This window comes from Chiloscyllium punctatum, chromosome 39 (genome assembly GCF_047496795.1).
Source record: "Chiloscyllium punctatum isolate Juve2018m chromosome 39, sChiPun1.3, whole genome shotgun sequence".
Lineage (NCBI taxonomy): Eukaryota > Metazoa > Chordata > Chondrichthyes > Orectolobiformes > Hemiscylliidae > Chiloscyllium > Chiloscyllium punctatum.
In genome coordinates this window covers 34,984,494-35,050,395 of record NC_092777.1, presented here as the reverse complement: position 1 = coordinate 35,050,395, position 65,902 = coordinate 34,984,494, and positions in this window count along the sequence as shown.

Sequence of the window (65,902 nt, the reverse complement as noted above, 5' to 3'; positions counted from 1 at the left end):
CTATTCCTGTTCCTGCTCCTGTTCCTATTCCTGCTCCTGTTCCTGCTCCTGTTACTGATCCTGCTCCTGTTCCTGCTCCTGTTCTTCCTCCTGTTCTTGCTCTTGCTCCTGTTCCTGTTCCTGCCACTGTTCCTACTCCAGTTCCTGCTCCTGTTCCTGCTCCTGTTCCTGTTCCTGCTCCAGTTCCTGCTCCATTTCCTGCTCCTGTTCCTGCTCCTGTTCCTGCTCCTGCTCCTGTTCCTGCTCCTGTTCCTGTTCCGGTTCTTGATCCTGTTCCTGTTCCTGTTCCTATTTCCACTCCTGTTCTTGTTCTTGCTCCTGTTCCTGTTCCTGCTCCTGTTATTGCTTCAGTTCCTGCTCCTGCTCCTGCTCCTGCTCCTGTTCCTGCTCCTGTTCCTGCTGCTTTTCCTGCTGCTATTCCTGCTCCTGGTCCTGCTCCTGTTCCTGTTCCTGCTCCTGTTCCTGTTCCTGCTCCTGCTCCTGTTCCTGCTCCTGTTCCTGCTGCTTTTCCTGCTCCTGTTCCTGCTCCTGGTCCTGCTCCGGTTCCTGTTCCTGCTCCTGTTCCTGTTCCTGTTCCTTCTCCTGTTCCTGTTCCTGTTTCCGCTCCTTCTCATGTTCCTGCTCCTGTTCCTGCTCCTGTTCCTGTTCCTGCTCCTGTTCCTGCTCCTGTTCCTGTTCCTGCTCCTGTTCCTGCTGCTTTTCCTGCTGCTGTTCCTGCTCCTGCTCCTGCTCCTGTTCCTGCTCCTATTCCTGTTTCTGCTCCTGTTCCTGTTCCTGATCCTGCTCCTGTTCCTGCTCCTGCTCTTGTTCCTGTTCCAGCTCCTGTTCCTGCTCCTGTTCGCGCTCCAGTTCCTGCTCATGTTCCGGCTCCTGTTCTTGTTGCTGCCCCTCTTCCTGTTCCTGCACCTGCTCCTGTTCTTGTTCCTGTTCCTCCTCCTGTTCCTGTTCCTGCTCCTGTTCCTATTCCTTTTCCTGTTCCTGCACCTGTTCCTGCTCCTCTTTCTGGTCCTGCTGCTGTTTCTGTTCCTGTTCCTGTTTCTGCTCCTTTTCCTGTTTCTGCTCCTGCTCCTGGTCCTGCTCCTTTTCCTGCTCCTGTTCCTGTTCCTGCTCCTGCTCCTGCTCATGTTCCTGTCTCCTGTTCCTGCTCCTGTTCCTGTTCCTCCTCCTGTTCCTGTTCCTGCTCCTGTTCCTATTCCTTCTCCTGTACCTTCTCCTGTTCCTGTTCCTGTTTCTGCTCCTTCTCATGTTCCTGCTCCTGTTCCTGCTCCTGTTCCTGTTCCTGCTCCTCTTCCTGTTTCTGCTCCTGTTCCTGTTTCTGCTCCTGTTTGTGCTCCTGCTCCTGTTCCTGCTCCTGTTCCTGTTCCTGCTCCTGTTCCTGTTCCTGTTTCTGCTCCTGTTCCTGCTCCTGTTCCTGTTTCTGCTCCTGTTTCTGCTCCTGCTCCTGTTCCTGTTCCTGCTCCCGTTCCTGTTCCTGTTCCTGTTCATGTTCCTTCTCCTGCTCCTGTTCCTGCTCCTGTTCTTGCTATTGCTCCTGCTCCTGTTCTTGCTACTGTTCCTGCTCCTGTTCCTGTTTCTGCTGCTTTTCCTGCTCCTGTTCCTGCTCCTGTTCTTGCTACTGCTCCTGCTCTTGTTCCTGTTCCTGCTCCTGTTCTTGCTACTGCTCCTGCTCCTGCTCCTGTTCCTGTTCCTGCTCCTGTTCCTCTTTCTGCTCCTGTTCCTGTTCCTGCTCCTGTTCCTGCTGCTTTTCCTGCTGCTGTTCCTGCTCCTGTTCCTGCTCCTGTTACTGTTTCTGCACCTGCTCCTGCTCCTGTTCCTGCTCCTACTCCTGTTCCTGCTCCTGCTCTTGTTCCTGTTCCAGCTCCTGTTCCTGTTCTTGCTCCTATTCCTGCTCCTCTTCCGGCTCCTGTTCTTGTTCCTGCTCCTGCTCCTGCTCCTGCTCCTGCCCCTGTTCCTGCTCCTGTTCCTGTTCCTGCTCCTGTTCTTGTTCCTGTTCCTCCTCCTGTTCCTGTTCCTGCTCCTGTTCCTATTCCTTCTCCTGTTCCTCCTCCTGTTCCTGTTCCTGCTCCTGTTCCTATTCCTTCTCCTGTTCCTGTTCCTGTTTCTGCTCCTATTCCTGTTTGTGCTCCTGCTCCTGTTCCTGTTCCTGCTCCTGTTCCTGTTCCTGCTCCTGTTCCTGTTCCTGTTTCTGCTCCTGTTCCTGTTCCTGCTCCTGTTCCTGTTCCTGCTCCTGCTCCTGTTCCTGCTCCTGTTCCTGCTCCTGCTCCTGTTCCTGCTCCTGTTCCTGCTGCTTTTCCTGCTGCTATTCCTGCTCCTGGTCCTGCTCCTGTTCCTGTTCCTGCTCCTGTTCCTGTTCCTGCTCCTGCTCCTGTTCCTGCTCCTGTTCCTGCTGCTTTTCCTGCTGCTATTCCTGCTCCTGGTCCTGCTCCTGTTCCTGCTTCTGCTCCCTCTCCTGTTCCCACTCCTTTTCCCACTCCTGTTCCCGATCCTGTTCCTGCTCCTGTTCCTCTTCCTGCATCGGTTCCTTCTCCTGTTCCTGCTCGTGTTCCTGCTCATGTTCCTGCTCCTGTTCCCGCTCCTGTTCCCGCTCCCGTTGCCGCTCCCGATCCCGCTCCTGTTCCTGCTCCTGAGCCAGCTCCTGTTCCCGCTCCATTTCCTGCTCCCTTTGCCGCTCCCGGTCCCGCTCCAGTTCCTGCTCCTGAGCCAGATCCTGTTCCTGTTCCTGTTTCTGCTCCTGTTCTTGCTCCTATTATTGTTCCTGTTCCAGCTCTGGTTCCTGTTCCGGTTCCCGCTCCTGTTCCTGTTCCTGTTCTTGCTCCTGTTCCTGTTCTTGCTCCAGTTCCTGTTCCTGTTCCAGTTCCTGCTCCTGTTCACGCTCCTGTTCCTTCTACTGTTCACGCTCCTGTTCCTATTCCTGTTCCTGCTCCTGTTCCTATTCCTGCTCCTGTTCCTGCTCCTGTTCTTGCTCCTGTTACTGATCCTGCTCCTGTTCCTGCTCCTGTTCTTCCTCCTGTTCTTGCTCTTGCTCCTGTTCCTGTTCCTGCCACTGTTCCTACTCCAGTTCCTGCTCCTGTTCCTGCTCCTGTTCCTGTTCCTGCTCCAGTTCCTGCTCCATTTCCTGCTCCTGTTCCTGCTCCTGTTCCTGCTCCTGCTCCTGTTCCTGCTCCTGTTCCTGTTCCGGTTCTTGATCCTGTTCCTGTTCCTGTTCCTATTTCCACTCCTGTTCTTGTTCTTGCTCCTGTTCCTGTTCCGGTTCTTGATCCTGTTCCTGTTCCTGTTCCTATTTCCACTCCTGTTCTTGTTCTTGCTCCTGTTCCTGTTCCTGCTCCTGTTATTGCTTCAGTTCCTGCTCCTGCTCCTGCTCCTGCTCCTGCTCCTGTTCCTGCTCCTGTTCCTGCTCCTGAACCTGCTGCTTTTCCTGCTGCTATTCCTGCTCCTGGTCCTGCTCCTGTTCCTGTTCCTGCTCCTGCTCCTGTTCCTGCTCCTGTTCCTGCTCCTGTTCCTGCTCCTGGTCCTGCTCCTGTTCCTGTTCCTGCTCCTGTTCCTGTTCCTTCTCCTGTTCCTGTTCCTGTTTCTGCTCCTTCTCATGTTCCTGCTCCTGTTCCTGCTCCTGTTCCTGTTCCTGCTCCTGTTCCTGCTCCTGTTCCTGTTCCTGCTCCTGTTCCTGCTGCTTTTCCTGCTGCTGTTCCTGCTCCTGCTCCTGCTCCTGTTCCTGCTCCTATTCCTGTTTCTGCTCCTGTTCCTGTTCCTGCTCCTGCTCCTGTTCCTGCTCCTGCTCTTGTTCCTGTTCCAGCTCCTGTTCCTGCTCCTGTTCGTGCTCCAGTTCCTGCTCATTTCCGGCTCCTGTTCTTGTTGCTGCCCCTCTTCCTGTTCCTGCACCTGCTCCTGTTCTTGTTCCTGTTCCTCCTCCTGTTCCTGTTCCTGCTCCTGTTCCTATTCCTTTTCCTGTTCCTGCACCTGTTCCTGCTCCTCTTCCTGGTCCTGCTGCTGTTTCTGTTCCTGTTCCTGTTTCTGCTCCTTTTCCTGTTTCTGCTCCTGCTCCTGGTCCTGCTCCTTTTCCTGCTCCTGTTCCTGTTCCTGCTCCTGCTCCTGCTCATGTTCCTGTCTCCTGTTCCTGCTCCTGTTCCTGTTCCTCCTCCTGTTCCTGTTCTTGCTCCTGTTCCTATTCCTTCTCCTGTACCTTCTCCTGTTCCTGTTCCTGTTTCTGCTCCTTCTCATGTTCCTGCTCCTGTTCCTGCTCCTGTTCCTGTTCCTGCTCCTCTTCCTGTTTCTGCTCCTGTTCCTGTTTCTGCTCCTGTTTGTGCTCCTGCTCCTGTTCCTGCTCCTGTTCCTGTTCCTGCTCGTGTTCCTGTTCCTGTTTCTGCTCCTGTTCCTGCTCCTGTTCCTGTTTCTGCTCCTGTTTCTGCTCCTGCTCCTGTTCCTGTTCCTGCTCCTGTTCCTGTTCCTGTTCCTGTTCATGTTCCTTCTCCTGCTCCTGTTCCTGCTCCTGTTCTTGCTATTGCTCCTGCTCCTGTTCTTGCTCCTGTTCCTGCTCCTGTTCCTGTTCCTGTTCCTGATCCTGTTTCTGCTGCTTTTCTTGCTCCTGTTCCTGCTCCTGTTCTTGCTACTGCTCCTGCTCTTGTTCCTGTTCCTGCTCCTGTTCTTGCTACTGCTCCTGCTCCTGCTCCTGTTCCTGTTCCTGCTCCTGTTCCTGTTTCTGCTCCTGTTCCTGTTCCTGCTCCTGTTCCTGCTGCTTTTCCTGCTGCTGTTCCTGCTCCTGTTCCTGCTCCTGTTACTGTTTCTGCACCTGCTCCTGTTTCTGTTCCTGCTCCTGTTCCTGCTCCTACTCCTGTTCCTGCTCCTGCTCTTGTTCCTGTTCCAGCTCCTGTTCCTGTTCTTGCTCCTATTCCTGCTCCTCTTCCGGCTCCTGTTCTTGTTCCTGCTCCTGCTCCTGCTCCTGCCCCTGTTCCTGCTCCTGTTCCTGTTCCTGCTCCTGTTCTTGTTCCTGTTCCTCCTCCTGTTCCTGTTCCTGCTCCTGTTCCTATTCCTTCTCCTGTTCCTCCTCCTGTTCCTGTTCCTGCTCCTGTTCCTATTCCTTCTCCTGTTCCTGTTCCTGTTCCTGCTCCTGTTCCTGTTCCTGCTCCTCTTCCTGTTTCTGCTCCTGTTCCTGTTTCTGCTCCTGTTTGTGCTCCTGCTCCTGTTCCTGCTCCTGTTCCTGTTCCTCCTCCTGTTCCTGTTCTTGCTCCTGTTCCTATTCCTTCTCCTGTACCTTCTCCTGTTCCTGTTCCTGTTTCTGCTCCTTCTCATGTTCCTGCTCCTGTTCCTGCTCCTGTTCCTGCTCCTCTTCCTGTTTCTGCTCCTGTTCCTGTTTCTGCTCCTGTTTGTGCTCCTGCTCCTGTTCCTGCTCCTGTTCCTGTTCCTGCTCCTGTTCCTGTTCCTGTTTCTGCTCCTGTTCCTGCTCCTGTTCCTGTTTCTGCTCCTGTTTCTGCTCCTGCTCCTGTTCCTGTTCCTGCTCCTGTTCCTGTTCCTGTTCCTGTTCATGTTCCTTCTCCTGCTCCTGTTCCTGCTCCTGTTCTTGCTATTGCTCCTGCTCCTGTTCTTGCTCCTGTTCCTGCTCCTGTTCCTGTTCCTGTTCCTGATCCTGTTTCTGCTGCTTTTCTTGCTCCTGTTCCTGCTCCTGTTCTTGCTACTGCTCCTGCTCTTGTTCCTGTTCCTGCTCCTGTTCTTGCTACTGCTCCTGCTCCTGCTCCTGTTCCTGTTCCTGCTCCTGTTCCTGTTTCTGCTCCTGTTCCTGTTCCTGCTCCTGTTCCTGCTGCTTTTCCTGCTGCTGTTCCTGCTCCTGTTCCTGCTCCTGTTACTGTTTCTGCACCTGCTCCTGTTTCTGTTCCTGCTCCTGTTCCTGCTCCTACTCCTGTTCCTGCTCCTGCTCTTGTTCCTGTTCCAGCTCCTGTTCCTGTTCTTGCTCCTATTCCTGCTCCTCTTCCGGCTCCTGTTCTTGTTCCTGCTCCTGCTCCTGCTCCTGCCCCTGTTCCTGCTCCTGTTCCTGTTCCTGCTCCTGTTCTTGTTCCTGTTCCTCCTCCTGTTCCTGTTCCTGCTCCTGTTCCTATTCCTTCTCCTGTTCCTCCTCCTGTTCCTGTTCCTGCTCCTGTTCCTATTCCTTCTCCTGTTCCTGTTCCTGTTCCTGCTCCTATTCCTGTTTCTGCTCCTGTTCCTGTTCCTGCTCCTGCTCCTGTTCCTGCTCCTGCTCTTGTTCCTGTTCCAGCTCCTGTTCCTGCTCCTGTTCGCGCTCCAGTTCCTGCTCATGTTCCGGCTCCTGTTCTTGTTGCTGCCCCTCTTCCTGTTCCTGCACCTGCTCCTGTTCTTGTTCCTGTTCCTCCTCCTGTTCCTGTTCCTGCTCCTGTTCCTATTCCTTTTCCTGTTCCTGCACCTGTTCCTGCTCCTCTTCCTGGTCCTGCTGCTGTTTCTGTTCCTGTTCCTGTTCCTGTTTCTGCTCCTTTTCCTGTTTCTGCTCCTGCTCCTGGTCCTGCTCCTCTTCCTGCTCCTGTTCCTGTTCCTGCTCCTGCTCGTGTTCCTGTCTCCTGTTCCTGCTCCTGTTCCTGTTCCTCCTCCTGTTCCTGTTCCTGCTCCTGTTCCTATTCCTTCTCCTGTACCTTCTCCTGTTCCTGTTCCTGTTTCTGCTCCTTCTCATGTTCCTGCTCCTGTTCCTGCTCCTGTTCCTGTTCCTGCTCCTCTTCCTGTTTCTGCTCCTGTTCCTGTTTCTGCTCCTGTTTGTGCTCCTGCTCCTGTTCCTGCTCCTGTTCCTGTTCCTGCTCCTGTTCCTGTTCCTGCTCCTGTTCCTGTTTCTGCTCCTGTTTCTGCTCCTGCTCCTGTTCCTGTTCCTGCTCCTGTTCCTGTTCCTGTTCCTGTTCATGTTCCTTCTCCTGCTCCTGTTCCTGCTCCTGTTCTTGCTATTGCTCCTGCTCCTGTTCTTGCTACTGTTCCTGCTCCTGTTCCTGTTCCTGTTCCTGATCCTGTTTCTGCTGCTTTTCCTGCTCCTGTTCCTGCTCCTGTTCTTGCTACTGCTCCTGCTCTTGTTCCTGTTCCTGCTCCTGTTCTTGCTACTGCTCCTGCTCCTGCTCCTGTTCCTGTTCCCGCTCCTGTTCCTGTTTCTGCTCCTGTTCCTGTTCCTGCTCCTGGTCCCGCTTCTGTTCCCGCTCCTGTTCCCACTCCTGATCCCGCTCCTGTTTCCGCTCCTGTTCCTGCTCCTGTTACTGTTTCTGCACCTGCTCCTGTTTCTGTTCCTGCTCCTGTTCCTGCTCCTACTCCTGTTCCTGCTCCTGCTCTTGTTCCTGTTCCAGCTCCTGTTCCTGTTCTTGCTCCTATTCCTGCTCCTCTTCCGGCTCCTGTTCTTGTTCCTGCTCCTGCTCCTGCTCCTGCCCCTGTTCCTGCTCCTGTTCCTGTTCCTGCTCCTGTTCTTGTTCCTGTTCCTCCTCCTGCTCCTGTTCCTGCTCCTATTCCTGTTTGTGCTCCTGCTCCTGTTCCTGCTCCTGTTCCTGTTCCTGCTCCTGTTCCTGTTCCTGTTTCTGCTCCTGTTCCTGTTCCTGCTCCTGTTCCTGTTCCTGTTTCTGCTCCTTCTCATGTTCCTGCTCCTGTTTCTGCTCCTGTTCCTGTTCCTGCTCCTGTTCCTGCTGCTTTTCCTGCTGCTGTTCCTGCTCCTGGTCCTGCTCCTGTTCCTGTTTCTGCACCTGCTCCTGCTCCTGCTCCACCCCTGTTCCTGTTTCTGCTCCTATTCCTGTTTGTGCTCCTGCTCCTGTTCCTGCTCCTGTTCCTGTTCCTGCTCCTGTTCCTGTTCCTGTTTCTGCTCCTGTTCCTGTTCCTGCTCCTGTTCCTGTTCCTGTTTCTGCTCCTTCTCATGTTCCTGCTCCTGTTTCTGCTCCTGTTCCTGTTCCTGCTCCTGCTCCTGTTCCTGCTGCTTTTCCTGCTGCTGTTCCTGCTCCTGGTCCTGCTCCTGTTCCTGTTTCTGCACCTGCTCCTGCTCCTGCTCCGCCCCTGTTCCTGCTCCTGTTCCTGTTCCTGCTCCTGCTCCTGTTCTTGTTCCTGTTCCTCCTCCTGTTTCTCTTCCTCTTCCTGCTCCTGTTCTGTCTCCTTCTCCTGTTCCTTCTCCTGTTGCTGCTCCTGTTCCTCTTTCTGCTCCTTTTCCTGTTCCTGCTCCTATTCCTGCTCCTGTTCCTGTTGCTGTTCCTGTTCCTGTCTCCTGTTTCTACTCCTGATTCTGCTCCTGTTTCTGCTCCTGTTTCTCTTTCTGCTCCTGTTCCTGCTGCTGTTCTTGCTCCTGCTCCTGTTCCTGCTCCTGTTCCTGTTTCTGCTCCTGTTCTTGCTGCTGTTCCTGCTGCTGTTCCTGCTCCTGGTCCTGCTCCTGTTGCTGGTTCTAATCCTGTTCCTGCTCCTGCTCCTGTTCATGCTCTTGTTCCTGCTCTTGCTCCTGTTCCTGTTCCTGTTCCTGCGCCTGCTCCTGTTCCTGTTCCTGCGCCTGCTCCTGTTCCTGTTCCTCCTCCTGTTCCTGATCTTCTTCCTGCTCCGATTCCGGCTCCTGTTCCTGTGCCTGCTCCTGTTCCTGTTCCTGATCTTCTTCCTGCTCCGATACGTGCTCCTGTTCCTGTGCCTGCTCCTGTCCTCCTCTTTATCCTGCTCCTATTCCTGCACCTGTTCCTGTTCCTGCTCCTGCTCCTGTTCTTGCTCTTGCTCTTGCTCCTGTTCCTGCTCGTGTTCCTGCTCCTGTTCCTATTCCCGTTCCTGGTCCTGTTCCTGCTCCTGTTCCCGCTCCTGATCCTGCTCTTGTTCCCGCTCCTGTTCCCGCTCCTATTCTTGCTCCTGTTCTTGCTCCTGTTCTTGCTCCTGTTCCCGGTCCTGTTCCTATTCTTGCTCCTGTTTTTGCTCGTGCTCCTGCTCCTGTTCCTGTCCTTATTCTTGCTCCAGTTCCCGCTCCTGTTCTTGCTCCTGTTACTGCTGTTGTTCCTGTTCCTGTTCCTTTTCCTGTTCCTGTTCCTGCTCCTGGTCCCGCTCCTGTTCTTGCTCCTGTTCCTTTTCCTGTTCCTATTCTTGCTCCTGTTTTTGCTCATGCTCCTGCTCCTGTTCCTGTCCTTATTCTTGCTCCAGTTCCCACTCCTGTTCTTGCTCCTGTTACTGCTGTTGTTCCTGTTCCTGTTCCTTTTCCTGTTCCTGTTCCTGCTCCTGGTCCCGCTTCTGTTCCCGCTCCTGTTCCCACTCCTGATCCCGCTCCTGTTTCCGCTCCTGTTCGTGCTCCTGTTCTTGCTCTTGTTCCTGCTCCTGTTCCTGCTCCTGTTCTTGCTCCTGTTCCCGCTCCTGTTCCTGCTCCTGTTCCCGCTCCTGTTCCCGCTCCTGTTCCTGCTCCTGTTCTTGCTCCTTTTCCCGCTCCTGTTTCCACTCCTGTTCCTGCTCCTGTTCTTGCTCCTATTCCTGCTCCTGATCCTGCTCCTGTTCCTATTCGTGCTCCTCTTCCCGTTCCTGTTCCTGCTCCTGTTCCCACTCGTGTACCCGCTTCTGTTCCCGCTCCTGTTCCTGCTCCTGTTCCTGCTCCTGTTCTTGCTCCTGTTCCCACTCCTGATCCCGCTCCTGTTCCCACTCCTGTTCCTGCTCCTGTTCCCGCTCCTGTTCCTGCTCCTGTTCCTGCTCCTGTTCGCGCTCCAGTTCCTGCTCCTGTTCTTGCTCCTGTTCACACTCCTGATCCCGCTCCAGTTCCCACTCCTGTTCCTGCTCCTGTTCCTGCTCCTGTTCGCGCTCCAGTTCCTGCTCTTTTTCCTGCTCCAGTTCCCACTCCTGATCCCGCTCCTGTTCCCGCTTAAGTTCTTGCTCCTGTTCTTGCTCTTTTTCCCACTCCTGTTTCCAGTCCTGTTCCTGCTCCTGTTCCTATTCTTGCTCCTGTTTTTGCTCGTGCTCCTGCTCCTGTTCCTGTCCTTATTCTTGCTCCTGTTCCTGCTCCTGTTCTTGCTCCTGTTACTGATCCTGCTCCAGTTCCCGCTCCTTTCCTTCCTCCTGTTCCTGCTGTAGTTCCTGTTCCTGTTCCTGTTCCTGCTCCTGTTCCTGTTCCTGTTCCTCCTCCTGTTCCTGTTCCTGCTCCTGTTCCTGTTCCTTCTCCTGTTCCTGTTCCTGTTTCTGCTCTTTCTCATGTTCCTGCTCCTGTTCCTGCTCCTGTTCCTGTTTCTGCTCCTGTTCCTGTTTCTGCTCCTGTTCCTGTTCCTGTTCCTGCTCCTGTTCCTGTTCCTGCTCCTGTTCCTGTTTCTGCTCCTGTTTCTGCTCCTGCTCCTGTTCTTGCTACTGCTCCTGCTCCTGTTCCTGTTCCTGATCCTGTTCCTGATCCTGTTTCTGCTGCTTTTCCTGCTCCTGTTCCTGCTCCTGTTCTTGCTATTGCTCCTGCTCTTGTTCCTGTTCCTGCTCCTGTTCTTGCTACTGCTCCTGCTCCTGCTCCTGTTCCTGTTCCTGCTCCTGTTCCTGTTTCTGCTCCTGTTCCTGTTCCTGCTCCTGTTCCTGCTGCTTTTCCTGCTGTTGTTCCTGCTCCTGTTACTGTTTCTGCACCTGCTCCTGTTTCTGTTCCTGCTCCTGTTCCTGCTCCTACTCCTGTTCCTGCTCCTGCTCTTGTTCCTGTTCCAGCTCCTGTTCCTGTTCTTGCTCCTATTCCTGCTCCTCTTCCGGCTCCTGTTCTTGTTCCTGCTCCTGCTCCTGCTCCTGCCCCTGTTCCTGCTCCTGTTCCTGTTCCTGCTCCTGTTCTTGTTCCTGTTCCTCCTCCTGTTCCTGTTCCTGCTCCTGTTCCTATTCCTTCTCCTGTTCCTCCTCCTGTTCCTGTTCCTGCTCCTGTTCCTATTCCTTCTCCTGTTCCTGTTCCTGTTTCTGCTCCTATTCCTGTTTGTGCTCCTGCTCCTGTTCCTGCTCCTGTTCCTGTTCCTGCTCCTGTTCCTGTTCCTGTTTCTGCTCCTGTTCCTGTTCCTGCTCCTGTTCCTGTTCCTGCTCCTGTTCCTGCTCCTGTTCCTGTTCCTGTCTCCTGTTCCTGCTTCTGTTTCTGCTCCTGTTCCTGTTTCTGCTCCTGTTTCTGCTCCTGCTCCTGTTCCTGTTCCTGCTCCTGTTCCTGTTCCTGTTCCTGTTCATGTTCCTTCTCCTGCTCCTGTTCCTGCTCCTGTTCTTGCTATTGCTCCTGCTCCTGTTCTTGCTCCTGTTCCTGCTCCTGTTCCTGCTCCTGTTCTTGCTACTGCTCCTGCTCTTGTTCCTGTTCCTGCTCCTGTTCTTGCTACTGCTCCTGCTCCTGCTCCTGTTCCTGTTCCTGCTCCTGTTCCTGTTCCTGCTCCTGTTCCTGCTGCTTTTCCTGCTGCTGTTCCTGCTCCTGTTCCTGCTCCTGTTACTGTTTCTGCACCTGCTCCTGTTTCTGTTCCTGCTCCTGTTCCTGCTCCTACTCCTGTTCCTGCTCCTGCTCTTGTTCCTGTTCCAGCTCCTGTTCCTGTTCTTGCTCCTATTCCTGCTCCTCTTCCGGCTCCTGTTCTTGTTCCTGCTCCTGCTCCTGCTCCTGCCCCTGTTCCTGCTCCTGTTCCTGTTCCTGCTCCTGTTCTTGTTCCTGTTCCTCCTCCTGTTCCTGTTCCTACTCCTGTTCCTATTCCTTCTCCTGTTCCTGTTCCTGTTCCTGCTCCTATTCCTGTTTCTGCTCCTGTTCCTGTTCCTGCTCCTGCTCCTGTTCCTGCTCCTGCTCTTGTTCCTGTTCCAGCTCCTGTTCCTGCTCCTGTTCGCGCTCCAGTTCCTGCTCATGTTCCGGCTCCTGTTCTTGTTGCTGCCCCTCTTCCTGTTCCTGCACCTGCTCCTGTTCTTGTTCCTGTTCCTCCTCCTGTTCCTGTTCCTGCTCCTGTTCCTATTCCTTTTCCTGTTCCTGCACCTGTTCCTGCTCCTCTTCCTGGTCCTGCTGCTGTTTCTGTTCCTGTTCCTGTTTCTGCTCCTTTTCCTGTTTCTGCTCCTGCTCCTGGTCCTGCTCCTTTTCCTGCTCCTGTTCCTGTTCCTGCTCCTGCTCCTGCTCGTGTTCCTGTCTCCTGTTCCTGCTCCTGTTCCTGTTCCTCCTCCTGTTCCTGTTCCTGCTCCTGTTCCTATTCCTTCTCCTGTACCTTCTCCTGTTCCTGTTCCTGTTTCTGCTCCTTCTCATGTTCCTGCTCCTGTTCCTGCTCCTGTTCCTGTTCCTGCTCCTCTTCCTGTTTCTGCTCCTGTTCCTGTTTCTGCTCCTGTTTGTGCTCCTGCTCCTGTTCCTGTTCCTGTTTCTGCTCCTGTTCCTGCTCCTGTTCCTGTTTCTGCTCCTGTTTCTGCTCCTGCTCCTGTTCCTGTTCCTGCTCCTGTTCCTGTTCCTGTTCCTGTTCATGTTCCTTCTCCTGCTCCTGTTCCTGCTCCTGTTCTTGCTATTGCTCCTGCTCCTGTTCTTGCTACTGTTCCTGCTCCTGTTCCTGTTCCTGTTCCTGATCCTGTTTCTGCTGCTTTTCCTGCTCCTGTTCTTGCTACTGCTCCTGCTCTTGTTCCTGTTCCTGCTCCTGTTCTTGCTACTGCTCCTGCTCCTGCTCCTGTTCCTGTTCCCGCTCCTGTTCCTGTTTCTGCTCCTGTTCCTGTTCCTGCTCCTGGTCCCGCTTCTGTTCCCGCTCCTGTTCCCACTCCTGATCCCGCTCCTGTTTCCGCTCCTGTTCCTGCTCCTGTTACTGTTTCTGCACCTGCTCCTGTTTCTGTTCCTGCTCCTGTTCCTGCTCCTACTCCTGTTCCTGCTCCTGCTCTTGTTCCTGTTCCAGCTCCTGTTCCTGTTCTTGCTCCTATTCCTGCTCCTCTTCCGGCTCCTGTTCTTGTTCCTGCTCCTGATCCTGCTCCTGTTCCTATTCGTGCTCCTCTTCCCGTTCCTGTTCCTGCTCCTGTTCCCACTCGTGTACCCGCTTCTGTTCCCGCTCCTGTTCCTGCTCCTGTTCCTGCTCCTGTTCTTGCTCCTGTTCCCACTCCTGATCCCGCTCCTGTTCCCACTCCTGTTCCTGCTCCTGTTCCCGCTCCTGTTCCTGCTCCTGTTCCTGCTCCTGTTCGCGCTCCAGTTCCTGCTCCTGTTCTTGCTCCTGTTCACACTCCTGATCCCGCTCCAGTTCCCACTCCTGTTCCTGCTCCTGTTCCTGCTCCTGTTCGCGCTCCAGTTCCTGCTCTTTTTCCTGCTCCAGTTCCCACTCCTGATCCCGCTCCTGTTCCCGCTTAAGTTCTTGCTCCTGTTCTTGCTCTTTTTCCCACTCCTGTTTCCAGTCCTGTTCCTGCTCCTGTTCCTATTCTTGCTCCTGTTTTTGCTCGTGCTCCTGCTCCTGTTCCTGTCCTTATTCTTGCTCCTGTTCCTGCTCCTGTTCTTGCTCCTGTTACTGATCCTGCTCCAGTTCCCGCTCCTTTCCTTCCTCCTGTTCCTGCTGTAGTTCCTGTTCCTGTTCCTGTTCCTGCTCCTGTTCCTGTTCCTGTTCCTCCTCCTGTTCCTGTTCCTGCTCCTGTTCCTGTTCCTTCTCCTGTTCCTGTTCCTGTTTCTGCTCTTTCTCATGTTCCTGCTCCTGTTCCTGCTCCTGTTCCTGTTTCTGCTCCTGTTCCTGTTTCTGCTCCTGTTCCTGTTCCTGTTCCTGCTCCTGTTCCTGTTTCTGCTCCTGTTTCTGCTCCTGCTCCTGTTCTTGCTACTGCTCCTGCTCCTGTTCCTGTTCCTGCTCCTGTTCCTGTTTCTGCTCCTGTTTCTGCTCCTGCTCCTGTTCTTGCTACTGTTCCAGCTCCTGTTCCTGTTCTTGCTCCTATTCCTGCTCCTCTTCCGGCTCCTGTTCTTGTTCCTGCTCCTGCTCCTGCTCCTGCCCCTGTTCCTGCTCCTGTTCCTGTTCCTGCTCCTGTTCTTGTTCCTGTTCCTCCTCCTGTTCCTGTTCCTGCTCCTGTTCCTATTCCTTCTCCTGTTCCTCCTCCTGTTCCTGTTCCTGCTCCTGTTCCTATTCCTTCTCCTGTTCCTGTTCCTGTTTCTGCTCCTATTCCTGTTTGTGCTCCTGTTCCTGTTCCTGCTCCTGTTCCTGTTCCTGCTCCTGTTCCTGTTCCTGTTTCTGCTCCTGTTCCTGTTCCTGCTCCTGTTCCTGTTCCTGCTCCTGTTCCTGCTCCTGTTCCTGTTCCTGTCTCCTGTTCCTGCTTCTGTTTCTGCTCCTGTTCCTGTTTCTGCTCCTGTTTCTGCTCCTGCTCCTGTTCCTGTTCCTGCTCCTGTTCCTGTTCCTGTTCCTGTTCATGTTCCTTCTCCTGCTCCTGTTCCTGCTCCTGTTCTTGCTATTGCTCCTGCTCCTGTTCTTGCTCCTGTTCCTGCTCCTGTTCCTGTTCCTGTTCCTGATCCTGTTTCTGCTGCTTTTCCTGCTCCTGTTCCTGCTCCTGTTCTTGCTACTGCTCCTGCTCTTGTTCCTGTTCCTGCTCCTGTTCTTGCTACTGCTCCTGCTCCTGCTCCTGTTCCTGTTCCTGCTCCTGTTCCTGTTCCTGCTCCTGTTCCTGCTGCTTTTCCTGCTGCTGTTCCTGCTCCTGTTCCTGCTCCTGTTACTGTTTCTGCACCTGCTCCTGTTTCTGTTCCTGCTCCTGTTCCTGCTCCTACTCCTGTTCCTGCTCCTGCTCTTGTTCCTGTTCCAGCTCCTGTTCCTGTTCTTGCTCCTATTCCTGCTCCTCTTCCGGCTCCTGTTCTTGTTCCTGCTCCTGCTCCTGCTCCTGCCCCTGTTCCTGCTCCTGTTCCTGTTCCTGCTCCTGTTCTTGTTCCTGTTCCTCCTCCTGTTCCTGTTCCTGCTCCTGTTCCTATTCCTTCTCCTGTTCCTCCTCCTGTTCCTGTTCCTGCTCCTGTTCCTATTCCTTCTCCTGTTCCTGTTCCTGTTCCTGCTCCTATTCCTGTTTCTGCTCCTGTTCCTGTTCCTGCTCCTGCTCCTGTTCCTGCTCCTGCTCTTGTTCCTGTTCCAGCTCCTGTTCCTGCTCCTGTTCGCGCTCCAGTTCCTGCTCATGTTCCGGCTCCTGTTCTTGTTGCTGCCCCTCTTCCTGTTCCTGCACCTGCTCCTGTTCTTGTTCCTGTTCCTCCTCCTGTTCCTGTTCCTGCTCCTGTTCCTATTCCTTTTCCTGTTCCTGCACCTGTTCCTGCTCCTCTTCCTGGTCCTGCTGCTGTTTCTGTTCCTGTTCCTGTTTCTGCTCCTTTTCCTGTTTCTGCTCCTGCTCCTGGTCCTGCTCCTTTTCCTGCTCCTGTTCCTGTTCCTGCTCCTGCTCCTGCTCGTGTTCCTGTCTCCTGTTCCTGCTCCTGTTCCTGTTCCTCCTCCTGTTCCTGTTCCTGCTCCTGTTCCTATTCCTTCTCCTGTACCTTCTCCTGTTCCTGTTCCTGTTTCTGCTCCTTCTCATGTTCCTGCTCCTGTTCCTGCTCCTGTTCCTGTTCCTGCTCCTCTTCCTGTTTCTGCTCCTGTTCCTGTTTCTGCTCCTGTTTGTGCTCCTGCTCCTGTTCCTGCTCCTGTTCCTGTTCCTGCTCCTGTTCCTGTTCCTGTTTCTGCTCCTGTTCCTGCTCCTGTTCCTGTTTCTGCTCCTGTTTCTGCTCCTGCTCCTGTTCCTGTTCCTGCTCCTGTTCCTGTTCCTGTTCCTGTTCATGTTCCTTCTCCTGCTCCTGTTCCTGCTCCTGTTCTTGCTATTGCTCCTGCTCCTGTTCTTGCTACTGTTCCTGCTCCTGTTCCTGTTCCTGTTCCTGATCCTGTTTCTGCTGCTTTTCCTGCTCCTGTTCCTGCTCCTGTTCTTGCTACTGCTCCTGCTCTTGTTCCTGTTCCTGCTCCTGTTCTTGCTACTGCTCCTGCTCCTGCTCCTGTTCCTGTTCCCGCTCCTGTTCCTGTTTCTGCTCCTGTTCCTGTTCCTGCTCCTGGTCCCGCTTCTGTTCCCGCTCCTGTTCCCACTCCTGATCCCGCTCCTGTTTCCGCTCCTGTTCCTGCTCCTGTTACTGTTTCTGCACCTGCTCCTGTTTCTGTTCCTGCTCCTGTTCCTGCTCCTACTCCTGTTCCTGCTCCTGCTCTTGTTCCTGTTCCAGCTCCTGTTCCTGTTCTTGCTCCTATTCCTGCTCCTCTTCCGGCTCCTGTTCTTGTTCCTGCTCCTGATCCTGCTCCTGTTCCTATTCGTGCTCCTCTTCCCGTTCCTGTTCCTGCTCCTGTTCCCACTCGTGTACCCGCTTCTGTTCCCGCTCCTGTTCCTGCTCCTGTTCCTGCTCCTGTTCTTGCTCCTGTTCCCACTCCTGATCCCGCTCCTGTTCCCACTCCTGTTCCTGCTCCTGTTCCCGCTCCTGTTCCTGCTCCTGTTCCTGCTCCTGTTCGCGCTCCAGTTCCTGCTCCTGTTCTTGCTCCTGTTCACACTCCTGATCCCGCTCCAGTTCCCACTCCTGTTCCTGCTCCTGTTCCTGCTCCTGTTCGCGCTCCAGTTCCTGCTCTTTTTCCTGCTCCAGTTCCCACTCCTGATCCCGCTCCTGTTCCCGCTTAAGTTCTTGCTCCTGTTCTTGCTCTTTTTCCCACTCCTGTTTCCAGTCCTGTTCCTGCTCCTGTTCCTATTCTTGCTCCTGTTTTTGCTCGTGCTCCTGCTCCTGTTCCTGTCCTTATTCTTGCTCCTGTTCCTGCTCCTGTTCTTGCTCCTGTTACTGATCCTGCTCCAGTTCCCGCTCCTTTCCTTCCTCCTGTTCCTGCTGTAGTTCCTGTTCCTGTTCCTGTTCCTGCTCCTGTTCCTGTTCCTGTTCCTCCTCCTGTTCCTGTTCCTGCTCCTGTTCCTGTTCCTTCTCCTGTTCCTGTTCCTGTTTCTGCTCTTTCTCATGTTCCTGCTCCTGTTCCTGCTCCTGTTCCTGTTTCTGCTCCTGTTCCTGTTTCTGCTCCTGTTCCTGTTCCTGTTCCTGCTCCTGTTCCTGTTCCTGCTCCTGTTCCTGTTTCTGCTCCTGTTTCTGCTCCTGCTCCTGTTCTTGCTACTGCTCCTGCTCCTGTTCCTGTTCCTGCTCCTGTTCCTGTTTCTGCTCCTGTTTCTGCTCCTGCTCCTGTTCTTGCTACTGTTCCAGCTCCTGTTCCTGTTCTTGCTCCTATTCCTGCTCCTCTTCCGGCTCCTGTTCTTGTTCCTGCTCCTGTTCCTGTTCCTCCTCCTGTTCCTGTTCCTGTTTCTGCTCCTGTTCCTGTTCCTGCTCCTGTTCCTGTTCCTGCTCCTGTTCCTGCTCCTGTTCCTGTTCCTGTCTCCTGTTCCTGCTTCTGTTTCTGCTCCTGTTCCTGTTTCTACTCCTGATTCTGCTCCTGTTTCTGCTCCTGTTCTTGCTCCTGCTCCTGCTCCTGTTCCTGCTCCTGTTCCTGTTCCTGCTCCTGCTCCTGTTCCTGCTGCTGTTCCTGCTGCTGTTCCTGCTCCTGCTCCTGTTCCTGCTCCTGTTCCTACTCTTGCTCCTGTTCGCGTTCCTGTTCCTGCGCTTGCTCCTGTTCCTGTTACTCCTCCTGTTCCTGTTCCTCCTCCTGTTCCTGATCTTCTTCCTGCTCCGATTCCTGCTCCTGTTCCTGTGCCTGCTCCAGTTCCTGTTCCTGATCTTCTTCCTGCTCCTATTCCTGCACCTGTTCCTGTTCCTGCTCCTGCTCCTGTACCTGCTCCTGTTCCTGTTCTTGCTCTTGCTCTTGCTCTTGCTCCTGTTCCTGCTCCTGTTCCTATTCCCGTTCCTGCTCCTGTTCCTGCTCCTGCTCCTGTTCCCGCACCTGATCCTGCTCTGGTTCCCGCTCCTGTTCCCGCTCCTGTTCTTGCTCCTGTTCCTGCTCCTGTTCCTGCTCCTGTTCTTGCTCCTGTTCCTGCTCCTGCTCCTGTACCTGCTCCTGTTCCTGTTCTTGCTCTTGCTCTTGCTCTTGCTCCTGTTCCTGCTCCTGTTCCTATTCCCGTTCCTGCTCCTGTTCCTGCTCCTGCTCCTGTTCCCGCACCTGATCCTGCTCTGGTTCCCGCTCCTGTTCCCGCTCCTGTTCTTGCTCCTGTTCCTGCTCCTGTTCCTGCTCCTGTTCTTGCTCCTGTTCCTGCTCCTGATCCTGCTCCTGATCCTGTTCGTGCTCCTGTTTTTGCTCGTGCTCCTGTTCCTGTTCCTGTTCTTATTCTTGCTCCTGTTCCTGCTCCTGTGCTTGCTCCTGTTCCCAGTCCTGATCCCGCTCCTGTTCCCACTCCTGTTCCTGCTCCTGTTCTTGCTCCTGTTCCTGCTCCTGATCCTGCTCCTGTTCCTGTTCCTATTCGTGCTCCTGTTCCTGCTCCTGTTCTAGCTCCTGTTCGCGCACCTGTTCCTGCTCCTGTTCCTGCTCCAGTTCCCGCTCCTGTTCTTGCTCCTGTTCCCACTCCTGATCCCGCTCCTGTTCCCGCTCCTGTTCCCGCTCCTGTTCTTGCTCCTTTTCCCGCTCCTGTTTCCACTCCTGTTCCTGCTCCTGTTCTTGCTCCTGTTCCTGCTCCTGCTCCTGCTCCTGTTCCTATTCGTGCTCGTGTTCCTGCTCCTGTTCTTGCTCCTGTTCGCGCTCCTGTTCCTGCTCCAGTTCCCACTCCTGATCCCGCTCCTGTTCCCACTCCTGTTCCTGCTCCTGTTCTTGCTCCTGTTCGCGCTCCTGTTCCTGCTCCTGTTCCTGCTCCAGTTCCCACTCCTGATCCCGCACTTGTTCCAGCTCTTGTTCCCGCTCCGGTTCTTGCTCCTGTTCTTGTTCCTTTTCCCGCTCCTGTTTCCACTCCTGTTCCTGCTCCTGTTCTTGATCCTGTTTCTGCTCCTGATCCTGCTCCTGTTCCTATTCGTGCTCCTGTTCCTGCTCCTGTTCTTGCTCCTGTTCGCGCTCCTGTTCCTGCTCCAGTTCCCACTCCCGATCCCGCTCCTGTTCTTGCTCCTGTTCTTGCTCCTTTTCCCGCTCCTGTTTCCACTCCTGTTCCTGCTCCTGTTCTTGATCCTGTTCCTGCTCCTGATCCTGCTCCTGTTCCTATTCGTGCTCCTGTTCCTGTTCCTGTTCCTTCACCTGCTACTGCTCCCGTTTTTGCTCATGCTCCTGCTCCTGTTCCTGTTCCTGTTCCTATTCTTGCTCCATTTCCTGCTCCTGTTCCTTCCTCTGTTCCTGTTCCTGTTCTTGATCCTGTTCCTGTTCCTATTTCCACTCCTGTTCTTGTTCTTGCTCCTGTTCCTGTTCCTGCTCCTGTTCCTGTTCCTGTTCCTGTTCTTGCTCCTGATCCCGCTCCTGTTCCCGCTCCTGTTCCTGCTCGTGTTCATGCTCCTGTTCCTGCTCCTGATCCTGCTCCTATTCGTGCTCCTGTTCCTGTTCCTGTTCCTATTCTTGCTCCTGTTCCTGCTACTGTTCTTGCTCCAGTTCCCACTCCTTTTCTTCCTCCTGTTCCTGCTGTTGTTCCTGTTCCTGTTCCTGTTTCTGCTCCAGTTCCTGCTCCGGTTACTGTTACTGTTCCTGCTCCAGATCCTGCTCCATTTCCTGCTCCTGTTCCTTCCTCTGTTCATGTTCCTGTTCTTGATCCTGTTCCTGTTCCTATTTCCACTCCTGTTCTTGTTCTTGCTCCTGTTCCTGTTCCTGCTCCTGATCCTGTTCCTGTTCCTGTTCTTGCTCCTGATTCCGCTCCTGTTCCCGCTCCTGTTCCTGCTCCTGTTCTTGCTCCTGTTCCTGCTCCTGATCCTGCTCCTGTTCCTGTTCCTATTCGTGCTCCTGTTCCTGCTCCTGTTCTAGCTCCTGTTCGCGCACTTGTTCCTGCTCCTGTTCCTGCTCCAGTTCCCGCTCCTGTTCTTGCTCCTGTTCCCACTCCTGATCCCGCTCCTGTTCCCGCTCCTGTTCTTGCTCCTTTTCCCGCTCCTGTTTCCACTCCTGTTCCTGCTCCTGTTCTTGCTCCTGTTCCTGCTCCTGCTCCTGCTCCTGTTCCTATTCGTGCTCGTGTTCCTGCTCCTGTTCTTGCTCCTGTTCGCGCTCCTGTTCCTGCTCCAGTTCCCACTCCTGATCCCGCTCCTGTTCCCACTCCTGTTCCTGCTCCTGTTCTTGCTCCTGTTCGCGCTCCTGTTCCTGCTCCTGTTCCTGCTCCAGTTCCCACTCCTGATCCCGCACCTGTTCCAGCTCCTGTTCCCGCTCCGGTTCTTGCTCCTGTTCTTGTTCCTTTTCCCGCTCCTGTTTCCACTCCTGTTCCTGCTCCTGTTCTTGATCCTGTTTCTGCTCCTGATCCTGCTCCTGTTCCTATTCGTGCTCCTGTTCCTGCTCCTGTTCTTGCTCCTGTTCGCGCTCCTGTTCCTGCTCCAGTTCCCACTCCCGATCCCGCTCCTGTTCTTGCTCCTGTTCTTGCTCCTTTTCCCGCTCCTGTTTCCACTCCTGTTCCTGCTCCTGTCCTTGATCCTGTTCCTGCTCCTGATCCTGCTCCTGTTCCTATTCGTGCTCCTGTTCCTGTTCCTGTTCCTGCACCTGCTACTGCTCCCGTTTTTGCTCATGCTCCTGCTCCTGTTCCTGTTCCTATTCTTGCTCCATTTCCTGCTCCTGTTCCTTCCTCTGTTCCTGTTCCTGTTCTTGATCCTGTTCCTGTTCCTATTTCCACTCCTGTTCTTGTTCTTGCTCCTGTTCCTGTTCCTGCTCCTGTTCCTGTTCCTGTTCCTGTTCTTGCTCCTGATCCCGCTCCTGTTCCCGCTCCTGTTCCTGCTCCTGTTCTTGCTCCTGTTCCTGCTCCTGATCCTGCTCCTATTCGTGCTCCTGTTCCTGTTCCTGTTCCTATTCTTGCTCCTGTTCCTGCTACTGTTCTTGCTCCAGTTCCCACTCCTTTTCTTCCTCCTGTTCCTGCTGTTGTTCCTGTTCCTGTTCCTGTTTCTGCTCCAGTTCCTGCTCCGGTTACTGTTACTGTTCCTGCTCCAGATCCTGCTCCATTTCCTGCTCCTGTTCCTTCCTCTGTTCCTGTTCCTATTCTTGCTCCATTTCCTGCTCCTGTTCCTTCCTCTGTTCCTGTTCCTGTTCTTGATCCTGTTCCTGTTCCTATTTCCACTCCTGTTCTTGTTCTTGCTCCTGTTCCTGTTCCTGCTCCTGTTCCTGTTCCTGTTCCTGTTCTTGCTCCTGTTCCTGCTCCTGTTCCTGCTCCTGTTCTTGCTCCTCTTCCTGCTCCAATTCCCACTCCTGTTCCTGCTCCTGTTCTTGCTCCTTTTCCCGCTCCTGTTTCCACTCCAGTTCCTGCTCCTGATCCTGTTCCTGCTCCAGTTCCTGCTCCTGTTACTGTTACTGTTCCTGCTCCAGATCCTGCTCCATTTCCTGATCCTGTTCCTGTTCGTGTTCCTGTTCCTGTTCTTGATCCTGTTCCTGTTCCTATTTCCACTCCTGTTCTTGTTCTTGCTCCTGTTCCTGTTCCTGTTCCTGTTCTTGCTCCTGATCCTGCTCCTTTTCCCGCTCCTGTTCCTGCTCCTGATCCTGCTCCGATTCGTGCTCCTGTTCCTGCTTCTGTTCCTATTCCTGCTCCTGTTCCTGTTCCTGATCCAGATCCTGCTCCATTTCCTGCTCCTGATCCGGCTCCTGTTTCTGTTTCTGTTCCTATTCTTGTTCCTATTCCTGCTCCTGTTCCTGTTCCTGATCCAGATCCTGCTCCATTTCCTGCTCCTGATCCGGCTCCTGTTTCTGTTTCTGTTCCTATTCTTGCTCCTGTTACTGATCCTGCTCCAGTTCGCGCTCCTTTTCTTCCTCCTGTTCCTGCTGTTGCTTCTGTTCCTGTTTCTGTTCCTGCTCCTGTTCCAGCTCCGGTTCCTGTTCCTGTTCCAGCTCCTGTTCCTGTTCCTGTTCCAGTTCCTGATCCTGTTCACGCTCCTGTTCCTGCTCCTGCTCCTGATCCTGCTACTTCTCCTGTTCCTGCTCCAATTCCTGCTCCTTCCAATGCTCCTGTTTTTGCTCTTGCTCCTGCTCCAGTTCCTGTTCCTGTTCCTATTCTTGCTCCTGTTCCTGCTCCTGTTCCTGCTCCTGTTCCTGCTCCTGTTCCTGTTCCTGCTCCTGTTCCTGTTTCCATTTCCTACTCCTGCTCCTGTTCCTGTTTCGATTTCCTGCACCTGTTCCTGCTCCTGTTCCTGCCCCGTTCCTGTTCCTGTTTCTGCTCCTGCTCCTGCTCCTATTCCTACTCCTGTTTCTGTTTCTGCTCCTGCTCCTGTTCCTGTTCCTACTCCTGCTCCTGTTCCTGTACCTGTTCCTCTTCCTGATACTGCTGCTGTTTCTGTTCCTGTTCCTGTTTCTGCTCCTTTTCCTGTTTCTGCTCCTGCTCCTGGTCCTGCTCCTTTTCCTGCTCCTGTTCCTGCTCCTGTTCCTGTTCCTGCTCCTGCTCCTGTTCCTATTCCTGTTCCTACTCCTGATCCTGCTCCTGTTCCTATTCGTGCTCCTGTCCCTGCTCCTGTTTCTGCTCCTGTTCCTGCTCCTTTTCCTGTTCCTGCTCCTGTTCCTATTCCTGTTCTTGTTCCTGCTCCTGTTCCTTCTCAAGTTCCTGCTTCTGTTCCTGCTCCTGTTCCTGTTCCTGTTCCTGCTCCTGTTCCTGTTCCTGCTCCTGTTCCTGTTGCTGCTCCTGTTCCTGCTCCTGATCTTGTTCCTGTTCTTGCTCCTGTTCCTGCTCCTGTTTTGGCTCCTGTTCCGGCTCCTGTTTATGTACCCGCTCCTGAACCCGCTCCTGTTCCCGCTCCTCTTCTCGCTCCTGTTCTTGCTCCTGTTCTTGCTCCTGTTCCTGCTCCTGAACCTGCTCCTATTCGTGCTCCTGTTCCTGCTCCTGTTCCTGCACCTGCTCCTGTTCCTGTTCCTGTTATTATTCTTGATCCTGTTCCTGCTCCTGTTCCTGTTCCTGTTCTTGCTCTTGCTCCTGTTACTGATCCTGCTCCAGTTCCCGCTCCTTTTCTTCCTCCTGTTCCTGCTGTTGCTTCTGTTCCTGTTCCTGTTCCTTCTCCTGTTCCAGCTCCGGTTCCTGTTCCTGTTCCAGCTCCTGTTCCTGTTCCTGTTCCAGTTCCTGCTCCTGTTCCTGATCCTGCTACTTCTCCTGTTCCTGTTCCAGCTCCTGTTCCTGCTCCTGTTCCTGTTCCTGTTCTTGCTCTTGCTCCTGTTACTGATCCTGCTCCAGTTCCCGCTCCTTTTCTTCCTCCTGTTCCTGCTGTTGCTTCTGTTCCTGTTCCTGTTCCTTCTCCTGTTCCAGCTCCGGTTCCTGTTCCTGTTCCAGCTCCTGTTCCTGTTCCTGTTCCAGTTCCTGCTCCTGTTCCTGATCCTGCTACTTCTCCTGTTCCTGTTCCAGCTCCTGTTCCAGCTCCTGTTCCTATTCCTGTTCCTGCTCCTGTTCCTATTCCTGTTCCTGTTCCTACTCCTGATCCTGCTCCTTCTCCTGTTCCTGCTCCAATTCCTGCTCCTGCTAATGCTCCAGTTTTTGCTCTTGCTCATGCTCCTGTTCCTGTTCCTGTTCCTATACTTGCTCCTGTTCCAGCTCCTGTTCCTGTTCCTGTTCCTATTCTTGCTCCTGTTCCTGCTCCTGTTCCTGCTCCTGTTCTTGCTCCTGTTCCTGCTCCAGTTCCCACACCTGATCCCGCTCCTGTTCCCGCTCCTGTTCTTGCTCCTGTTTTTGCTCCTTTTCCTGCTCCTGTTTCCACTCCAGTTCCTGCTCCTGATCATGCTCCTGTTCCTATTTGTGCTCCTCTTCCTGCTCCTGATCCTGCACCTGCTACTGCTCCTGTTTTTGCTCATGCTCCTGCTCCTGTTCCTTGTCCTGTTCTTGCTCCTGTTCCTGCTCCTGTTCCTGCTCCTGTTACTGATCCTGCTCCAGTTCCCGCTCCTTTTCTTCCTCCTGTTCCTGCTGTTGTTCCTGATCCTGTTCCTGTTCCTGCTCCTGTTCCTGCTATGGTTCCTGTTCCTGTTCCCGCTCCTGTTCCTGTTCCTGTTCTTGCTCCAGTTCATGTTCCTGTTCCTGCTCCTGCTCCTGCTCCTGTTCCTGTTTCTGCACTTGTTCCTGCTCCTGCTCTTGTTCCTGTTCCAGCTCCTGTTCCTGTTCTTGCTCCTGTTCCTGCTCCTGCTCCGGCTCCTGTTTATGTTCCTGCTCCTGCTCCGTCCCTGTTTCTGTTCATGTTTCTGCTCCTGCTCCTGCCCCTTTTCCTGCTCCTGTTCTTGCTCTTGCTACTGTTACTGATCCTGCTCCAGTTCCCGCTCCTTTTCTTCCTCCTGTTCCTGCTGTTGTTCCTGATCCTGCTCCTGTTCCTATTTGTGCTCCTGTGGCTGCTCCTGATCCTGCACCTGCTACTGCTCCTGTTTTTGCTCATGCTCCTGCTCCTGTTCCTTGTCCTGTTCTTGCTCCTGTTCCTGCTCCTGTTCCTGTTCCTGTTACTGATCCTGCTCCAGTTCCCGCTCCTTTTCTTCCTCCTGTTCCTGCTGTTGTTCCTGATCCTGTTCCTGTTCCTGCTCCTGTTCCTGCTCCGGTTCCTGTTCCTGTTCCCGCTCCTGTTCCTGTTCCTGTTCCTGCTCCTGTTCCTGCTATGGTTCCTGTTCCTGTTCCCGCTCCTGTTCCTGTTCCTGTTCTTGCTCCAGTTCATGTTCCTGTTCCTGCTCCTGGTCCTGCTCCTGTTCCTGTTTCTGCACTTGTTCCTGCTCCTGCTCTTGTTCCTGTTCCAGCTCCTGTTCCTGTTCTTGCTCCTGTTCCTGCTCCTGCTCCGGCTCCTGTTTATGTTCCTGCTCCTGCTCCTGTTCCTGTTTCTGTTCATGTTTCTGCTCCTGCTCCTGCTCCTTTTTCTGCTTCTGTTCTTGCTCTTGTTCCTGCTCCTGATCCTGCTCCTGTTCCTGTTCCTATTCGTGCTCCTGTTCTTGCTCCTGCTAATGCTCCTGTTTTTGCTCTTGCTCCTGTTCCTGCTCCTGTTCCTGCTCCTGTTCTTGTTCCTGTTCCTGCTCCTGTTCCTGCTCCTGTACTTGCTCCTGTTCCTGCTCCTGTTCCTGCACCTTCTATTGCTCCTGTTTTTGCTGCTGCTCCTGCTCCTGTTCCTCTTCCTATTCTTGCTCCTGTTCCTGCTCCAATTCCTGCTCCTGCTAATGCTCCTGTTTTTGCTCTTGCTCCTGCTCCTGTTCCTGTTCCTGTTCCTATTCTTGCTCCTGTTCCTGCTCCTGTTCCTGCTCCTGTTCCTGCTCCTGTTCCTGTTACTGTTCCTGCTCCTACTCCTGTTCCTGTTCCTGTTTCCATTTCCTGCTCCTGTTCCTGCTCCTGTTTCTGTTCCTGTTCCTATTCCTGTTTCTGCACCTGTTCCTGCTCCTGTTCCTGCCCCGTTCCTGTTCCTATTTCTGCTCCTGCTCCTGCTCCTGCTCCTATTCCTACTCCTGTTTCTGTTTCTGCTCCTGCTCCTGTTCCTGTTCCTACTCCTGCTCCTGTTCCTGTTCCTGCTCCTCTTCCTGATCCTGCTGCTGTTTCTGTTCCTGTTCCTGTTCCTGTTTCTGCTCCTTTTCCTGTTTCTGCTCCTGCTCCTGGTCCTGCTCCTTTTCCTGCTCCTGTTCCTGCTCCTGTTCCTGTTCCTGTTCCTCGTCCTGTTCCTGCTCCTGCTCCTGTTCCTACTCCTTTTCCTGTTCCTGCTCCTGTTCTTGCACCTGTTCCTGCTCCTGATCCTGCTCCTGTTCCTATTCGTGCTCCTGTCCCTGCTCCTGTTTCTGCTCCTGTTCCTGTTCCTGTTCCTGCTCCTTTTCCTGTTCCTGCTCCTGTTCCTATTCCTGTTCTTCTTCCTGCTCCTGTTCCTTCTCAAGTTCCTGCTCCTGTTCCTGTTCCTGCTCCAGTTCCTGTTCCTGCTCCTGCTCATGTTCCTGTTCCTGTTCCTGCTCCTGTTCCTGTTCCTGCTCCTGTTCCTGCTCCTGCTCTTGTTCCTGTTCTTTCTCAAGCTCCTGCTCCTGTTCCTGCTCCTGCTCATGTTCCTGCTGCTTTTACTGCTGCTGTTCCTGCTCCTGGTCCTGCTCCTGTTCCTGTTTCTGCACCTGTTCCTGCTCCTGCTCTTGTTCCTGTTCTTGCTCCTGTTCCTGCTCCTGTTTTGGCTCCTGTTCCGGCTCCTGTTTATGTTCCTGCTCCTGCTCCTGTTCCTGTTTCTGCTCCTGCTCTTGCTCCTGATCTCGCTCCTGTTCCCGCTCCACTTCCCACTCCTGTTCTTGCTCCTGTTCTTGCTCCTGTTCCTGCTCCTGATCCTGCTCCTATTCGTGCTCCTGTTCCTGCTCCTGTTCCTGCACCTGCTCCTGTTCCTGCTCCTGTTCCTGTTCTTGCTCCTGTTACTGATCCTGCTCCAGTTCACACTCCTTTTCTTCCTCCTGTTCCTGCTGTTGCTTCTGTTCCTGTTCCTGATCCCGCTCCTGTTCCCGCTCCTCTTCCCACTCCTGTTCTTGCTCCTGTTCTTGCTCCTGATCCTGCTCCTATTCGTGCTCCTGTTCCTGCTCCTGTTCCTGCACCTGCTCCTGTTCCTGTTCTTGCTCTTGCTCCTGTTACTGATCCTGCTCCAGTTCCCGCTCCTTTTCTTCCTCCTGTTCCGGCTGTTGCTTCTGTTCCTGTTCCTGTTCCTGCTCCTGTTCCAGCTCCGGTTCCTGTTCCAGTTCCAGTTCCTGTTCCTGTTCCTGTTCCAGCTCCTGTTCCTGTTCCTGTTCCAGTTCCTGCTCCTGTTCCTGATCCTGCTACTTCTCCTGTTCCTGCTCCAATTCCTGCTCCTGATAATGCTCCTGTTTTTGCTCTTGCTCCTGCTCCTGTTCCTGTTCCTGTTCCTATTCTTGCTCCTGTTCCTGCTCCTGTTCCTGCTCCTGTTCTTGCTCCTGTTCCTGCTCCAGTTCCCACACCTGATCCCGCTCCTGTTCCCGCTCCTGTTTCCACTCCTGTTATTGCTCCTGATTCTGCTCCTGTTCCTATTCGTGCTCCTGTTCCTGCTCCTGTTCCTGCACCTGCTACTGCTCCTGTTTTTGCTCATGCTCCTGCTCCGGTTCCTGTTCCTGTTCCCGCTCCTCTTCCTGTTCCTGTTCTTCCTCCATTTCATGTTCCTGTTCCTGTTCCTGCTCCTGCTCCTGTTCCTGTTTCTGCTGCTTTTCCTGCTGCTGTTCCTGCTCCTGGTCCTGCTCCTGTTCCTGTTTCTGCACTTGTTCCTGCTCCTGCTCTTGTTCCTGTTCCAGCTCCTGTTCCTGTTCTTGCTCCTGTTCCTGCTCCTGCTCCGGCTCCTGTTTATGTTCCTGCTCCTGCTCCTGTTCCTGTTTCTGTTCATGTTTCTGCTCCTGCTCCTTTTCCTGCTCCTGTTCTTGCTCTTGTTCGTGCTCCTGTTCCTGCTCCTGTTCCTGCTCCTGTTCTTGCTCCTGTTTACTGATCCTGCTCCAGTTCCCGCTCCTTTTCTTCCTCCTGTTCCTGCTGTTGTTCCTGATCCTGTTCCTGTTCCTGTTCCTGTTCCTGCTCCGGTTCCTGTTCCTGTTCCCGCTCCTGTTCCTGTTCCTGTTCCTGCTCCTGTTCCTGCTATGGTTCCTGTTCCTGTTCCCGCTCCTGTTCCTGTTCCTGTTCTTGCTCCAGTTCATGTTCCTGTTCCTGCTGCTGGTCCTGCTCCTGTTCCTGTTTCTGCACTTGTTCCTGCTCCTGCTCTTGTTCCTGTTCCAGCTCCTGTTCCTGTTCTTGCTCCTGTTCCTGCTCCTGTTCCGGCTCCTGTTTGTGTTCCTGCTCCTGCTCCTGTTCCTGTTTCTGTTCATGTTTCTGCTCCTGCTCCTTTTTCTGCTCCTGTTCTTGCTCTTGTTCCTGCTCCTGATCCTGCTCCTGTTCCTGTTCCTATTCGTGCTCCTGTTCCTGCTCCTGTTCTTGCTCCTGTTCGCGCTCCTGTTCCTGCTCCTGTTCCTGCTCCAGTTCCCCCTCCTGATCCCGCTCCTGTTCCCGCTCCTGTCCCCGCTCCTCTTCTTGCTCCTGTTCTTGCACCTTTTCCTGCTCCTGTTTCCACTCCTGTTCCTGCTCGTGTTCTTGCCCCTGTTCCTGCTCCTGTTCCTATTCGTGCTCCTGTCCCTGCTCCTGTTCCTGCACCTGCAACTGCTCCTGTTTTTGCTGCTGCTCCTGCTCCTGTTCCTGTTCCTATTCTTGCTCCTGTTCCTGCTCCTGTTCCTGTTCCTGTTCCTGTTCCTGCTCCAGTTCCTGCTCCTGTTACTGTTACTGTTCCTGCTCCAGATCCTGCTCCATTTCCTACTCGTGTTCCTGTTCCTGTTCTTGATCCTGTTCCTGTTCCTATTTCCACTCCTGTTCTTGTTCTTGCTCCTGTTCCTGTTCCTGCTTCTGTTCTTGCTCCTGTTCCTGCTCCTGATCCTGCTCCTATTCGTGCTCCTGTTCCTGCTCTTGTTCCTGCACCTGCTCCTGTTCCTGTTCCTGTTATTATTCTTGATCCTGTTCCTGCTCCTGTTCCTGCTCCTGTTCCTGTTCCTCTTCTTGCTCCTGTTACTGATCCTGCTCCAGTCCGCGCTCCTTTTCTTCCTCCTGTTCCTGCTGTTGCTTCTGTTCCTGTTCCTGCTCCTGTTCCAGCTCCGGTTCCTGTTCCTGTTCTTGCTCCAGTTCTTGTTCCTGTTCCAGTTCCTGATCCTATTCACGCTCCTGTTCCTGCTCCTGCTCCTGATCCTGCTACTTCTCCTGTTCCTGCTCCAATTCCTGCTCCTGCTAATGCTCCTGTTTTTGCTCTTGCTCCTGCTCCTGTTCCTGTTCCTGTTCCTATTCTTGCTCCTGTTCCTGCTCCTGTTCCTGCTCCTGTTCTTGCTCCTGTTCCTGCTCCTGTTCCTGCTGATTTTCCTGCTCCTGTTCCTGCTCCTACTCCTGCTCCTGTTCGCCTTTCCATTTCCTGCTCCTGTTCCTGCTCCTGTTTCTGCTCCTGTTCCTATTCCTGTTTCTACACCTGTTCCTGCTCCTGTTCCTGCCCCGTTCCTGTTCCTGTTTCTGCTCCTGCTCCTGCTCCTATTCCTACTCCTGTTTCTGTTTCTGCTCCTGCTCCTGTTCCTGTTCCTACTCCTGCTCCTGTTCCTGTTCCTGCTCCTCTTCCTGATCCTGCTGCTGTTTCTGTTCCTGTTCCTGTTCCTGTTTCTGCTCCTTTTCCTGTTTCAGCTCCTGCTCCTGGTCCTGCTCCTTTTCCTGCTCCTGTTCCTGTTCCTGTTGCTCCTCCTATTCCTGCTCCTGCTCCTGTTCCTACTCCTTCTCCTTCTCCTGTTCCTGCTCCTGTTCCTGCTCCTGTTCCTATTCGTGCTCCTGTCCCTGCTCCTGTTTCTGCTCCTATTCCTGTTCCTTTTCCTGCTCCTTTTACTGTTCCTGCTCCTGTTCCTATTCCTGTTCTTGTTCCTGCTCCTGTTCCTTCTCAAGCTCCTGCTCCTGTTCCTGCTCCTGTTCCTGCTCCTGTTCCTCTTTCTGCTCCTGTTCCTGTTTCTGCTCCTGTTTCTGCTCCTGTTCCTGTTCCTGTTCCTATTCTTGCTCCTGTTCCTGCTACTGTTCTTGCTCCAGTTCCCACTCCTTTTCTTCCTCCTGTTCCTGCTGTTGTTCCTGTTCCTGTTCCTGTTTCTGCTCCAGTTCCTGCTCCGGTTACTGTTACTGTTCCTGCTCCAGATCCTGCTCCATTTCCTGCTCCTGTTCCTTCCTCTGTTCCTGTTCCTATTCTTGCTCCATTTCCTGCTCCTGTTCCTTCCTCTGTTCCTGTTCCTGTTCTTGATCCTGTTCCTGTTCCTATTTCCACTCCTGTTCTTGTTCTTGCTCCTGTTCCTGTTCCTGCTCCTGTTCCTGTTCCTGTTCCTGTTCTTGCTCCTGTTCCTGCTCCTGTTCCTGCTCCTGTTCTTGCTCCTCTTCCTGCTCCAATTCCCACTCCTGTTCCTGCTCCTGTTCTTGCTCCTTTTCCCGCTCCTGTTTCCACTCCAGTTCCTGCTCCTGATCCTGTTCCTGCTCCAGTTCCTGCTCCTGTTACTGTTACTGTTCCTGCTCCAGATCCTGCTCCATTTCCTGATCCTGTTCCTGTTCGTGTTCCTGTTCCTGTTCTTGATCCTGTTCCTGTTCCTATTTCCACTCCTGTTCTTGTTCTTGCTCCTGTTCCTGTTCCTGTTCTTGCTCCTGATCCTGCTCCTTTTCCCGCTCCTGTTCCTGCTCCTGATCCTGCTCCGATTCGTGCTCCTGTTCCTGCTTCTGTTCCTATTCCTGCTCCTGTTCCTGTTCCTGATCCAGATCCTGCTCCATTTCCTGCTCCTGATCCGGCTCCTGTTTCTGTTTCTGTTCCTATTCTTGTTCCTATTCCTGCTCCTGTTCCTGTTCCTGATCCAGATCCTGCTCCATTTCCTGCTCCTGATCCGGCTCCTGTTTCTGTTTCTGTTCCTATTCTTGCTCCTGTTACTGATCCTGCTCCAGTTCGCGCTCCTTTTCTTCCTCCTGTTCCTGCTGTTGCTTCTGTTCCTGTTTCTGTTCCTGCTCCTGTTCCAGCTCCGGTTCCTGTTCCTGTTCCAGCTCCTGTTCCTGTTCCTGTTCCAGTTCCTGATCCTGTTCACGCTCCTGTTCCTGCTCCTGCTCCTGATCCTGCTACTTCTCCTGTTCCTGCTCCAATTCCTGCTCCTTCCAATGCTCCTGTTTTTGCTCTTGCTCCTGCTCCAGTTCCTGTTCCTGTTCCTATTCTTGCTCCTGTTCCTGCTCCTGTTCCTGCTCCTGTTCCTGCTCCTGTTCCTGTTCCTGCTCCTGTTCCTGTTTCCATTTCCTACTCCTGCTCCTGTTCCTGTTTCGATTTCCTGCACCTGTTCCTGCTCCTGTTCCTGCCCCGTTCCTGTTCCTGTTTCTGCTCCTGCTCCTGCTCCTATTCCTACTCCTGTTTCTGTTTCTGCTCCTGCTCCTGTTCCTGTTCCTACTCCTGCTCCTGTTCCTGTACCTGTTCCTCTTCCTGATACTGCTGCTGTTTCTGTTCCTGTTCCTGTTTCTGCTCCTTTTCCTGTTTCTGCTCCTGCTCCTGGTCCTGCTCCTTTTCCTGCTCCTGTTCCTGCTCCTGTTCCTGTTCCTGCTCCTGCTCCTGTTCCTATTCCTGTTCCTACTCCTGATCCTGCTCCTGTTCCTATTCGTGCTCCTGTCCCTGCTCCTGTTTCTGCTCCTGTTCCTGCTCCTTTTCCTGTTCCTGCTCCTGTTCCTATTCCTGTTCTTGTTCCTGCTCCTGTTCCTTCTCAAGTTCCTGCTTCTGTTCCTGCTCCTGTTCCTGTTCCTGTTCCTGCTCCTGTTCCTGTTCCTGCTCCTGTTCCTGTTGCTGCTCCTGTTTCTGCTCCTGTTCCTGTTTCTGCTCCTGTTTCTGCTCCTGTTTCTTCTCCTGCTCGTGTTCCTGCACCTGTTCTTGCTCCTGCTCCTGCTCATGTTCCTGTTCCTGTTCCTGCTCCTGCTCCTGTTCCTGCTGCTTTTCCTGCTGCTATTCCTGCTCCTGGTCCTGCTCCTGTTCCTGTTTCTGCACCTGTTCCTGCTCCTGATCTTGTTCCTGTTCTTGCTCCTGTTCCTGCTCCTGTTTTGGCTCCTGTTCCGGCTCCTGTTTATGTACCCGCTCCTGAACCCGCTCCTGTTCCCGCTCCTCTTCCCGCTCCTGTTCTTGCTCCTGTTCTTGCTCCTGTTCCTGCTCCTGAACCTGCTCCTATTTGTGCTCCTGTTCCTGCTCCTGTTCCTGCACCTGCTCCTGTTCCTGTTCCTGTTATTATTCTTGATCCTGTTCCTGCTCCTGTTCCTGTTCCTGTTCTTGCTCTTGCTCCTGTTACTGATCCTGCTCCAGTTCCCGCTCCTTTTCTTCCTCCTGTTCCTGCTGTTGCTTCTGTTCCTGTTCCTGTTCCTTCTCCTGTTCCAGCTCCGGTTCCTGTTCCTGTTCCAGCTCCTGTTCCTGTTCCTGTTCCAGTTCCTGCTCCTGTTCCTGATCCTGCTACTTCTCCTGTTCCTGTTCCAGCTCCTGTTCCTGCTCCTGTTCCTGTTCCTGTTCTTGCTCTTGCTCCTGTTACTGATCCTGCTCCAGTTCCCGCTCCTTTTCTTCCTCCTGTTCCTGCTGTTGCTTCTGTTCCTGTTCCTGTTCCTTCTCCTGTTCCAGCTCCGGTTCCTGTTCCTGTTCCAGCTCCTGTTCCTGTTCCTGTTCCAGTTCCTGCTCCTGTTCCTGATCCTGCTACTTCTCCTGTTCCTGTTCCAGCTCCTGTTCCAGCTCCTGTTCCTATTCCTGTTCCTGCTCCTGTTCCTATTCCTGTTCCTGTTCCTACTCCTGATCCTGCTCCTTCTCCTGTTCCTGCTCCAATTCCTGCTCCTGCTAATGCTCCAGTTTTTGCTCTTGCTCATGCTCCTGTTCCTGTTCCTGTTCCTATACTTGCTCCTGTTCCAGCTCCTGTTCCTGTTCCTGTTCCTATTCTTGCTCCTGTTCCTGCTCCTGTTCCTGCTCCTGTTCTTGCTCCTGTTCCTGCTCCAGTTCCCACACCTGATCCCGCTCCTGTTCCCGCTCCTGTTCTTGCTCCTGTTTTTGCTCCTTTTCCTGCTCCTGTTTCCACTCCAGTTCCTGCTCCTGATCATGCTCCTGTTCCTATTTGTGCTCCTCTTCCTGCTCCTGATCCTGCACCTGCTACTGCTCCTGTTTTTGCTCATGCTCCTGCTCCTGTTCCTTGTCCTGTTCTTGCTCCTGTTCCTGCTCCTGTTCCTGCTCCTGTTACTGATCCTGCTCCAGTTCCCGCTCCTTTTCTTCCTCCTGTTCCTGCTGTTGTTCCTGATCCTGTTCCTGTTCCTGCTCCTGTTCCTGCTATGGTTCCTGTTCCTGTTCCCGCTCCTGTTCCTGTTCCTATTCTTGCTCCTGTTCCTGCTCCTGTTCCTGCTCCTGCTCCTGTTCCTGCTCCTGTTTCTGCACTTGTTCCTGCTCCTGCTCTTGTTCCTGTTCCAGCTCCTGTTCCTGTTCTTGCTCCTGTTCCTGCTCCTGCTCCGGCTCCTGTTTATGTTCCTGCTCCTGCTCCGTCCCTGTTTCTGTTCATGTTTCTGCTCCTGCTCCTGCCCCTTTTCCTGCTCCTGTTCTTGCTCTTGCTACTGTTACTGATCCTGCTCCAGTTCCCGCTCCTTTTCTTCCTCCTGTTCCTGCTGTTGTTCCTGATCCTGCTCCTGTTCCTATTTGTGCTCCTGTGGCTGCTCCTGATCCTGCACCTGCTACTGCTCCTGTTTTTGCTCATGCTCCTGCTCCTGTTCCTTGTCCTGTTCTTGCTCCTGTTCCTGCTCCTGTTCCTGTTCCTGTTACTGATCCTGCTCCAGTTCCCGCTCCTTTTCTTCCTTCTGTTCCTGCTGTTGTTCCTGATCCTGTTCCTGTTCCTGCTCCTGTTCCTGCTCCGGTTCCTGTTCCTGTTCCCGCTCCTGTTCCTGTTCCTGTTCCTGCTCCTGTTCCTGCTATGGTTCCTGTTCCTGTTCCCGCTCCTGTTCCTGTTCCTGTTCTTGCTCCAGTTCATGTTCCTGTTCCTGCTCCTGGTCCTGCTCCTGTTCCTGTTTCTGCACTTGTTCCTGCTCCTGCTCTTGTTCCTGTTCCAGCTCCTGTTCCTGTTCTTGCTCCTGTTCCTGCTCCTGCTCCGGCTCCTGTTTATGTTCCTGCTCCTGCTCCTGTTCCTGTTTCTGTTCATGTTTCTGCTCCTGCTCCTGCTCCTTTTTCTGCTTCTGTTCTTGCTCTTGTTCCTGCTCCTGATCCTGCTCCTGTTCCTGTTCCTATTCGTGCTCCTGTTCTTGCTCCTGCTAATGCTCCTGTTTTTGCTCTTGCTCCTGTTCCTGCTCCTGTTCCTGCTCCTGTTCTTGTTCCTGTTCCTGCTCCTGTTCCTGCTCCTGTACTTGCTCCTGTTCCTGCTCCTGTTCCTGCACCTTCTATTGCTCCTGTTTTTGCTGCTGCTCCTGCTCCTGTTCCTCTTCCTATTCTTGCTCCTGTTCCTGCTCCTGTTCCTGTTCCTGCTCCTGTTACTGTTACTGTTCCTGCTCCAGATCCTGCTCCATTTCCTGCTCCTGTTCCTGCTCGTGTTCCTGTTCCTGTTCTTGATCCTGTTCCTGATCCTGTTCCTGTTCCTATTTCCACTCCTGTTCTTGTTCTTGTTCCTGTTCCTGTTCCTGTTCCTGCCCCTGTTCTTGCTCCTGTTCCTGCTCCTGATCCTGCTCCTATTCGTGCTCCTGTTCCTGCTCCTGTTCCTGCACCTGCTCCTGTTCCTGTTCCTGTTATTATTCTTGATCCTGTTCCTGCTCCTGTTCCTGCTCCTGCTAATGCTCCTGTTTTTGCTCTTGCTCCTGCTCCTGTTCCTGTTCCTGTTCCTATTCTTGCTCCTGTTCCTGCTCCTGTTCCTGCTCCTGTTCCTGCTCCTGTTCCTGTTACTGTTCCTGCTCCTACTCCTGTTCCTGTTCCTGTTTCCATTTCCTGCTCCTGTTCCTGCTCCTGTTTCTGTTCCTGTTCCTATTCCTGTTTCTGCACCTGTTCCTGCTCCTGTTCCTGCCCCGTTCCTGTTCCTATTTCTGCTCCTGCTCCTGCTCCTGCTCCTATTCCTACTCCTGTTTCTGTTTCTGCTCCTGCTCCTGTTCCTGTTCCTACTCCTGCTCCTGTTCCTGTTCCTGCTCCTCTTCCTGATCCTGCTGCTGTTTCTGTTCCTGTTCCTGTTCCTGTTTCTGCTCCTTTTCCTGTTTCTGCTCCTGCTCCTGGTCCTGCTCCTTTTCCTGCTCCTGTTCCTGCTCCTGTTCCTGTTCCTGTTCCTCGTCCTGTTCCTGCTCCTGCTCCTGTTCCTACTCCTTTTCCTGTTCCTGCTCCTGTTCTTGCACCTGTTCCTGCTCCTGATCCTGCTCCTGTTCCTATTCGTGCTCCTGTCCCTGCTCCTGTTTCTGCTCCTGTTCCTGTTCCTGTTCCTGCTCCTTTTCCTGTTCCTGCTCCTGTTCCTATTCCTGTTCTTCTTCCTGCTCCTGTTCCTTCTCAAGTTCCTGCTCCTGTTCCTGTTCCTGCTCCAGTTCCTGTTCCTGCTCCTGCTCATGTTCCTGTTCCTGTTCCTGCTCCTGTTCCTGTTTCTGCACCTGTTCCTGCTCCTGCTCTTGTTCCTGTTCTTGCTCCTGTTCCTGCTCCTGTTTTGGCTCCTGTTCCGGCTCCTGTTTATGTTCCTGCTCCTGCTCCTGTTCCTGTTTCTGCTCCTGCTCTTGCTCCTGATCTCGCTCCTGTTCCCGCTCCACTTCCCACTCCTGTTCTTGCTCCTGTTCCTGCTCCTGATCCTGCTCCTATTCGTGCTCCTGTTCCTGCTCCTGTTCCTGCACCTGCTCCTGTTCCTGCTCCTGTTCCTGTTCTTGCTCCTGTTACTGATCCTGCTCCAGTTCACACTCCTTTTCTTCCTCCTGTTCCTGCTGTTGCTTCTGTTCCTGTTCCTGATCCCGCTCCTGTTCCCGCTCCTCTTCCCACTCCTGTTCTTGCTCCTGTTCTTGCTCCTGTTCCTGCTCCTGATCCTGCTCCTATTCGTGCTCCTGTTCCTGCTCCTGTTCCTGCACCTGCTCCTGTTCCTGTTCTTGCTCTTGCTCCTGTTACTGATCCTGCTCCAGTTCCCGCTCCTTTTCTTCCTCCTGTTCCGGCTGTTGCTTCTGTTCCTGTTCCTGTTCCTGCTCCTGTTCCAGCTCCGGTTCCTGTTCCAGTTCCAGTTCCTGTTCCTGTTCCTGTTCCAGCTCCTGTTCCTGTTCCTGTTCCAGTTCCTGCTCCTGTTCCTGATCCTGCTACTTCTCCTGTTCCTGCTCCAATTCCTGCTCCTGATAATGCTCCTGTTTTTGCTCTTGCTCCTGCTCCTGTTCCTGTTCCTGTTCCTATACTTGCTCCTGTTCCTGCTCCTGTTCCTGTTCCTGTTCCTATTCTTGCTCCTGTTCCTGCTCCTGTTCCTGCTCCTGTTCTTGCTCCTGTTCCTGCTCCAGTTCCCACACCTGATCCCGCTCCTGTTCCCGCTCCTGTTTCCACTCCTGTTATTGCTCCTGATTCTGCTCCTGTTCCTATTTGTGCTCCTGTGGCTGCTCCTGATCCTGCACCTGCTACTGCTCCTGTTTTTGCTCATGCTCCTGCTCCTGTTCCTTGTCCTGTTCTTGCTCCTGTTCCTGCTCCTGTTCCTGTTCCTGTTACTGATCCTGCTCCAGTTCCCGCTCCTTTTCTTCCTTCTGTTCCTGCTGTTGTTCCTGATCCTGTTCCTGTTCCTGCTCCTGTTCCTGCTCCGGTTCCTGTTCCTGTTCCCGCTCCTGTTCCTGTTCCTGTTCCTGCTCCTGTTCCTGCTATGGTTCCTGTTCCTGTTCCCGCTCCTGTTCCTGTTCCTGTTCTTGCTCCAGTTCATGTTCCTGTTCCTGCTCCTGGTCCTGCTCCTGTTCCTGTTTCTGCACTTGTTCCTGCTCCTGCTCTTGTTCCTGTTCCAGCTCCTGTTCCTGTTCTTGCTCCTGTTCCTGCTCCTGCTCCGGCTCCTGTTTATGTTCCTGCTCCTGCTCCTGTTCCTGTTTCTGTTCATGTTTCTGCTCCTGCTCCTGCTCCTTTTTCTGCTTCTGTTCTTGCTCTTGTTCCTGCTCCTGATCCTGCTCCTGTTCCTGTTCCTATTCGTGCTCCTGTTCTTGCTCCTGCTAATGCTCCTGTTTTTGCTCTTGCTCCTGTTCCTGCTCCTGTTCCTGCTCCTGTTCTTGTTCCTGTTCCTGCTCCTGTTCCTGCTCCTGTACTTGCTCCTGTTCCTGCTCCTGTTCCTGCACCTTCTATTGCTCCTGTTTTTGCTGCTGCTCCTGCTCCTGTTCCTCTTCCTATTCTTGCTCCTGTTCCTGCTCCTGTTCCTGTTCCTGCTCCTGTTACTGTTACTGTTCCTGCTCCAGATCCTGCTCCATTTCCTGCTCCTGTTCCTGCTCGTGTTCCTGTTCCTGTTCTTGATCCTGTTCCTGATCCTGTTCCTGTTCCTATTTCCACTCCTGTTCTTGTTCTTGTTCCTGTTCCTGTTCCTGTTCCTGCCCCTGTTCTTGCTCCTGTTCCTGCTCCTGATCCTGCTCCTATTCGTGCTCCTGTTCCTGCTCCTGTTCCTGCACCTGCTCCTGTTCCTGTTCCTGTTATTATTCTTGATCCTGTTCCTGCTCCTGTTCCTGCTCTTGTTCCTGTTCCTGTTCTTGCTCCTGTTACTGATCCTGCTCCAGTTCCCACTCCTTTTCTTCCTCCTGTTCCTGCTGTTGCTTCTGTTCCTGTTCCTGTTCCTGCTCCTGTTCCAGCTCCGGTTCCTGTTCGTGTTCCAGCTCCTGATCCTGTTCCTGTTCTTGCTCCAGTTCCTGTTCCTGTTCCAGTTCCTGATACTGTTCACGCTCCTGTTCCTGCTCCTGCTCCTGATCCTGCTACTTCTCCTGTTCCTGCTCCAATTCCTGCTCCTGCTAATGCTCCTGTTTTTGCTCTTGCTCCTGCTCCTGTTCCTGTTCCTGTTCCTATTCTTGCTCCTGTTCCTGCTCCTGTTCCTGCTCCTGTTCCTGCTCCTGTTCCTGTTACTGTTCCTGCTCCTACTCCTGTTCCTGTTCCTGTTTCCATTTCCTGCTCCTGTTCCTGCTCCTGTTTCTGTTCCTGTTCCTATTCCTGTTTCTGCACCTGTTCCTGCTCCTGTTCCTGCCCCGTTCCTGTTCCTATTTCTGCTCCTGCTCCTGCTCCTGCTCCTATTCCTACTCCTGTTTCTGTTTCTGCTCCTGCTCCTGTTCCTGTTCCTACTCCTGCTCCTGTTCCTGTTCCTGCTCCTCTTCCTGATCCTGCTGCTGTTTCTGTTCCTGTTCCTGTTCCTGTTTCTGCTCCTTTTCCTGTTTCTGCTCCTGCTCCTGGTCCTGCTCCTTTTCCTGCTCCTGTTCCTGCTCCTGTTCCTGTTCCTGTTCCTCGTCCTGTTCCTGCTCCTGCTCCTGTTCCTACTCCTTTTCCTGTTCCTGCTCCTGTTCTTGCACCTGTTCCTGCTCCTGATCCTGCTCCTGTTCCTATTCGTGCTCCTGTCCCTGCTCCTGTTTCTGCTCCTGTTCCTGTTCCTGTTCCTGCTCCTTTTCCTGTTCCTGCTCCTGTTCCTATTCCTGTTCTTCTTCCTGCTCCTGTTCCTTCTCAAGTTCCTGCTCCTGTTCCTGTTCCTGCTCCAGTTCCTGTTCCTGCTCCTGCTCATGTTCCTGTTCCTGTTCCTGCTCCTGTTCCTGTTTCTGCACCTGTTCCTGCTCCTGCTATTGTTCCTGTTCTTGCTCCTGTTCCTGCTCCTGTTTTGGCTCCTGTTCCGGCTCCTGTTTATGTTCCTGCTCCTGCTCCTGTTCCTGTTTCTGCTCCTGCTCTTGCTCCTGATCTCGCTCCTGTTCCCGCTCCACTTCCCACTCCTGTTCTTGCTCCTGTTCCTGCTCCTGATCCTGCTCCTATTCGTGCTCCTGTTCCTGCTCCTGTTCCTGCACCTGCTCCTGTTCCTGCTCCTGTTCCTGTTCTTGCTCCTGTTACTGATCCTGCTCCAGTTCACACTCCTTTTCTTCCTCCTGTTCCTGCTGTTGCTTCTGTTCCTGTTCCTGATCCCGCTCCTGTTCCCGCTCCTCTTCCCACTCCTGTTCTTGCTCCTGTTCTTGCTCCTGTTCCTGCTCCTGATCCTGCTCCTATTCGTGCTCCTGTTCCTGCTCCTGTTCCTGCACCTGCTCCTGTTCCTGTTCTTGCTCTTGCTCCTGTTACTGATCCTGCTCCAGTTCCCGCTCCTTTTCTTCCTCCTGTTCCGGCTGTTACTTCTGTTCCTGTTCCTGTTCCTGCTCCTGTTCCAGCTCCGGTTCCTGTTCCAGTTCCAGTTCCTGTTCCTGTTCCTGTTCCAGCTCCTGTTCCTGTTCCTGTTCCAGTTCCTGCTCCTGTTCCTGATCCTGCTACTTCTCCTGTTCCTGCTCCAATTCCTGCTCCTGATAATGCTCCTGTTTTTGCTCTTGCTCCTGCTCCTGTTCCTGTTCCTGTTCCTATACTTGCTCCTGTTCCTGCTCCTGTTCCTGTTCCTGTTCCTATTCTTGCTCCTGTTCCTGCTCCTGTTCCTGCTCCTGTTCTTGCTCCTGTTCCTGCTCCAGTTCCCACACCTGATCCCGCTCCTGTTCCCGCTCCTGTTTCCACTCCTGTTATTGCTCCTGATTCTGCTCCTGTTCCTATTCGTGCTCCTGTTCCTGCTCCTGTTCCTGCACCTGCTACTGCTCCTGTTTTTGCTCATGCTCCTGCTCCGGTTCCTGTTCCTGTTTCCGCTCCTCTTCCTGTTCCTGTTCTTCCTCCATTTCATGTTCCTGTTCCTGTTCCTGCTCCTGCTCCTGTTCCTGTTTCTGCTGCTTTTCCTGCTGCTGTTCCTGCTCCTGGTCCTGCTCCTGTTCCTGTTTCTGCACTTGTTCCTGCTCCTGCTCTTGTTCCTGTTCCAGCTCCTGTTCCTGTTCTTGCTCCTGTTCCTGCTCCTGCTCCGGCTCCTGTTTATGTTCCTGCTCCTGCTCCTGTTCCTGTTTCTGTTCATGTTTCTGCTCCTGCTCCTTTTCCTGCTCCTGTTCTTGCTCTTGTTCGTGCTCCTGTTCCTGCTCCTGTTCCTGCTCCTGTTCTTGCTCCTGTTTACTGATCCTGCTCCAGTTCCCGCTCCTTTTCTTCCTCCTGTTCCTGCTGTTGTTCCTGATCCTGTTCCTGTTCCTGTTCCTGTTCCTGCTCCGGTTCCTGTTCCTGTTCCCGCTCCTGTTCCTGTTCCTGTTCCTGCTCCTGTTCCTGCTATGGTTCCTGTTCCTGTTCCCGCTCCTGTTCCTGTTCCTGTTCTTGCTCCAGTTCATGTTCCTGTTCCTGCTGCTGGTCCTGCTCCTGTTCCTGTTTCTGCACTTGTTCCTGCTCCTGCTCTTGTTCCTGTTCCAGCTCCTGTTCCTGTTCTTGCTCCTGTTCCTGCTCCTGTTCCGGCTCCTGTTTGTGTTCCTGCTCCTGCTCCTGTTCCTGTTTCTGTTCATGTTTCTGCTCCTGCTCCTTTTTCTGCTCCTGTTCTTGCTCTTGTTCCTGCTCCTGATCCTGCTCCTGTTCCTGTTCCTATTCGTGCTCCTGTTCCTGCTCCTGTTCTTGCTCCTGTTCGCGCTCCTGTTCCTGCTCCTGTTCCTGCTCCAGTTCCCCCTCCTGATCCCGCTCCTGTTCCCGCTCCTGTCCCCGCTCCTCTTCTTGCTCCTGTTCTTGCACCTTTTCCTGCTCCTGTTTCCACTCCTGTTCCTGCTCGTGTTCTTGCCCCTGTTCCTGCTCCTGTTCCTATTCGTGCTCCTGTCCCTGCTCCTGTTCCTGCACCTGCAACTGCTCCTGTTTTTGCTGCTGCTCCTGCTCCTGTTCCTGTTCCTATTCTTGCTCCTGTTCCTGCTCCTGTTCCTGTTCCTGTTCCTGTTCCTGCTCCAGTTCCTGCTCCTGTTACTGTTACTGTTCCTGCTCCAGATCCTGCTCCATTTCCTACTTGTGTTCCTGTTCCTGTTCTTGATCCTGTTCCTGTTCCTATTTCCACTCCTGTTCTTGTTCTTGCTCCTGTTCCTGTTCCTGCTTCTGTTCTTGCTCCTGTTCCTGCTCCTGATCCTGCTCCTATTCGTGCTCCTGTTCCTGCTCTTGTTCCTGCACCTGCTCCTGTTCCTGTTCCTGTTATTATTCTTGATCCTGTTCCTGCTCCTGTTCCTGCTCCTGTTCCTGTTCCTCTTCTTGCTCCTGTTACTGATCCTGCTCCAGTTCGCGCTCCTTTTCTTCCTCCTGTTCCTGCTGTTGCTTCTGTTCCTGTTCCTGCTCCTGTTCCAGCTCCGGTTCCTGTTCCTGTTCTTGCTCCAGTTCTTGTTCCTGTTCCAGTTCCTGATCCTATTCACGCTCCTGTTCCTGCTCCTGCTCCTGATCCTGCTACTTCTCCTGTTCCTGCTCCAATTCCTGCTCCTGCTAATGCTCCTGTTTTTGCTCTTGCTCCTGCTCCTGTTCCTGTTCCTGTTCCTATTCTTGCTCCTGTTCCTGCTCCTGTTCCTGCTCCTGTTCTTGCTCCTGTTCCTGCTCCTGTTCCTGCTGATTTTCCTGCTCCTGTTCCTGCTCCTACTCCTGCTCCTGTTCGTCTTTCCATTTCCTGCTCCTGTTCCTGCTCCTGTTTCTGCTCCTGTTCCTATTCCTGTTTCTACACCTGTTCCTGCTCCTGTTCCTGCCCCGTTCCTGTTCCTGTTTCTGCTCCTGCTCCTGCTCCTATTCCTACTCCTGTTTCTGTTTCTGCTCCTGCTCCTGTTCCTGTTCCTACTCCTGCTCCTGTTCCTGTTCCTGCTCCTCTTCCTGATCCTGCTGCTGTTTCTGTTCCTGTTCCTGTTCCTGTTTCTGCTCCTTTTCCTGTTTCAGCTCCTGCTCCTGGTCCTGCTCCTTTTCCTGCTCCTGTTCCTGTTCCTGTTGCTCCTCCTATTCCTGCTCCTGCTCCTGTTCCTACTCCTTCTCCTTCTCCTGTTCCTGCTCCTGTTCCTGCTCCTGTTCCTATTCGTGCTCCTGTCCCTGCTCCTGTTTCTGCTCCTATTCCTGTTCCTTTTCCTGCTCCTTTTAATGTTCCTGCTCCTGTTCCTATTCCTGTTCTTGTTCCTGCTCCTGTTCCTTCTCAAGCTCCTGCTCCTGTTCCTGCTCCTGTTCCTGCTCCTGTTCCTCTTTCTGCTCCTGTTCCTGTTTCTGCTCCTGTTTCTGCTCCTGTTTCTGCTCCTGCTCGTGTTCCTGCACCTGTTCTTGCTCCTGTTCCTGCTCCTGTTCCTGCTCCTGCTCCTGTTCCTGCTGCTTTTACTGCTGCTGTTCCTGCTCCTGGTCCTGATTCTGTTCCTGTTTCTGCACCTGTTCCGGCTCCTGTTTATGTTCCTGCTCCTGCTCCTGTTCCTGTTTCTGCTCCTGCTCTTGCTCCTGATCCTGCTCCTATTCCTGTTCCTATTCGTGCTCCTGTTCCTGCTCCTGTTCGCGCTCCTGTTCGCGCTCCTGTTCCTGCTCCTGTTCCTGCTCCTGTTCTTGCTCCTGTTACTGATCCTGCTCCAGTTCCCACTCCTTTTCTTCCTCCTGTTCCTGCTGTTGCTTCTGTTCCTGTTCCTGTTCCTGCTCCTGTTCCAGCTCCGGTTCCTGTTCCTGTTCCAGCTCCTGTTCCTGTTCCTGTTCTTGCTCCAGTTCCTGTTCCTGTTCCAGTTCCTGATCCTGTTCACGCTCCTGTTCCTGCTCCTGCTCCTGATCCTGCTACTTCTCCTGTTCCTGCTCCAATTCCTGCTCCTGCTAATGCTCCTGTTTTTGCTCTTGCTCCTGCTCCTGTTCCTGTTCCTGTTCCTATTCTTGCTCCTGTTCCTGCTCCTGTTCCTGCTGATTTTCCTGCTCCTGTTCCTGCTCCTACTCCTGCTCCTGTTCGTCTTTCCATTTCCTGCTCCTGTTCCTGCTCCTGTTTCTGCTCCTGTTCCTGCCCCGTTCCTGTTCCTGTTTCTGCTCCTGCTCCTGCTCCTATTCCTACTCCTGTTTCTGTTTCTGCTCCTGCTCCTGTTCCTGTTCCTACTCTTGCTCCTGTTCCTGTTCCTGTTCCTCTTCCTGATCCTGCTGCTCTTTCTGTTCCTGTTCCTGTTTCTGCTCCTTTTCCTGTTTCTGCTCCTGCTCCTGTTCCTGCTCCTGCTCTTGTTCCTGTTCCAGTTCCTGTTCCTGTTCTTGCTCCTGTTCCGGCTCCTGTTCTTGTTGCTGCCCCTCTTCCTGTTCCTGTTCCTGCACCTGCTCCTGTTCTTGTTCCTGTTCCTCCTCCTGTTCCTGTTCCTGCTCCTGTTCCTATTCCTTCTCCTGTTCCTGCACCTGTTCCTGCTCCTCTTCCTGGTCCTGCTGCTGTTTCTGTTCCTGTTCTTGTTCCTGTTTCTGCTCCTTTTCCTGTTTCTGCTCCTGGTCCTGCTCGTTTTCCTGTTCCTGTTCCTGCTCCTTTTCCTGTTCCTGCTCCTGTTCCCATTCCTGTTCTTGTTCCTGCTCCTGTTCCTTCTCAAGTTCCTGCTCCTGTTCCTGCTCCTGTTCGTGTTCCTGATCCTGTTCCTGTTCCTGTTCCTGCTCCTTTTCCTGTTCCTGCTCCTGTTTCTGCTCCTATTCCTGTTCCTGCTCCTGTTCCTGCTCCTGTTTAGATTAGATTTCTTACAGTGTGGAAACAGGCCCTTCGGCCCAACAAGTCCACACCGCCCCGCCGAAGCGTAACCCACCTATACCCCTACATCTACATCTACATCTACCCCTTACCTAACACTACGGGCAATTTAGTCTGGCCAATTCACCTGACCTGCACATCTTTGGACTGTGGGAGGAAACCGGAGCACCCAGAGGAAACCCACGCAGACACGGGGAGAACGTGCAAACTCCACACAGTCAGTCGCCTGAGGCGGGAAATGAACCCGGGTCTCTGGCGCTGTGAGGCAGTAGTGCTAACCACTGTGCCACCGTGCCGCCCACCTGTTCTTGTTCCTGCTCCTGTTCCTTCTCAAGTTCCTTCTCAAGTTCCTGCTCCTGTTCCTGCTCCTGTTCCTGTTTCTGCTCCTGTTCCTGTTTCTGCTCCTGTTTCTGCTCCTGTTTCTGCTCCTGCTCATGTTCCTGATCCTGTTCCTGCTCCTGTTCCTGTTTCTGCTCCTGTTTCTGCTCCTGGTCCTGTTTCTGCTCCTGTTCCTGCTCCTGTTCCTGTTTCTGCTCCTGTTCCTGCTCCTGCTCCTGTTTCTGCTCCTGTTCCTGCTCCTGCTCCTGTTCCTGCTGCTTTTACTGCTGCTGTTCCTGCTCCTGGTCCTGCTCCTGTTCCTGTTTCTGCACCTGTTCCTGCTCCTGCTCTTGTTCCTGTTCTTGCTCCTGTTCCTGCTCCTGTTTTGGCTCCTGTTCCGGCTCCTGTTTATGTTCCTGCTCCTGCTCCTGTTCCTGTTTCTGCTCCTGCTCTTGCTCCTGATCCTGCTCCTATTCCTGTTCCTATTCGTGCTCCTGTTCCTGCTCCTGTTCGCGCTCCTGTTCGCGCTCCTGTTCCTGCTCCTGTTCCTGCTCCAGTTCCCACTCCTGATCCCGCTCCTGTTCCCGCTCCTGTTCCCGCTCCTGTCCCCGCTCCTCTTCTTGCTCCTGTTCTTGCACCTTTTCCTGCTCCTGTTTCCACTCCTGTTCCTGCTCGTGTTCTTGCCCCTGTTCCTGCTCCTGTTCCTATTCGTGCTCCTGTCCCTGCTCCTGTTCCTGCACCTGCAACTGCTCCTGTTTTTGCTGCTGCTCCTGCTCCTGTTCCTGTTCCTATTCTTGCTCCTGTTCCTGCTCCTGTTCCTGTTCCTGTTCCTGTTCCTGCTCCAGTTCCTGCTCCTGTTACTGTTACTGTTCCTGCTCCAGATCCTGCTCCATTTCCTACTCGTGTTCCTGTTCCTGTTCTTGATCCTGTTCCTGTTCCTATTTCCACTCCTGTTCTTGTTCTTGCTCCTGTTCCTGTTCCTGCTTCTGTTCTTGCTCCTGTTCCTGCTCCTGATCCTGCTCCTATTCGTGCTCCTGTTCCTGCTCTTGTTCCTGCACCTGCTCCTGTTCCTGTTCCTGTTATTATTCTTGATCCTGTTCCTGCTCCTGTTCCTGCTCCTGTTCCTGTTCCTCTTCTTGCTCCTGTTACTGATCCTGCTCCAGTTCGCGCTCCTTTTCTTCCTCCTGTTCCTGCTGTTGCTTCTGTTCCTGTTCCTGCTCCTGTTCCAGCTCCGGTTCCTGTTCCTGTTCTTGCTCCAGTTCTTGTTCCTGTTCCAGTTCCTGATCCTATTCACGCTCCTGTTCCTGCTCCTGCTCCTGATCCTGCTACTTCTCCTGTTCCTGCTCCAATTCCTGCTCCTGCTAATGCTCCTGTTTTTGCTCTTGCTCCTGCTCCTGTTCCTGTTCCTGTTCCTATTCTTGCTCCTGTTCCTGCTCCTGTTCCTGCTCCTGTTCTTGCTCCTGTTCCTGCTCCTGTTCCTGCTGATTTTCCTGCTCCTGTTCCTGCTCCTACTCCTGCTCCTGTTCGTCTTTCCATTTCCTGCTCCTGTTCCTGCTCCTGTTTCTGCTCCTGTTCCTATTCCTGTTTCTACACCTGTTCCTGCTCCTGTTCCTGCCCCGTTCCTGTTCCTGTTTCTGCTCCTGCTCCTGCTCCTATTCCTACTCCTGTTTCTGTTTCTGCTCCTGCTCCTGTTCCTGTTCCTACTCCTGCTCCTGTTCCTGTTCCTGCTCCTCTTCCTGATCCTGCTGCTGTTTCTGTTCCTGTTCCTGTTCCTGTTTCTGCTCCTTTTCCTGTTTCAGCTCCTGCTCCTGGTCCTGCTCCTTTTCCTGCTCCTGTTCCTGTTCCTGTTGCTCCTCCTATTCCTGCTCCTGCTCCTGTTCCTACTCCTTCTCCTTCTCCTGTTCCTGCTCCTGTTCCTGCTCCTGTTCCTATTCGTGCTCCTGTCCCTGCTCCTGTTTCTGCTCCTATTCCTGTTCCTTTTCCTGCTCCTTTTACTGTTCCTGCTCCTGTTCCTATTCCTGTTCTTATTCCTGCTCCTGTTCCTTCTCAAGCTCCTGCTCCTGTTCCTGCTCCTGTTCCTGCTCCTGTTCCTCTTTCTGCTCCTGTTCCTGTTTCTGCTCCTGTTTCTGCTCCTGTTTCTGCTCCTGCTCGTGTTCCTGCACCTGTTCTTGCTCCTGTTCCTGCTCCTGTTCCTGCTCCTGCTCCTGTTCCTGCTGCTTTTACTGCTGCTGTTCCTGCTCCTGGTCCTGATTCTGTTCCTGTTTCTGCACCTGTTCCGGCTCCTGTTTATGTTCCTGCTCCTGCTCCTGTTCCTGTTTCTGCTCCTGCTCTTGCTCCTGATCCTGCTCCTATTCCTGTTCCTATTCGTGCTCCTGTTCCTGCTCCTGTTCGCGCTCCTGTTCGCGCTCCTGTTCCTGCTCCTGTTCCTGCTCCTGTTCTTGCTCCTGTTACTGATCCTGCTCCAGTTCCCACTCCTTTTCTTCCTCCTGTTCCTGCTGTTGCTTCTGTTCCTGTTCCTGTTCCTGCTCCTGTTCCAGCTCCGGTTCCTGTTCCTGTTCCAGCTCCTGTTCCTGTTCCAGTTCCTGATCCTGTTCACGCTCCTGTTCCTGCTCCTGCTCCTGATCCTGCTACTTCTCCTGTTCCTGCTCCAATTCCTGCTCCTGCTAATGCTCCTGTTTTTGCTCTTGCTCCTGCTCCTGTTCCTGTTCCTGTTCCTATTCTTGCTCCTGTTCCTGCTCCTGTTCCTGCTGATTTTCCTGCTCCTGTTCCTGCTCCTACTCCTGCTCCTGTTCGTCTTTCCATTTCCTGCTCCTGTTCCTGCTCCTGTTTCTGCTCCTGTTCCTGCCCCGTTCCTGTTCCTGTTTCTGCTCCTGCTCCTGCTCCTATTCCTACTCCTGTTTCTGTTTCTGCTCCTGCTCCTGTTCCTGTTCCTACTCTTTCTCCTGTTCCTGTTCCTGTTCCTCTTCCTGATCCTGCTGCTCTTTCTGTTCCTGTTCCTGTTTCTGCTCCTTTTCCTGTTTCTGCTCCTGCTCCTGTTCCTGCTCCTGCTCTTGTTCCTGTTCCAGTTCCTGTTCCTGTTCTTGCTCCTGTTCCGGCTCCTGTTCTTGTTGCTGCCCCTCTTCCTGTTCCTGTTCCTGCACCTGCTCCTGTTCTTGTTCCTGTTCCTCCTCCTGTTCCTGTTCCTGCTCCTGTTCCTATTCCTTCTCCTGTTCCTGCTCCTCTTCCTGGTCCTGCTGCTGTTTCTGTTCCTGTTCTTGTTCCTGTTTCTGCTCCTTTTCCTGTTTCTGCTCCTGGTCCTGCTCGTTTTCCTGTTCCTGTTCCTGCTCCTTTTCCTGTTCCTGCTCCTGTTCCCATTCCTGTTCTTGTTCCTGCTCCTGTTCCTTCTCAAGTTCCTGCTCCTGTTCCTGCTCCTGTTCGTGTTCCTGATCCTGTTCCTGTTCCTGTTCCTGCTCCTTTTCCTGTTCCTGCTCCTGTTTCTGCTCCTATTCCTGTTCCTGTTCCTGCTCCTTTTACTGTTCCTGCTCCTGTTCCTGCTCCTGTTTAGATTAGATTTCTTACAGTGTGGAAACAGGCCCTTCGGCCCAACAAGTCCACACCGCCCCGCCGAAGCGTAACCCACCTATACCCCTACATCTACATCTACATCTACCCCTTACCTAACACTACGGGCAATTTAGTCTGGCCAATTCACCTGACCTGCACATCTTTGGACTGTGGGAGGAAACCGGAGCACCCAGAGGAAACCCACGCAGACACGGGGAGAACGTGCAAACTCCACACAGTCAGTCGCCTGAGGCGGGAAATGAACCCGGGTCTCTGGCGCTGTGAGGCAGCAGTGCTAACCACTGTGCCACCGTGCCGCCCACCTGTTCTTGTTCCTGCTCCTGTTCCTTCTCAAGTTCCTTCTCAAGTTCCTGCTCCTGTTCCTGCTCCTGTTCCTGTTTCTGCTCCTGTTCCTGTTTCTGCTCCTGTTTCTGCTCCTGTTTCTGCTCCTGCTCATGTTCCTGATCCTGTTCCTGCTCCTGTTCCTGTTTCTGCTCCTGTTTCTGCTCCTGGTCCTGTTTCTGCTCCTGTTCCTGCTCCTGCTCCTGTTCCTGCTGCTTTTACTGCTGCTGTTCCTGCTCCTGGTCCTGCTCCTGTTCCTGTTTCTGCACCTGTTCCTGCTCCTGCTCTTGTTCCTGTTCTTGCTCCTGTTCCTGCTCCTGTTTTGGCTCCTGTTCCGGCTCCTGTTTATGTTCCTGCTCCTGCTCCTGTTCCTGTTTCTGCTCCTGCTCTTGCTCCTGATCCTGCTCCTATTCCTGTTCCTATTCGTGCTCCTGTTCCTGCTCCTGTTCGCGCTCCTGTTCGCGCTCCTGTTCCTGCTCCTGTTCCTGCTCCAGTTCCCACTCCTGAGCCCGCTCCTGTTCCCGCTCCTGTTCTTGCTCCTTTTCCCGCTCCTGTTTACACTCCTGATCCTGCTCCTGTTCCTATTCGTGCTCCTGTTCCTGCCCCTGTTCCTGCACCTGCTACTGCTACTGTTCCTGTTATTATTCTTGATCCTGTTCCTGCTCCTGTTCCTGTTCCTGTTCTTGCTCTTGCTCCTATTACTGATCATGCTCCAGTTCCCGCTCCTTTTCTTCCTCCTGTTCCTGCTGTTGTTCCTGTTCCTGTTCCTGTTCCTGTTCCAGCTCCAGTTCCTGTTCCTGTTCCTGCTCCTGTCCCTGCTCCGGTTCCTGTTCCTGTTCCAGCTCCTGTTCCTGTTCCTGTTCTTGCTCCAGTTCCTGTTCCTGTTCCAGTTGCTGCTCCTATTCCTGTTCCTGCTCCTGGTCCTGCTCCTGTTCCTGTTTCTGCACCTGTTCCTGCTCCTGCTCTTGTTCCTGTTCTTGCTCCTGTTCCTGCTCCTGTTTTGGCTCCTGTTCCGGCTCCTGTTTATGTTCCTGCTCCTGCTCCTGTTCCTGTTTCTGCTCCTGCTCTTGCTCCTGATCCTGCTCCTATTCCTGTTCCTATTCGTGCTCCTGTTCCTGCTCCTGTTCGCGCTCCTGTTCGCGCTCCTGTTCCTGCTCCTGTTCCTGCTCCTGTTCTTGCTCCTGTTACTGATCCAGCTCCAGTTCCCACTCCTTTTCTTCCTCCTGTTCCTGCTGTTGCTTCTGTTCCTGTTCCTGCTCCTGTTCCAGCTCCGGTTCCTGTTCCTGTTCCAGCTCCTGTTCCTGTTCCTGTTCTTGCTCCAGTTCCTGTTCCTGTTCCAGTTCCTGATCCTGTTCACGCTCCTGTTCCTGCTCCTGCTCCTGATCCTGCTACTTCTCCTGTTCCTGCTCCAATTCCTGCTGCTGCTAATGCTCCTGTTTTTGCTCTTGCTCCTGCTCCTGTTCCTGTTCCTGCTCCTGTTCCTGCTCCTGTTCCTGCTCCTGTTCCTGCTCCTGTTCCTGCTGATTTTCCTGCTCCTGTTCGTCTTTCCATTTCCTGCTCCTGTTCCTGCTCCTGTTTCTGCTCCTGTTCCTATTCCTGTTTCTGCACCTGTTCCTGCTCCTGTTCCTGCCCCGTTCCTGTTCCTGTTTCTGCTCCTGCTCCTGCTCCTATTCCTACTCCTGATTCTGTTTCTGCCCCTGCTCCTGTTCCTGTTCCTACTCTTGCTCCTGTTCCTGTTCCTGTTCCTCTTCCTGATCCTGCTGCTGTTTCTGTTCCTGTTTCTGCTCCTTTTCCTGTTTCTGCTCCTGCTCCTGTTCCTGCTCCTGCTCTTGTTCCAGTTCCTGTTCTTGCTCCTGTTCCGGCTCCTGTTCTTGTTGCTGTCCCTCTTCCTGTTCCTGTTCCTGCACCTGCTCCTGTTCTTGTTCCTGTTCCTATTCCTTCTCCTGTTCCTGCACCTGTTCCTGCTCCTCTTCCTGGTCCTGCTGCTGTTTCTGTTCCTGTTCCTGTTTCTGCTCCTGCTCGTTTTCCTGTTCCTGTTCCTGCTCCTTTTCCTGTTCCTGCTCCTGTTCCCATTCCTGTTCTTGTTCCTGCTCCTGTTCCTTCTCAAGTTCCTGCTCCTGTTCCTGCTCCTGTTCGTGTTCCTGCTCCTGTTCCTGTTCCTGTTCCTGCTCCTGTTTCTGCTCCTATTCCTGTTCCTGTTCCTGCTCCTGTTTAGATTAGATTTCTTACAGTGTGGAAACAGGCCCTTCGGCCCAACAAGTCCACACCGCCCCGCCGAAGCGTAACCCACCTATACCCCTACATCTACATCTACATCTACCCCTTACCTAACACTACGGGCAATTTAGTCTGGCCAATTCACCTGACCTGCACATCTTTGGACTGTGGGAGGAAACCGGAGCACCCAGAGGAAACCCACGCAGACACGGGGAGAACGTGCAAACTCCACACAGTCAGTCGCCTGAGGCGGGAAATGAACCCGGGTCTCTGGCGCTGTGAGGCAGCAGTGCTAACCACTGTGCCACCGTGCCGCCCACCTGTTCTTGTTCCTGATCCTGTTCCTGTTTCTGCTCCTGTTTCTGCTCCTGCTCGTGTTCCTGCACCTGTTCTTGCTCCTGCTCCTGCTCATGTTCCTGTTCCTGTTCCTGTTCCTGCTCCTGATCCTGTTTCTGCTCCTGTTTCTGCTCCTGATCCTGTTCCTGCTCCTGTTCCTGTTCCTGCTCCTATTCCTGTTCCTGCTCCTGGTCCTGCTCCTGTTCCTCTTTCTGCTCCTGTTCCTGCTCCTGCTCCTGTTCCTGCTGCTTTTACTGCTGCTGTTCCTGCTCCTGGTCCTGATTCTGTTCCTGTTTCTGCACCTGTTCCGGCTCCTGTTTATGTTCCTGCTCCTGCTCCTGTTCCTGTTTCTGCTCCTGCTCTTGCTCCTGATCCTGCTCCTATTCCTGTTCCTATTCGTGCTCCTGTTCCTGCTCCTGTTCGCGCTCCTGTTCGCGCTCCTGTTCCTGCTCCTGTTCCTGCTCCAGTTCCCACTCCTGATCCCGCTCCTGTTCCCGCTCCTGTTCCCGCTCCTGTTCTTGCTCCTTTTCCCACTCCTGTTTACACTCCTAATCCTGCTCCTGTTCCTATTCGTGCTCCTGTTCCTGCCCCTGTTCCTGCACCTGCTACTGCTCCTGTTCCTGTTATTATTCTTGATCCTGTTCCTGCTCCTGTTCCTGTTCCTGTTCTTGCTCTTGCTCCTATTACTGATCATGCTCCAGTTCCTGCTCCTTTACTTCCTCCTGTTCCTGCTGTTGTTCCTGTTCCTGTTCCTGTTCCAGCTCCAGTTCCTGTTCCTGTTCCCGCTCCTGTTCCTGTTCCTGTTCCTGCTCCTGTCCCTGCTCCGGTTCCTGTTCCTGTTCCCGCTCCTGTTCCTGTTCCTGTTCTTGCTCCAGTTCCTGTTCCTGTTCCAGTTGCTGCTCCTATTCCTGTTCCTGCTCCTGCTCTTATTCCTGTTCCTGCTGCTGTTCCTGCTCCTGGTCCTGCTCCTGTTCCTGTTTCTGCACCTGTTCCTGCTCCTGCTCCTGTTCCAGTTCCAGCTCCTGTTCCTGTTCTTGCTCCTGTTCCTGCTCCTGTTCTGGCTCCTGTTTATGTTCATGCTCCTGCTCCTGTTCCTGTTTCTGTTCATGTTTCTACTCCTGCTCCTATTTCTGCTCCTGTTCTTGCTCTTGTTTCAGCTCCTGATCCTGCTCCTGTTCCTGTTCCTATTCGTGCTCCTGTTCCTGCTCCAGTTCCCACTCCTGATCCCGCTCCTGTTCCCGCTCCTGTTCCTGCTCCTCTTCTTGCTCCTGTTCTTGCTCCTTTTCCTGCTCCTGTTTCCACTCCTGTTCCTGCTCCTGTTCTTGCTCCTGTTCCTGCTCCTGCTCCTGTTCCTGTTCCTATTCGTGCTCCTGTCCCTGCTCCTGTTCCTGCTCCAGATCCTGCTCCATTTCCTGCTCCTGTTCCTGCTCGTGTTCCTGTTCCTGTTGTTGATCCTGTTCTTGTTCCTATTTCCATTCCTGTTCTTGTTCTTGCTCCTGTTCCTGTTCCTGTTCTTGCTCCTGATCCCGCTCCTGTTCCTGCTCCTGTTCCTGTTCCTGTTCCTGTTCCTGTTCTTGCTCCTGTTACTGATCCTGCTCCAGTTCACGCTCCTTTTCTTCCTCCTGTTCCTGCTGTTGCTTCTGTTCCTGTTCCTGTTCCTGCTCCTGTTCCAGCTCCGGTTCCTGTTCCTGTTCCATCTCATGTTCCTGTTCCTGTTCCAGCTCCTGTTCCTATTCCAGTTCCTGCTCCAGTTCCTGTTCCTGTTCCAGTTCCTGCTCCTGTTCACGCTCCTGTTCCCGCTCCTGCTCCTGATCCTGCTACTTATGTTCCTGCTCCAATTCCTGCTCCTGCTAATGCTCCTGTTTTTGCTCTTGCTCCTGCTCCTGTTCCTGTTCCTGTTCCTATTCTTGCTCCTGTTCCTGCTCCTGATCATGCTCCTGTTACTGATCCTGCTCCAGTTCCTGCTCCTGTTCATACTCCAGTTCCTGCTCCTGTTCCTGTTCCTGCTCCTGCTCCAGTTCCTGCCACTGTTACTGTTCCTGTTCCTGCTCCTCCTCCTGCTCCTGTTCCTGTTTCCATTTCCTGCTCCTGTTCCTGCTCCTGTTTCTGCTCCTGTTCCTATTCCTGTTTCTGCACCTGTTCCTGCTCCTGTTCCTGCCCCGTTCCTGTTCCTGTTTCTGCTCCTGCTCCTGCTCCTATTCCTACTCCTGTTTCTGTTTCTGCTCCTGCTCCTGTTCCTGTTCCTACTTCTGCTCCTGTTCCTGCTCCTGCTCCTGTTCCTGTTCCTGCTCCTCTTCCTGATCCTGCTGCTGTTTCTGTTCCTGTTCCTGATCCTGTTTCTGCTCCTTTTCCGGTTTCTGCTCCTGCCCCTGGTCCTGCTCCTTTTCCTGCACCTGTTCCTGCTCCTGTTCCTGCTCATGCTCCTGCTCATGCTCCTGCTCCTGCTCCTGTTCCTGTTCCTGTTCCTGTTCCTATTCCTTCTCCTGTTCCTTCCCCCGTTCCTGTTTCTGTTTCTGCTACATCTCATGTTCCTGCTCCTGTTCCTGCTCCTATTCCTGTTCCTGCTCCAATACCTGCTCCTGCTAATGCTCCTGTTTTTGCTCTTGCTCCTGCGCCTGTTCGTGTTCCTGTTCCTATTCTTGCTCCTGTTCCTGCTCCTGTTTCTGCTCCTGATCATGCTCCTGTTTCTGATCCTGCTCCAGTTCCTGCTCCTGTTCCTTCCTCTGTTCCTGTTCCTGTTCGTTATCCTGATCCTGTTCCTATTTCCACTCCTGTTCTTGCTCTTGCTCCTGTTCCTGTTCCTGTTCCTGCCACTGTTCCTACTCCAGTTCCTGCTCCAGTTCCTGCTCCTGTTACTGTTACTTTTCCTGCTCCAGATCCTGCTCCATTTCCTGCTCCTGTTCCTTCCTCTGTTCCTGTTCCTGTTCTTGATCCTGTTCCTGTTCCTATTTCCACTACTGTTCTTGTTCTTGCTCCTGTTCCTGTTCCTGTTCCTGCTCCTGTTCCTGTTCCTGTTCTTGCTCCTGTTCTTGCTCCTGATCCCGCTCCTGTTCCCGCTCCTGTTCTTGCTCCTGTTCCTGCTCCTGATCCTGCTCCTATTCGTGCTCCTGTTCCTGCTTCAGTTCCTATTCTTGCTCCTGTTCCTGCTCTTGTTCCTGCTCCTGTTCCTGCTCCAGTTCCCACACCTGACCCCGCTCCTGTTTCCGCTCCTGTTCTTGCTCCTTTTCCCGCTCCTGTTTCCACTCCTGTTCTTGCTCCTGATTCTGCTCCTGTTCCTATTCGTGCTCCTGTTCCTGTTCCTATTCCTGCACCTGCTACTGCTCCTGTTTTTGCTCATGCTCCTGCTCCTGTTCCTGGTCCTGTTCCTATTCTTGCTCCTGTTCCTGCTCCTGTTCTTGCTCCTGTTACTGATCCTACTCCAGTTCCCGCTCCTTTTCTTCCTCCTGTTCCTGCTGTTGTTCCTGATCCTGTTCCTGTTCCTGCTCCTGTTCCTGCTCCGGTTCCTGTTCCTGTTCCCGCTCCTCTTCCTGTTCCTGTTCTTCCTCTAGTTCAAGTTCCTGTTCCTGTTCCTGCTCCTGCTCCTGTTCCTGTTTCTGCTGCTTTTCCTGCTGCTGTTCCTGCTCCTGGTCCTGCTCCTGTTCCTGTTTCTGCACTTGTTCCTGCTCCTGCTCTTGTTCCTGTTCCAGCTCCTGTTCCTGTTCTTGCTCCTGTTCCTGCTCCTGTTCCTGTTCTTGCTCCTGATCCCGCTCCTGTTCCCGCTCCTGTTCCCGCTCCTGTTCTTGCTCCTATTCCCGCCTCCTGTTCCCGCTCCTGTTCTTGCTCCTGTTCCTGCTCCTGTTCCTGCTCCTATTCGTGCTCCTGTTCCTGCACCTGCTCCTGTTCCTCTTCGTATTATTATTCTTGATCCTGTTCCTGCTCCTGTTCCTGTTCCTGTTCTTTCTCAAGCTCCTGCTCCTGTTCCTGCTCCTGTTCCTGTTCCTGCTCCTGTTCCTGTTTCTGCTCCTGTTCCTGCTCCTGCTCCTGTTCCTGCTGCTTTTACTGCTGCTGTTCCTGCTCCTGGTCCTGCTCCTGTTCCTGTTTCTGCACCTGTTCCTGCTCCTGCTCTTGTTCCTGTTCTTGCTCCTGATCCCGCTCCTGTTCCCGCTCCTGTTCCCGCTCCTGTTCTTGCTCCTGTTCCTGCTCCTGATCCTGCTCCTATTCGTGCTCCTGTTCCTGCTCCAGTTCCTATTCTTGCTCCTGTTCCTGCTCCTGTTCCTGCTCCTGTTCCTGCTCCAGTTCCCACACCTGACCCCGCTCCTGTTCCCGCTCCTGTTCTTGCTCCTTTTCCCGCTCCTGTTTCCACTCCTGTTCTTGCTCCTGATTCTGCTCCTGTTCCTATTCGTGCTCCTGTTCCTGTTCCTGTTCCTGCACCTGCTACTGCTCCTGTTTTTGCTCATGCTCCTGCTCCTGTTCCTGGTCCTGTTCCTATTCTTGCTCCTGTTCCTGCTCCTGTTCTTGCTCCTGTTACTGATCCTGCTCCAGTTCCCGCTCCTTTTCTTCCTCCTGTTCCTGCTGTTGTTCCTGATCCTGTTCCTGTTCCTGCTCCTGTTCCTGCTCCAGTTCCTGTTCCTGTTCCCGCTCCTCTTCCTGTTCCTGTTTCTGCTGCTTTTCCTGCTGCTGTTCCTGCTCCTGGTCCTGCTCCTGTTCCTGTTTCTGCACCTGTTCCTGCTCCTGCTCTTGTTCCTGTTCTTGCTCCTGTTCCTGCTCCTGTTTTGGCTCCTGTTCCGGCTCCTGTTCCTGTTCTTGCTCCTGTTCCTGCTCCTGTTCCTGTTCTTGCTCCTGATCCCGCTCCTGTTCCCACACCTGATCCCGCTCCTGTTCCCGCTCCTGTTTCCACTCCTGTTATTGCTCCTGATTCTGCTCCTGTTCCTATTCGTGCTCCTGTTCCTGTTCCTGTTCCCGCTCCTCTTCCTGTTCCTGTTCTTCCTCCATTTCATGTTCCTGTTCCTGTTCCTGCTCCTGCTCCTGTTCCTGTTTCTGCTGCTTTTCCTGCTGCTGTTCCTGCTCCTGGTCCTGCTCCTGTTCCTGTTTCTGCACTTGTTCCTGCTCCTGCTCTTGTTCCTGTTCCAGCTCCTGTTCCTGTTCTTGCTCCTGTTCCTGCTCCTGTTCCTGTTCTTGCTCCTGATCCCGCTCCTGTTCCCGCTCCTGTTCCCGCTCCTGTTCTTGCTCCTATTCCCGCCTCCTGTTCCCGCTCCTGTTCTTGCTCCTGTTCCTGCTCCTGTTCCTGCTCCTATTCGTGCTCCTGTTCCTGCACCTGCTCCTGTTCCTCTTCGTATTATTATTCTTGATCCTGTTCCTGCTCCTGTTCCTGTTCCTGTTCTTTCTCAAGCTCCTGCTCCTGTTCCTGCTCCTGTTCCTGTTCCTGCTCCTGTTCCTGTTTCTGCTCCTGTTCCTGCTCCTGCTCCTGTTCCTGCTGCTTTTACTGCTGCTGTTCCTGCTCCTGGTCCTGCTCCTGTTCCTGTTTCTGCACCTGTTCCTGCTCCTGCTCTTGTTCCTGTTCTTGCTCCTGATCCCGCTCCTGTTCCCGCTCCTGTTCCCGCTCCTGTTCTTGCTCCTGTTCCTGCTCCTGATCCTGCTCCTATTCGTGCTCCTGTTCCTGCTCCAGTTCCTATTCTTGCTCCTGTTCCTGCTCCTGTTCCTGCTCCTGTTCCTGCTCCAGTTCCCACACCTGACCCCGCTCCTGTTCCCGCTCCTGTTCTTGCTCCTTTTCCCGCTCCTGTTTCCACTCCTGTTCTTGCTCCTGATTCTGCTCCTGTTCCTATTCGTGCTCCTGTTCCTGTTCCTGTTCCTGCACCTGCTACTGCTCCTGTTTTTGCTCATGCTCCTGCTCCTGTTCCTGGTCCTGTTCCTATTCTTGCTCCTGTTCCTGCTCCTGTTCTTGCTCCTGTTACTGATCCTGCTCCAGTTCCCGCTCCTTTTCTTCCTCCTGTTCCTGCTGTTGTTCCTGATCCTGTTCCTGTTCCTGCTCCTGTTCCTGCTCCAGTTCCTGTTCCTGTTCCCGCTCCTCTTCCTGTTCCTGTTTCTGCTGCTTTTCCTGCTGCTGTTCCTGCTCCTGGTCCTGCTCCTGTTCCTGTTTCTGCACCTGTTCCTGCTCCTGCTCTTGTTCCTGTTCTTGCTCCTGTTCCTGCTCCTGTTTTGGCTCCTGTTCCGGCTCCTGTTCCTGTTCTTGCTCCTGTTCCTGCTCCTGTTCCTGTTCTTGCTCCTGATCCCGCTCCTGTTCCCACACCTGATCCCGCTCCTGTTCCCGCTCCTGTTTCCACTCCTGTTATTGCTCCTGATTCTGCTCCTGTTCCTATTCGTGCTCCTGTTCCTGCTCCTGTTCCTGCACCTGCTACTGCTCCTGTTTTTGCTCATGCTCCTGCTCCGGTTCCTGTTCCTGTTCCCGCTCCTCTTCCTGTTCCTGTTCTTCCTCCATTTCATGTTCCTGTTCCTGTTCCTGCTCCTGCTCCTGTTCCTGTTTCTGCTGCTTTTCCTGCTGCTGTTCCTGCTCCTGGTCCTGCTCCTGTTCCTGTTTCTGCACTTGTTCCTGCTCCTGCTCTTGTTCCTGTTCCAGCTCCTGTTCCTGTTCTTGCTCCTGTTCCTGCTCCTGCTCCGGCTCCTGTTTATGTTCCTGCTCCTGCTCCTGTTCCTGTTTCTGTTCATGTTTCTGCTCCTGCTCCTTTTCCTGCTCCTGTTCTTGCTCTTGTTCGTGCTCCTGTTCCTGCTCCTGTTCCTGCTCCTGTTCTTGCTCCTGTTACTGATCCTGCTCCAGTTCCCGCTCCTTTTCTTCCTCCTGTTCCTGCTGTTGTTCCTGATCCTGTTCCTGTTCCTGTTCCTGTTCCTGCTCCGGTTCCTGTTCCTGTTCCCGCTCCTGTTCCTGTTCCTGTTCCTGCTCCTGTTCCTGCTATGTTTCCTGTTCCTGTTCCCGCTCCTGTTCCTGTTCCTGTTCTTGCTCCAGTTCATGTTCCTGTTCCTGCTGCTGGTCCTGCTCCTGTTCCTGTTTCTGCACTTGTTCCTGCTCCTGCTCTTGTTCCTGTTCCAGCTCCTGTTCCTGTTCTTGCTCCTGTTCCTGCTCCTGTTCCGGCTCCTGTTTGTGTTCCTGCTCCTGCTCCTGTTCCTGTTTCTGTTCATGTTTCTGCTCCTGCTCCTTTTTCTGCTCCTGTTCTTGCTCTTGTTCCTGCTCCTGATCCTGCTCCTGTTCCTGTTCCTATTCGTGCTCCTGTTCCTGCTCCTGTTCTTGCTCCTGTTCGCGCTCCTGTTCCTGCTCCTGTTCCTGCTCCAGTTCCCCCTCCTGATCCCGCTCCTGTTCCCGCTCCTGTCCCCGCTCCTCTTCTTGCTCCTGTTCTTGCACCTTTTCCTGCTCCTGTTTCCACTCCTGTTCCTGCTCGTGTTCTTGCCCCTGTTCCTGCTCCTGTTCCTATTCGTGCTCCTGTCCCTGCTCCTGTTCCTGCACCTGCAACTGCTCCTGTTTTTGCTGCTGCTCCTGCTCCTGTTCCTGTTCCTATTCTTGCTCCTGTTCCTGCTCCTGTTCCTGTTCCTGCTCCAGTTCCTGCTCCTGTTACTGTTACTGTTCCTGCTCCAGATCCTGCTCCATTTCCTACTCGTGTTCCTGTTCCTGTTCTTGATCCTGTTCCTGTTCCTATTTCCACTCCTGTTCTTGTTCTTGCTCCTGTTCCTGTTCCTGTTCCTGCTTCTGTTCTTGCTCCTGTTCCTGCTCCTGATCCTGCTCCTATTCGTGCTCCTGTTCCTGCTCTTGTTCCTGCACCTGCTCCTGTTCCTGTTCCTGTTATTATTCTTGATCCTGTTCCTGCTCCTGTTCCTGCTCCTGTTCCTGTTCCTGTTCTTGCTCCTGTTACTGATCCTGCTCCAGTTCGCGCTCCTTTTCTTCCTCCTGTTCCTGCTGTTGCTTCTGTTCCTGTTCCTGCTCCTGTTCCAGCTCCGGTTCCTGTTCCTGTTCTTGCTCCAGTTCTTGTTCCTGTTCCAGTTCCTGATCCTATTCACGCTCCTGTTCCTGCTCCTGCTCCTGATCCTGCTACTTCTCCTGTTCCTGCTCCAATTCCTGCTCCTGCTAATGCTCCTGTTTTTGCTCTTGCTCCTGCTCCTGTTCCTGTTCCTGTTCCTATTCTTGCTCCTGTTCCTGCTCCTGTTCCTGCTCCTGTTCTTGCTCCTGTTCCTGCTCCTGTTCCTGCTGATTTTCCTGCTCCTGTTCCTGCTCCTACTCCTGCTCCTGTTCGTCTTTCCATTTCCTGCTCCTGTTCCTGCTCCTGTTTCTGCTCCTGTTCCTATTCCTGTTTCTACACCTGTTCCTGCTCCTGTTCCTGCCCCGTTCCTGTTCCTGTTTCTGCTCCTGCTCCTGCTCCTATTCCTACTCCTGTTTCTGTTTCTGCTCCTGCTCCTGTTCCTGTTCCTACTCCTGCTCCTGTTCCTGTTCCTGCTCCTCTTCCTGATCCTGCTGCTGTTTCTGTTCCTGTTCCTGTTCCTGTTTCTGCTCCTTTTCCTGTTTCAGCTCCTGCTCCTGGTCCTGCTCCTTTTCCTGCTCCTGTTCCTGTTCCTGTTGCTCCTCCTATTCCTGCTCCTGCTCCTGTTCCTACTCCTTCTCCTTCTCCTGTTCCTGCTCCTGTTCCTGCTCCTGTTCCTATTCGTGCTCCTGTCCCTGCTCCTGTTTCTGCTCCTATTCCTGTTCCTTTTCCTGCTCCTTTTACTGTTCCTACTCCTGTTCCTATTCCTGTTCTTGTTCCTGCTCCTGTTCCTTCTCAAGTTCCTGCTCCTGTTCCTGCTCCTGTTCCTCTTTCTGCTCCTGTTCCTGTTCCTGCTGCTTTTACTGCTGCTGTTCCTGCTCCTGGTCCTGATTCTGTTCCTGTTTCTGCACCTGTTCCGGCTCCTGTTTATGTTCCTGCTCCTGCTCCTGTTCCTGTTTCTGCTCCTGCTCTTGCTCCTGATCCTGCTCCTATTCCTGTTCCTATTCGTGCTCCTGTTCCTGCTCCTGTTCGCGCTCCTGTTCGCGCTCCTGTTCCTGCTCCAGTTCCCACTCCTTTTCTTCCTCCTGTTCCTGCTGTTGCTTCTGTTCCTGTTCCTGTTCCTGCTCCTGTTCCAGCTCCGGTTCCTGTTCCTGTTCCAGCTCCTGTTCCTGTTCCTGTTCTTGCTCCAGTTCCTGTTCCTGTTCCAGTTCCTGATCCTGTTCACGCTCCTGTTCCTGCTCCTGCTCCTGATCCTGCTACTTCTCCTGTTCCTGCTCCAATTCCTGCTCCTGCTAATGCTCCTGTTTTTGCTCTTGCTCCTGCTCCTGTTCCTGTTCCTGTTCCTATTCTTGCTCCTGTTCCTGCTCCTGTTCCTGCTGATTTTCCTGCTCCTGTTCCTGCTCCTACTCCTGCTCCTGTTCGTCTTTCCATTTCCTGCTCCTGTTCCTGCTCCTGTTTCTGCTCCTGTTCCTGCCCCGTTCCTGTTCCTGTTTCTGCTCCTGCTCCTGCTCCTATTCCTACTCCTGTTTCTGTTTCTGCTCCTGCTCCTGTTCCTGTTCCTACTCTTGCTCCTGTTCCTGTTCCTGTTCCTCTTCCTGATCCTGCTGCTCTTTCTGTTCCTGTTCCTGTTTCTGCTCCTTTTCCTGTTTCTGCTCCTGCTCCTGTTCCTGCTCCTGCTCTTGTTCCTGTTCCAGTTCCTGTTCCTGTTCTTGCTCCTGTTCCGGCTCCTGTTCTTGTTGCTGCCCCTCTTCCTGCTCCTGTTCCTGCACCTGCTCCTGTTCTTGTTCCTGTTCCTCCTCCTGCTCCTGTTCCTGCTCCTGTTCCTATTCCTTTTCCTGTTCCTGCACCTGTTCCTGCTCCTCTTCCTGGTCCTGCTGCTGTTTCTGTTCCTGTTCTTGTTCCTGTTTCTGCTCCTTTTCCTGTTTCTGCTCCTGCTCCTGGTCCTGCTCATTTTCCTGTTCCTGTTCCTGCTCCTTTTCCTGTTCCTGCTCCTGTTCCCATTCCTGTTCTTGTTCCTGCTCCTGTTCCTGTTCCTGTTCCTGCTCCTTTTACTGTTCCTGCTCCTGTTCCTATTCCTGTTTAGATTAGATTTCTTACAGTGTGGAAACAGGCCCTTCGGCCCAACAAGTCCACACCGCCCCGCCGAAGCGTAACCCACCTATACCCCTACATCTACATCTACATCTACCCCTTACCTAACACTACGGGCAATTTAGTCTGGCCAATTCACCTGACCTGCACATCTTTGGACTGTGGGAGGAAACCGGAGCACCCAGAGGAAACCCACGCAGACACGGGGAGAACGTGCAAACTCCACACAGTCAGTCGCCTGAGGCGGGAAATGAACCCGGGTCTCTGGCGCTGTGAGGCAGTAGTGCTAACCACTGTGCCACCGTGCCGCCCACCTGTTCTTGTTCCTGCTCCTGTTCCTTCTCAAGTTCCTGCTCCTGTTCCTGCTCCTGTTCCTGTTTCTGCTCCTGTTCCTGTTTCTGCTCCTGTTTCTGCTCCTGCTCATGTTCCTGCTGCTTTTACTGCTGCTGTTCCTGCTCCTGGTCCTGCTCCTGTTCCTGTTTCTGCACCTGTTCCTGCTCCTGCTCTTGTTCCTGTTCTTGCTCCTGTTCTGGCTCCTGTTTATGTTCCTGCTCCTGCTCCTGTTCCTGTTTCTGCTCCTGCTCTTGCTCCTGATCCTGCTCCTATTCCTGTTCCTATTCGTGCTCCTGTTCCTGCTCCTGTTCGCGCTCCTGTTCGCGCTCCTGTTCCTGCTCCTGTTCCTGCTCCAGTTCCCACTCCTGAGCCCGCTCCTGTTCCCGCTCCTGTTCTTGCTCCTTTTCCCGCTCCTGTTTACACTCCTGATCCTGCTCCTGTTCCCATTCGTGCTCCTGTTCCTGCCCCTGTTCCTGCACCTGCTACTGCTCCTGTTCCTGTTATTATTCTTGATCCTGTTCCTGCTCCTGTTCCTGTTCCTGTTCTTGCTCTTGCTCCTATTACTGATCATGCTCCAGTTCCCGCTCCTTTTCTTCCTCCTGTTCCTGCTGTTGTTCCTGTTCCTGTTCCTGTTCCTGTTCCAGCTCCAGTTCCTGTTCCTGTTCCTGCTCCTGTCCCTGCTCCGGTTCCTGTTCCTGTTCCAGCTCCTGTTCCTGTTCCTGTTCTTGCTCCAGTTCCTGTTCCTGTTCCAGTTGCTGCTCCTATTCCTGTTCCTGCTCCTGGTCCTGCTCCTGTTCCTGTTTCTGCACCTGTTCCTGCTCCTGCTCTTGTTCCTGTTCTTGCTCCTGTTCCTGCTCCTGTTTTGGCTCCTGTTCCGGCTCCTGTTTATGTTCCTGCTCCTGCTCCTGTTCCTGTTTCTGCTCCTGCTCTTGCTCCTGATCCTGCTCCTATTCCTGTTCCTATTCGTGCTCCTGTTCCTGCTCCTGTTCGCGCTCCTGTTCGCGCTCCTGTTCCTGCTCCTGTTACTGATCCTGCTCCAGTTCCCACTCCTTTTCTTCCTCCTGTTCCTGCTGTTGCTTCTGTTCCTGTTCCTGCTCCTGTTCCAGCTCCGGTTCCTGTTCCTGTTCCAGCTCCTGTTCCTGTTCCTGTTCTTGCTCCAGTTCCTGTTCCTGTTCCAGTTCCTGATCCTGTTCACGCTCCTGTTCCTGTTCCTGCTCCTGATCCTGCTACTTCTCCTGTTCCTGCTCCAATTCCTGCTCCTGCTAATGCTCCTGTTTTTGCTCTTGCTCCTGCTCCTGTTCCTGTTCCTGCTCCTGTTCTTGCTCCTGTTCCTGCTCCTGTTCCTGCTCCTGTTCCTGCTGATTTTCCTGCTCCTGTTCCTGCTCCTACTCCTGCTCCTGTTCGTCTTTCCATTTCCTGCTCCTGTTCCTGCTCCTGTTTCTGCTCCTGTTCCTGCCCCGTTCCTGTTCCTGTTTCTGCTCCTGCTCCTGCTCCTATTCCTACTCCTGTTTCTGTTTCTGCCCCTGCTCCTGTTCCTGTTCCTACTCTTGCTCCTGTTCCTGTTCCTGTTCCTCTTCCTGATCCTGCTGCTGTTTCTGTTCCTGTTTCTGCTCCTTTTCCTGTTTCTGCTCCTGCTCCTGCTCTTGTTCCTGTTCCAGTTCCTGTTCCTGTTCTTGCTCCTGTTCCGGCTCCTGTTCTTGTTGCTGTCCCTCTTCCTGTTCCTGTTCCTGCACCTGCTCCTGTTCTTGTTCCTGTTCCTATTCCTTCTCCTGTTCCTGCACCTGTTCCTGCTCCTCTTCCTGGTCCTGCTTGCTGTTTCTGTTCCTGTTCCTGTTTCTGCTCCTGCTCGTTTTCCTGTTCCTGTTCCTGCTCCTTTTCCTGTTCCTGCTCCTGTTCCCATTCCTGTTCTTGTTCCTGCTCCTGTTCCTTCTCAAGTTCCTGCTCCTGTTCCTGCTCCTGTTCGTGTTCCTGCTCCTGTTCCTGTTCCTGTTCCTGCTCCTGTTTCTGCTCCTATTCCTGCTCCTGTTTAGATTAGATTTCTTACAGTGTGGAAACAGGCCCTTCGGCCCAACAAGTCCACACCGCCCCGCCGAAGCGTAACCCACCTATACCCCTACATCTACATCTACATCTACCCCTTACCTAACACTACGGGCAATTTAGTCTGGCCAATTCACCTGGCCTGCACATCTTTGGAATGTGGGAGGAAACCGGAGCACCCGGAGGAAACCCACGCAGACACGGGGAGAACGTGCAAACTCCACACAGTCAGTCGCCTGAGGCGGGAAATGAACCCGGGTCTCTGGCGCTGTGAGGCAGTAGTGCTAACCACCGTGCCACCGTGCCGCCCACCTGTTCTTGTTCCTGATCCTGTTCCTGTTTCTGCTCCTGTTTCTGCTCCTGTTTCTGCTCCTGCTCGTGTTCCTGCACCTGTTCTTGCTCCTGCTCCTGCTCATGTTCCTGTTCCTGTTCCTGTTCCTGCTCCTGTTCCTGCTGCTTTTCCTGCTGCTGTTCCTGCTCCTGGTCCTGCTCCTGTTCCTGTTTCTGCACCTGTTCCTGCTCCTGCTCTTGTTCCTGTTCTTGCTCCTGTTCCTGCTCCTGTTTTGGCTCCTGCTCCTGTTCCTGTTTCTGCTCCTGCTCTTGCTCCTGATCCTGCTCCTATTCCTGTTCCTATTCGTGCTCCTGTTCCTGCTCCTGTTCGCGCTCCTGTTCGCGCTCCTGTTCCTGCTCCAGTTCCCACTCCTGATCCCGCTCCTGTTCCCGCTCCTGTTCCCGCTCCTGTTCTTGCTCCTTTTCCCGCTCCTGTTTACACTCCTAATCCTGCTCCTGTTCCTATTCGTGCTCCTGTTCCTGCCCCTGTTCCTGCACCTGCTACTGCTCCTGTTCCTGTTATTATTCTTGATCCTGTTCCTGCTCCTGTTCCTGTTCCTGTTCTTGCTCTTGCTCCTATTACTGATCATGCTCCAGTTCCTGCTCCTTTACTTCCTCCTGTTCCTGCTGTTGTTCCTGTTCCTGTTCCTGTTCCTGTTCCAGCTCCAGTTCCTGTTCCTGTTCCCGCTCCTGTTCCTGTTCCTGTTCCTGCTCCTGTCCCTGCTCCGGTTCCTGTTCCTGTTCCCGCTCCTGTTCCTGTTCCTGTTCTTGCTCCAGTTCCTGTTCCTGTTCCAGTTGCTGCTCCTATTCCTGTTCCTGCTCCTGCTCTTATTCCTGTTCCTGCTGTTGTTCCTGATCCTGTTCCTGTTCCTGCTCCTGTTCCTGCTCCGGTTCCTGTTCCTGTTCCCGCTCCTGTTCCTGTTTCTGTTCATGTTTCTACTCCTGCTCCTATTTCTGCTCCTGTTCTTGCTCTTGTTCCTGCTCCTGATCCTGCTCCTGTTCCTGTTCCTATTCGTGCTCCTGTTCCTGCTCCAGTTCCCACTCCTGATCCCGCTCCTGTTCCCGCTCCTGTTCCTGCTCCTCTTCTTGCTCCTGTTCTTGCTCCTTTTCCTGCTCCTGTTTCCACTCCTGTTCCTGCTCCTGTTCTTGCTCCTGTTCCTGTTCCTGCTCCTGTTCCTGTTCCTATTCGTGCTCCTGTCCCTGCTCCTGTTCCTGCTCCAGATCCTGCTCCATTTCCTGCTCCTGTTCCTGCTCGTGTTCCTGTTCCTGTTGTTGATCCTGTTCTTGTTCCTATTTCCATTCCTGTTCTTGTTCTTGCTCCTGATCCCGCTCCTGTTCCTGCTCCTGTTCCTGTTCCTGTTCCTGTTCCTGTTCTTGCTCCTGTTACTGATCCTGCTCCAGTTCGCGCTCCTTTTCTTCCTCCTGTTCCTGCTGTTGCTTCTGTTCCTGTTCCTGTTCCTGCTCCTGTTCCAGCTCCGGTTCATGTTCCTGTTCCATCTCCTGTTCCTGTTCCTGTTCCCGCTCCTGTTCCTATTCCAGTTCCTGCTCCAGTTCCTGTTCCTGTTCCAGTTCCTGCTCCTGTTCACGCTCCTGTTCCTGCTCCTGCTCCTGATCCTGCTACTTATGTTCCTGCTCCAATTCCTGCTCCTGCTAATGCTCCTGTTTTTGCTCTTGCTCCTGCTCCTGTTCCTGTTCCTGTTCCTATTCTTGCTCCTGTTCCTGCTCCTGTTCATACTCCAGTTCCTGCTCCTGTTCCTGTTCCTGCTCCTGCTCCAGTTCCTGCCACTGTTACTGTTCCTGTTCCTGCTCCTCCTCCTGCTCCTGTTCCTGTTTCCATTTCCTGCTCCTGTTCCTGCTCCTGTTTCTGCCCCGTTCCTGTTCCTGTTTCTGCTCCTGCTCCTGCTCCTATTCCTACTCCTGTTTCTGTTTCTGCTCCTGCTCCTGTTCCTGTTCCTACTTCTGCTCCTGTTCCTGCTCCTGCTCCTGTTCCTGTTCCTGCTCCTCTTCCTGATCCTGCTGCTGTTTCTGTTCCTGTTCCTGATCCTGTTTCTGCTCCTTTTCCGGTTTCTGCTCCTGCCCCTGGTCCTGCTCCTTTTCCTGCTCCTGTTCCTGCTCCTGTTCCTGCTCATGCTCCTGCTCATGCTCCTGCTCCTGCTCCTGTTCCTGTTCCTGTTCCTGTTCCTATTCCTTCTCCTGTTCCTTCCCCCGTTCCTGTTTCTGTTTCTGCTACATCTCATGTTCCTGCTCCTGTTCCTGCTCCTATTCCTGTTCCTGCTCCAATACCTGCTCCTGCTAATGCTCCTGTTTTTGCTCTTGCTCCTGCGCCTGTTCGTGTTCCTGTTCCTATTCTTGCTCCTGTTCCTGCTCCTGTTTCTGCTCCTGATCATGCTCCTGTTTCTGATCCTGCTCCAGTTCCTGCTCCTGTTCCTTCCTCTGTTCCTGTTCCTGTTCGTTATCCTGATCCTGTTCCTATTTCCACTCCTGTTCTTGCTCTTGCTCCTGTTCCTGTTCCTGTTCCTGCCACTGTTCCTACTCCAGTTCCTGCTCCAGTTCCTGCTCCTGTTACTGTTACTTTTCCTGCTCCAGATCCTGCTCCATTTCCTGCTCCTGTTCCTTCCTCTGTTCCTGTTCCTGTTCTTGATCCTGTTCCTGTTCCTATTTCCACTACTGTTCTTGTTCTTGCTCCTGTTCCTGTTCCTGTTCCTGCTCCTGTTCCTGTTCCTGTTCTTGCTCCTGTTCTTGCTCCTGATCCCGCTCCTGTTCCCGCTCCTGTTCTTGCTCCTGTTCCTGCTCCTGATCCTGCTCCTATTCGTGCTCCTGTTCCTGCTTCAGTTCCTATTCTTGCTCCTGTTCCTGCTCTTGTTCCTGCTCCTGTTCCTGCTCCAGTTCCCACACCTGACCCCGCTCCTGTTTCCGCTCCTGTTCTTGCTCCTTTTCCCGCTCCTGTTTCCACTCCTGTTCTTGCTCCTGATTCTGCTCCTGTTCCTATTCGTGCTCCTGTTCCTGTTCCTGTTCCTGCACCTGCTACTGCTCCTGTTTTTGCTCATGCTCCTGCTCCTGTTCCTGGTCCTGTTCCTATTCTTGCTCCTGTTCCTGCTCCTGTTCTTGCTCCTGTTACTGATCCTGCTCCAGTTCCCGCTCCTTTTCTTCCTCCTGTTCCTGCTGTTGTTCCTGATCCTGTTCCTGTTCCTGCTCCTGTTCCTGCTCCGGTTCCTGTTCCTGTTCCCGCTCCTCTTCCTGTTCCTGTTCTTCCTCTAGTTCAAGTTCCTGTTCCTGTTCCTGCTCCTGCTCCTGTTCCTGTTTCTGCTGCTTTTCCTGCTGCTGTTCCTGCTCCTGGTCCTGCTC